Source organism: Podarcis gaigeae (assembly GCF_964106915.1).
Source record: "Podarcis gaigeae genome assembly, chromosome: Z".
NCBI classification, from domain to species: Eukaryota; Metazoa; Chordata; class Lepidosauria; order Squamata; family Lacertidae; genus Podarcis; species Podarcis gaigeae.
This window is the reverse complement of record NC_139691.1, coordinates 31,471,412-31,532,359: the sequence shown is the minus strand read 5'-3', so window position 1 is coordinate 31,532,359 and position 60,948 is coordinate 31,471,412. Positions and strand designations below refer to the sequence as shown.

The 60,948-nt window shown below is 43.9% G+C and overlaps 1 protein-coding gene across 1 annotated transcript; it reads left to right on the top strand.

The window, feature by feature from the left end:
* The first annotated feature begins 14,141 nt into the window (after positions 1 to 14,141).
* Positions 14,142 to 25,426, top strand: SPRY3 (sprouty RTK signaling antagonist 3). The gene is made up of 2 exons (XM_083721083.1): positions 14,142 to 14,259; positions 24,391 to 25,426. The coding sequence occupies exon 2, from the start codon at positions 24,438 to 24,440 to the stop codon at positions 25,329 to 25,331; it is 894 nt and encodes a 297-aa protein (XP_083577209.1). The 5' UTR covers positions 14,142 to 14,259; positions 24,391 to 24,437; the 3' UTR covers positions 25,332 to 25,426.
* Positions 25,427 to 60,948: the final 35,522 nt, after the last annotated feature.

Here is a 60,948-nt window from a genome sequence, read left to right as displayed (position 1 = left end):
GTGATCACTGAGATCGGTTGTCCCAGTGCATTCCCCCCTGTGGAACATGCCCCAGCCATTTTGTGGGCTGGGGCCCACTCCCCGGCAGCCCTGACCCCTCCCCCTAAGAACAAAATAACAACTTATACAAACAAACAAGACCAATAAAACAATACAAACAAAAAAATGTAAAAATTACAAAAACATCAAAATAAAAAAATAATTACCCAAACCCAACCAAACATCCATCCCACCCCCACCCCCCACATACAAAAATCCAAAAGAAATTTTTAAAAAACATTTTAAAAACACTCTGTGCCCCTCCTGCAGTAACACTGTCCTAGTGAGGCCTGTCAGGCCCCGCCCCAGGCCAGATGGTAAGTGGCAGAAAGGAGCAGGGCCCTCAGGCACTCACTCAGGGGAGTCCTCCTGGGCAGCAGGCAGCAAGCACCAAGCAGTCCTTATGAGGCTTCAGGCCCCGCCCCAGGCCAGATGGTAAGTGGCAAGAGCAGGGCCCTCAGGCACTCACTCAGGGAGGTCCTCCTGGATCCGTTTAAGATAGCGAAAGGTACCCGACAGGGGTGCCCTCTGTCCCCGTTACTGTTCATTATGGTGCTAGAGATAATTACAAATAAGATAAGGAAAACTCAAGATATTCGGGGTATAAAAATAGGAGTGAAAGAACACAAATTGAAATCATGATCTTATGTTGTCGCTGGAAGACCCAAAAAAGAGTGTTGGTAAAGTATTGGAACTACTAGAGGAATTTGGAAAACTATCCGGTTTTAAATTTAACAGAGCAAAAACCAAAATAATGACCAAAAATCTGGAAGAAAAGACAAAAAATGATCTCGAAACTCAAACAGGGATTAAAATTGCCAAAAAAGTAAAATATCTCGGAATCTGGTTAACCATGAAGAACATAAATATGATTGAAAATAACTACAAGAACACATGGAAAGAAATAACAAAGGACTTGGATACTTGGAACAGAATACACCTCTCTTGGTTGGGGAGAATGGCTGCGATCAAAATGAATCTATTACCAAAATTACTCTTTTTATTCCAAAATTTACCGATAACTAGGGGAATTTCACTATTTAAAGATTGGCAGAGACTACTTTCTAAATTTATTTGGCAAGGAAAAAGACCAAGGATTAAATTCAAATTGCTCACGGATCAAAAAGACGGGGGGGGATTTGCGGTCCCAAATTTACAGTTATATTATGAAGCAGCATGCCTTTGTTGGGTAAAAGAATGGATTGTCATTAAAAATAAAGATTTGTTAGATCTAGAGGGTTTTAACTTAAGATTTGGATGGCATGCCTATCTGTGGCGGGATAAAGGAAAGAAACATAAAGATTTTTCTAACCATATTATTAGAGGGCCACTGTTAGAAGTGTGGGAAAGGAATAAAAAATTATTGGAACAGGAAAACCCCCTGGTGGTTATCACCAATCAATATACTGACAAAAAAGAAAATAAACACTGAAGGGGAAAGATGGACATATGAAGATCTATTAGTTAGAAATGAATCCGGGTGGAGAATCAGACCATATGAAGAAATAAAAAATAAGTTGACGGGCTGGATTCAATATCACCAAATTAACTCCATGTGGACGGAAGATAAAAAGATTGGGATAAATGAGAAGAAATCTAGATTTCAGATTGAAATAATAGAAGGAAGAACAAAATTACTATCAAAAATGTATAACGAGTTACTTGAGTGGGACACCAAAGATGAGGAAGTGAAGGAGGTGATGGTGAAGTGGGCAGTGGACTTGGGTTATAATATAGAGTTTGACAAATGGAAGGCTTTATGGTGTAAAGGTATGAACTTCACGGCATGTACAACACTCAAGGAGAACATGTATAAGATGATGTACAGATGGTACATGACGCCGGTAAAATTGGATAAAATTTATAAAACAGGTGATAAAATGTGTTGGAAATGCAAGAGTAAGGAGGGCGACTTTATACATATGTGGTGGTCATGTGAGACACTTAAAAATTTTTGGGAATCTATCTATAATGAATTAAAAAAAGTCCTCGAATACACCTTTAGCAAAAAATCTGAAGCTTTCCTCCTGGGGATAATTGGCGAAGAAATCAAAAAGGAAGATAAAACATTTTTCCTATACGCAACAGTGGCTGCCAGAACCCTCATAGCACAGTATTGGAAAACATCTAAAATCCCAACGATAATAGAGTGGCAATCAAAACTATTTGACTATTTAGAACTGCAAAATTGACACAGAAAATAAGAAATCAAAAAAGTACAAAATTTAATAATGAATGGGATAAATTTAAGTTATATATGGAAACAGAAATAAAAGGAAAATAAAAATGTTGATAAAAAACAAATATATATTTGAAAAATTCACAGTAGGTATGAGATAACGCTTACTACGTAAAAATTGCTTGAAAAATGAGACACTGCGGATAAAAAATATGATAACTTTATTCCGAAATCGAGATAAAGGGAAGTCGATGAGTGTTTGTCAATGTAAGTTGAGTTGTCTATGTTTTTATGTATTACATGTTTTGTTTCCCCCCCCTTTTTTCTTGCATGTGTAAGTATGTTTGTGATATGTATGATATGTATGTATGTTAAAAAGCAATAAAAATATTTTTTTAAAAAAAAGATTAAGAAAGTGCGAATTTGGTAGGTTCACTTTTAAATACTGTATAAACTGAATTGAATTTCTGCTCTGTACCCAGTCAGCAATGTCTGGGTTGCTGTATTCTGCATCGGCTGAAGCTTCCAAGTCATCCTCAAAGACACCTGGAACCCACTGCAATCATTGTAACCAGGGAATCCTTAACTCCCAGTTCACACCTTCGCCAATGTCCTCCATTCTTTTAAAGAAGAATAGTGAGCATTTAAAACAAACTGGCCTCTTTTTGTCCAACTCCTGAGATGGGTACAAAGTAAATTGCTTCCACTCTCCACCCCACCCCCCATACCAATTCTAGCACCCTGGTTCTGGGCATTTAACACCCAGAGTAAAATAAGCTAACAAATGCTTGCGTCTTACTCACTCTGCAACATCACTGGGGATTCTTGGCTTTTTCCTCACCACAGCTTCCTCAATTCCCTTTCAGGCAACACTTAGCTCCTCAGCACAATGTAGGTTTGGCAAATCTTTTCACAGCTTACTTGGCCATTGACTGCTGAAAATGCTGAGTCCTCTAGATGTCCACTCTCTGCTTTGTTATCGTTCAACTCATCAACAGCTGCCTGAAACAGTGTGCACATCATTCCATGCTCTCACTGACTGAGGCTGCAATCTCATGCTCACTTACCTTGGAGTAAGCTCCAGTGAACTCAATGGGACTTTCTTCTAAGTCAACTGTAAGCCTCCATTCCATCCACGACAGGTGTAGGGAATGGATCTTTGTGTCTGGATGGATCACGACCTGCCCCCATGGACTACTTTGACAGGTGGGTGACCTCTCTCTTCCCCCATCTAGGCAATGAAGAGGCATTATTGGAATACAAGGACACATTCCAGCCAGGCAAAAACACTTTGGCTGCAAAGCAGAGCCAGTGAGGGGTTTGACTGGGGGGGGGGAGTCCCAAGGGCTGGATAGAGAGGCCTGGAACACAAAATTAGGCCCCCTTGGCCTATGGTTCCTCACCACTGAGTTATATTTCGGGGGCAGGACCTTCTCAGTGTTGACCCTTCATTTGTGTAATTCCTTCCATCCAAGGATATTCAGCTGGCCCTATTAGTTCCATTTCAAGATGCTTTTATTTAATAAGGAGACAAGCAATCTAAGGCTTGCCTACTTAACCTTTTTGTTTTGTTTTGTTTTTTGCTAGTTTAAAATTCTCTACTTAATTGATTTACAAAATGTTTTAACTGATTTTACCAAATGGTTGGCTCGACTTTTGGGATATGTTATTAACGGACAACTTTAAAATGCTGGTGATATTGTGAGGGAGGGTTTCTCAGTCTGTGAAGAGGCTGCAATTATCTAGAAAAATAAAATAAAGTTATCCACTATTGTTGCACTCAGGATTTTTGTAACACCAGGGTTTTCTGCAACAGCTGCCCAAAGCAGCATCCATGGGAATCACTAGGAAGAGAAATGAAAAGGAGTGAATGTGAAAGAGAAGGGAAGGAAATGTGATTGAGAGTAGAGAGGTTTATTAAAGTTTAACAGGCAAGAAGCCCCAAATGACTATATTTAGCCCCAGCTAGGATGTCAGCTGTGAAAATAGTGTGCTGGCAGATGCTGGTGGGGGCCCATCATCCCCCTCCCAGAGGAGCAGGATGCTATCACACACACCCCACCCCAGCCGCTTGCCCGAATTGCCCTCCTCACTTTTCCAGCTGCTCCTAGCCTTGATGTCTGCAGCCATGAAAGCAAATGTGAGGGCAGCTATCAGCACTGAGTGCTTGCCAAATCCCAGGGCCACTATGTGACCAGGACAATCTTATGCCAATACACCACACCAACACAGTGGACTCTCAGTGACATTGAGACACTTGCTATTGGGTGCTGAGGGCAACAGAAATTCATTGGCCTCCTGACTTTAGTTGACGGAGTTCAAAGCTGCTCCAGAAAGCCACGGGCAGCCAGCACAGGTCATAGTTTCGGGGGCTAGGTTGGAACAAGACGACTGTCTCTAGGACCAGGTAAAGTGGTGTCTTGAGCCAAGTGGGTTATCATTCTCAGCAAATGTGCTCAAATCTCATCTCCCTCACTTTTCTTTTCTTTGTAAATGGAATCCAGAGCATTTCAACCCCAGGGATTGACAATTCAAAGCATTGCTTGGGAATGCATTCCCAGTTTGAAAACAAACCAAAGCAACCAGTGGTATCTGGTTTGGGATGTGGTGCTGTTTCCTTATCACTGTGATACAGAAGCCTTTGCTTGTGGGAACACTTTTGCATGAACCCACAGTAGCTTGCTCATGGGTATCAATAGCTTACAGACATGGGTATCAGTGCAGCTGTTCAGTATAATGGCTCTCCAAAACAGTTATACCAGGGAAACCTGGGACACTATTTAATAAGGAGAGTGCAGGAACCATAGCGCGGTGGCAGAGCACAGAAACACCACCCCACCAGCTACCAGGTGGTGAAGGGGAGAGATGGAGGGAGAAAAAGGGGTGTCACAAAGAGACAGAGAGACAAAGAAGAGAGTGGCCCACCCTTATCAGGTGCAGAAAGAAAGCAACCAAAATGATCAGGCAACTAGCGCAACCACCCCATGAGGAACGGTTACAATGTTTGGGAATTTTAGTTTAGAAAGTAGGTAAGTAAGGAGGGAAGCAAATTATAGAGGGGTATAAAATTATGCACGATGTGGAGAAAATGGACAGAAGTTTTGTTTGATATCCAACTTCATATAACTAACATGCTTAACTCTAATTAATGCATGAAGGGGTTAAGACCATAGAAGTAAGCTGTCCTGTCAGACCTAGCTATGTCACTCCCCTTCACCTTGCGAGGAAGGGTTACCAAACTTTGTATTCTCATTTCTTCTTCCACCATGTGAACCTGACCAATTATGAGGTCTGAGCTGGATGCTCCAAGCTTTAGACCATATGGCTTTAGCAAGCCATCTTTGTGTTTCCATACAAATAATAAAGAAGCATTTACCATTTTGGAAATTAATGTTATACTGCCTTGTTTTTTCTTGCTTCTGTATGGAAAAGCAAATGAATCTGATCTCTGAAGAGTTTGTATGTAAACCAATTTTAACCTCCCAAACATGTGGTCTCTTTCTATGCTATGGAAAGTGGGGAACTTTGGAACCAACTTAGAAAGGGATGTTTTAAAGGTTTGTTTTTCCATCCTTTACTTTGCTGCATGTTTTGTAATCTTAATTGTCTTCTGGGGTTCTCTCACCAAAGAGTACTTGCTCCAAATCTGGATCTAGGCATCCAGGGAATTCTACTTTATTTATACCATTTTTATTATTCGTTTACCAAATAAACGAACATCTTTTTCTCTGTCAATCACAATAATACAAGAACCTGGGGTCATCCAATGAAGCTGAATGTTGAAAGTTTCAGGACAGATAAAAGGAAGTACATAGCTGAACTTTGGAATTAGCTACCCCAAGTTGGTCATCACCCTGAATGGCTTTGAAAGGATATTAGACAAAATCACAGAGGACAAGGCTCTCTGTAGCTGCCATTCATGACTGTTGTGTGTTATCTCTAGTATTGGAGATGGTATGACTCTGAATACCAGTTGCTGAGGAGCACAAGTGGGGGGGGCTGCTCTTTTGCTTATTTCCTGCTTGTGGGCTTCGTGTTGGCATCTTGGTTTGCCACTGTGCCAGACAGGATGCTGGACTAGATAGGCCTTTGGTCTGACCCGGCAGGGCTCTTCTTTTGAATACATACAATAAAAAAGGACCATCAGACCTTGGGTCACCTGGTTCTTGCTGAGAACCAGGTGGTTCTCATTGGAAGCTGCAATGTTACTCTCCGGGACCATTTGTAATGGTGGTGTTTTGTGTTGAAACAAAGGTGAACTGGAAACTCTGGAAGCTCTGCAAACGCCATCTTGGTAGTCAAGATAACCCCACAATTAATTGGTAGATGTCGTAAGAATGAGCTGAAATATGTTAATCTTCACTCGCTTTGATATAAGCTAATTGGCTTCCTTTGATGTTGCCCTTATCTGTGGAGTTTGGGGTACTGGAATCTGACCCAGAAAGGAAAACTACCTGTAAGATTTGGGTATGTGCCACCTATAACTTCATCTAGTTAGGTTTAATGATGGGAAGTCTTGGGCAAAGTGATGTATGGTGCTTTGTATTTAAAGAATGTATAAACATTTGCTTGGGTGTGGACAAGCTCTTCCCTCGCTGCAGATATTGTATCTGTAGAGGCTGGAAGACCTGTCATGCTGATTTGTTGTAAGTCTACACCTTTCTTTTAATAAAGCACTTGAAGTGATCACTTTGGCATTTTTGGCATCCTTCTTCGGTACACCTGCACCCAACCACTCCCACAAGCCCTCCTTTGCGCTGGTGGATCAGGACATGCTGAACCGCAGCAAAAGGAGAGAAGACCTGGAGCAGCATCTTCCTCCTTGGGCAAGCTATCACAATGGTTCAGACACCATGGCACCTACATCCTGCTGCCAGGGGCTGCCTCCTCCATTCAAGACCTTTGTGCCTCCCGAAAATGAGCTTTGCAATTAAAATCCCTGCCTAACTGTTTCTAAAGGTAAAAGAAGTGCCTAGCTCCAGGGTAAGGTTCACACCTAGAATGTGTTAGTTAAAGAGGAAAAGGGGAGGATGAGACTATGAAGCTGTTTTGATTTACAGCAGTACAGACCTAGCACAAGCCCTTAAAAAAATAAGTGCAAAGTTCCCCATACCACTCTGTGGCTTGCCTTGCTCAAATATTTGGGGGCACTGGCACTGATAAGCACCGGTAGGCACTGAGTAACATGCCTCTGAAACAAATATGCACAAAAGTGGCACGTGCTAATTTATTAGTACAGACGCCCATGGTTAATTGACATGATGGATGACCATAGGAACGAAGGAAGCTGCCTCTAGCTCAGTATAGTCAGCACTGACTGTCAGTCTCAAGGTCTCAAGGTCCAAGGTCTCAAGGCATGGGAAACTCCCAGTTTTACCTGGAGATGCCAATGACCGAACATGGAACTTTCCATGTTCCAGGGAGATGCTCTGCCACTGAGCTACTCTCTTTCATGAGAGGCTGTCGTTCTTCCTCAAGAGCTGTCTCAGTAGTGCATCCAAGCACCCTAACAGCACAGTAAAACAGATTGTGTTTTTTTCCCCTTTTTCTTTTAAAGAAGGAGCAGGAGATCTGGAGCCTCTTGCAAAAGACCTTGGAATGGTAACAATTCCACTGTCTCTGAGCAAGGCTACCAGGTCAGAAAAGGTGTTAAAAGCCCCATCCACCCCTTTTTTTCCTGCTGTCTATGGTGTGGTGATGGCAGAAGATGAACCCATCCCCAGAGCATTTGAGCTGATTCATGGCAGTTAATTATTGGACTGGAAAGGCAGAACCAGAGTTGGTGAGTCTGGAAGGTAAATGGAGAGGCTGTGGGGCTGTGGGCGAGGGGAAAGAGCAAGCTAATGGATCTCGGAAATAGCTATATGCTCTCCTTTTCCCTTGTTAGTCTGACAAGGAAACTTGGAAGTAGGGAGGACTCTTTGCTCCAAAATTAACTGCATTGTCTTCCCCCACCCCTGCATTCCTCTCCTGAAACAAAATGAAAATAGAGCAAAGGGAATTGTTAACATCGAAATGTCAAAGATCAAGCCAGCCTACCTAATCATGAGATTGGTTTGGGGGAATCGTACAATTTAAATCGTTTCGTTGTTAAAATTGTTATTTAGAATTAACAATAAAAGTATTTTCTTTGGGTCACCTTATTTAAACCAGGGACAGAACGGAACATTTGGTTCTGTTTGCATTTGAAGGCAAATCTATAAGCCTGCACTTCCCAAAACAAAATGCAGTCATCATTTGAAAAAAGGGGGATTTTCATAGATAGCTACTGCCCAGTTTTACTCACTGATTCTCATTTTCTGTAGCTTTTTCAAAAGCTCCTGTTTTAAGAGTCATGGGATTCAATAAAAACGAAGGTGGGCTTCTTTTTACAGCAGGGGAGGGAAATCTGTGGCCCTCCAAATGCTACTGGACTCTCAGCTCCCATCTGCTCCAGCCATCATGGCTAGTGGTCAGTGACAGCAAGTGTTGCAGCCTCACAACATCTGGAGGGCCACAGGTTCCCCATTCCCAATTTACAGGGATGGGGAACCTATGGGACCTCATGTGTTGTTGGGTTACAGTTTCCGTCATCCCTGCATGCCTGGAGTGGATGAAATATTCTCATCCCTGGTTAAAAAGACTGTGGTAAAAATTAGGAAAAGCAAATTGGTCAGCTTCAGTCTGGTTCTCATCCCCCCCCCCATCTTAGGTTCAGTTCTGCACATCTTTACAGCAGTTCACATTTAATTATTTGCTTATATTACAAAAAGCTGCTTGTGAGAATTAATTTAAAAGCAAATTTCTCCTACAGTCCACATTTCGTATGCCATTTTGCCTAATATGTACACTTTGGCAAGCGCTTTTCACTGTTATAATGCATTTTTGTATGGTAGCTGTGTTTTCATGAACATTACACAAATACACATTACATTGCTTAGTAAAATTTATAGAAATTTTATCTCTTCTAGACAATCGTATGGAAGTCTGTTCAAAGTGAAGCCTCGCTTGATTTGTTAGCTCTTTCTCCGAGCTTAAGTATACTTGGGCAGCCAGCAAGTGCATTTGAAAGATTGCATATCACGACCCAAGTCCCATTGAACTCCATGGGGCTTTACTTCTAAGTAAACATTATGTTACAAAAATGAGGACATTACAAACAGACAACCTTTCATCTCTATCCCGTCAGTGGAAATTTGTTTTTTCTCCCTCTGGTCTTCTGTTTTCTCACCTTCATGCACTTAGGCAAAAATATTTACCGGTTTTGTCACTCTGACCCTGTTCCCCCCACGCTTCTTAAACCCATTCACTGGCTTCCTATCCGCTCCTGGCTCCTACACAATATTCCTGTCCTCCTCTCGAAAGCTCTCAATGGCTTTGCCCCTTTTTTATCTCCCTGACCTTATTTCCTGACATGTCCCTTCCTGTGACCTTCCCTCCTCCAGCTCTACTACCCTGAGCCAGCCAAAGGTCTTCTGCTTCCTGAGATGATGCCTCCCATTTTCTGTTGTTGCCATAATTCCTCCAACCACTTCCTGAAATTGCTCTAGGCAACTACCTCCCTTATTTCCTTCGCTAAAGCTTAACTGTTCCAGAAGTCCCGTGGGACACCTCCCTATTCCACCAGCGGGGAACTATTTTTTAACCTGAAGGCCACATTCCCACATGGGATGGAACCAACAACAAAAGGACCAAGGACCAACGACAAAAGTGGTTTGGGCAGTAGATGGGATTCTTACCTTGGGCACAAACACCAGAGGGGTTTACACACACACACCTCTCTTTCCAGGGGTGCAATAGGTGTTATCATTGTTGAGAGTTATATGCCAATCAGGTAAAAGTAGTCAAGGAAGGCAAAGGCAGAACTGGTGAGGAGTGTGGCCCATGGAGAGATGCAAGGGGTGGATAGAGAGACCTCTCCCCACATTTTCCCAATTCCCATTGTAACTAAGACAGGGTATGCATTATGATCTAATCTCATAGGGTTGTATTCAACAGAGTTCTAAGACTATGACTCCATCAGTCATGATATCTGCTTCTTCTTTGATGATCACTCACAGCAGAGTAAGATTTTCTTCCATGAACATGGTCTTAACAGTGAATCCATAAGTGACTGTGGAGGTCAATTCTGGATCCACAAGTCTTTCCAGTGGGGGCTTAGGTTTCTGGGCAGGAGTTTGCGTGTCTTCAAAGTCCATGACACTTTTGGCAAAAGCTGTTCTCCAACTGGAGCACTTGCAGGCCAGTGTTTCCCAATTGTTGGTGTTTATACTACATTTTTTAAAAAAATGTCTTGAGAGAGTCTTTAAACCACTTTTGTTGACCACCAGCATTACACTTTCCATTTTTAAGTTCGGAATAGAGTATTTGCTTCAGAAGACATCAGGCATCCGAACAACATGACCAGTCCAATGAAGTTGATGTTGAAGAATCATTGCTTTGACACGGGTGATCTTTGCTTCTTCCAGTACACTGGCATTAGTTTGCCTGTCTTCCCAAGTGATGTGTAAAATTTTCTGGAGCCACTGTTGATGGAATCTTTCGAGGAGTTGGAGATGGCATTTATAAGTGGTCCACCCTTCACAAGCATACAGTAAGGTTGGTAGAGGTTGGTAGTATAATAGGTTTGTAAACAAGTGCTTTGGTTTCCCTGTGAATATCCCCGTCCTCAAACACCCTGCTCTTCAATCAGGAGAAAGCTGCACTCGCAGAGCTCAGGGGATACTGGATTTCTGCATCAGTGTCGGAATGATAACTGCCCAGGTAGGAGAAGTGATCAACACTTTCCAACATTACACCATTGAGTTGGATTTGTGGCACTACAGAGGGGTTGTTTTGTGCTCGTTGGTGCAGCACTTTGGTTTTTGGGGGTGGTCATAATATAATTATCATAGAATCATTGTATTGTATGGGACCCCAAGGGTCCTAATCATAGAGTCACAGAATTGTAGAGTTGGAAGGGACCACAAGGATAATCTAATCCAACTTCCCGCAGTGAAGGAATATTTTGCCCAAAATGGGGCTTGAACCCAGATTAAAAGTCTCATGTTCTACCGATGGAGCTATCTGGAGAGTGCCTTCTACTCCAACTCTCTGCAGTGCAGGAGTCTCAACTGGAGCATCCATGATGGATGGTCATCCAACCTCTGCTTAGAAACCTCCAATGAAGAAGTCCACAACCTCCCAAGGGAGACCGTTCCACCGCTGAACAGTTCTCATTATCAGAAAGTTCTTCCTGATGTGTAGTCAGAATCTCCTTTCTTGTAACTTGAAGCCATTGGTTCAAGCCCTACCCTCCAGAGCCGGAGAAAACAAGCTTGCTCCATCTTCCATGTGATAGCCCTTTAGATATTTGAAGATGGCTACCATATCTCCTCTCAGCCTCCTCCTTTCCAGGCTAAACATACCCAGCTGCCTCAACCATTCCTCATCAGGCTTGGTTTCCACACCCTTCATCATCTTAGTCACCCTCCTCTGCACACACTCGAGCTTGTCAATATCCTTCTAAAATAGTATTCCAGAATTCTCCTTACAGGACTGAGCATTCTTTCCTTCTCCTCTCCCTGTGTGCCCTCTAATCTGTTTTGTAGGCTCCTCTAGAGGAGATTTGGGGGTGGTAAAGATGCGCATTGGGGGAAGGAGAGGATCAATCTCTATTGCCCTCACAGGAATCCTTACTCTGGCTCCCACTAGCATAATGAGTTTATTCAACAATACGGTCCTTATTCTTGACATGCCTCCATTTCTCTGTGGTTTCCCTGAATATATTGTAGATTGCAAGCCCCTTGGGTCAGAGATCTGTCACACCTGTTCTTTGTAAAGTACTATCTACAGAGATGGCAATATATAGACAATGTTAATACTAATGCTAATAATAACAGAGAGGAGTAGGACTGAACTGTAAAACTGCACATTGACAACATTCCTCTGCACAAGTACCTGAAAGAAAACTCCACTGAATGCAGTAGAGTTGCTTGCTTATGGCTGAGTGTGCCTTTCCCCTCTTCCTCCCCTGTCCCTTTTCCTCTTATGTATCATGTTTCTTAGATTGTCTTGTTTTAATTTATTGTACACAAGCTATTATAAGAGCCTTTTTGGTTGAACAGTGGGTAGTACAAATGCTCTAATTAAATAAATAAAGGAGAGGATGACATTTTGTTGCAGGCTGATTCACACAAAATATAAAGAATGGTGCCTGTGTGAACACATAGCAATGCTACTGTTAAAACATGCACCGTGTAGAATGAACAGTAGGTTTGCCTCCCACAGCACTGTTATTCACAAACATATTGCACAAACAGTGTACTTTAGGCACAAAGTTGTGGAAATGTTTTTTGGGTGCCACATGTGAAAATGTCTTAAGATAAATGTTATATATATATATATATATATATATATATATATATATATATATGCAGGTTTTGGTGTCCTCGGGTGTCTTCCCGTGTAAAAGTTGGGGTGTCTAGGCGACGTTTCGACGAGGTCTCACTCGTCATCTTCAGGCTGGTGCTTTCGGCTTCTTGTTACTGGAACAGAGCGGGATCTCAATGTTTGAGTTCCTATAAATACTGTAGAGGGGGTGTGGAACTCAAACATTGAGATCCCGCTCTGTTCCAGTAACAAGAAGCCGAAAGCACCAGCCTGAAGATGACGAGTGAGACCTCGTCGAAACGTCGCCTAGACACCCCAACTTTTACACGGGAAGACACCCGAGGACACCAAAACCTGCATTCCTGTACCCGTGAAAATCTACGAAAGCAAATATATATATATATATATATATATATTGATGGCCTTCTTGGTTGCAGAGCCAAACCCTGCTGGTTTTCAAAAGATGCTGCCAGAGATAATCTCTCTAGGAAGACAAGTGTCCCAGCTGCATTCCTGATGCCAGCTATCAGGATGTTAGATACCGATATCATCCAGATCCAGCACTGAAATGCTTACAACAGAAATACTGCATCTCTAAGCCTGCCTTGGAAGGTCTTCTGTTCACACATTACAGGTTTATGTGGATAGAGTACACTTTTTGAGTTGGGCAGTTCAACTGCTGTGTGCACAGGTAAACACTCTGCACACTTGTTGAACAACGTATGTGAACACACCTCTGAAACAGATGGAAATTTTTCCTCCAATTTTAATTTTAGGTGTGATTTCTGCATAGACTATGGAACTCTGTTTAAGCTCAGAAGTACTCTCACCTTTTATTTTTACTGTAGGTGAGCCAGACCTGACCTCTGCCATTGAAAGCAGGTTATGGAAGGTGCAACCAGGTACCAGGGTATGAGTGCCTAACTTCCTGGAAAACTGGGATAACTTCTAATAAAATGCCTTTTGAGAACTCAAGTTCTGAGGATAAGCAGAGTGTTGATGGAATTTCTCTTTTCTTAAAAAAAAGACATCCTAGAAGCCTTTTCCTCAACCACTCAGATTAGTTTTAATGACTCGGGAGAGGGACTCTGTACATGCTCAGAGGCAAGCTCGCCTTGAAAAAATCTTGCTATGTTCCAAAATTGAACATTGGATCTTGGAGCTTCTGGATTTCGGGGTTATAGAGAGGTTGGTTTGAGCTCTTGAAGCTGCTTCCTCCACCGCCTCTCTTTCACTCTCTGCTGCAAGGCTGGTTGGAATCAGCGGGCGAGCAGCAGCGAGATCCCTTTAGGGACGTCTAATGGGCCGATTCCATTTCAATTGGATGACGCCACTTGGGTAGCATTAAGAGCTACGGGAAAGGAAGAGCAGGGAAGTGGGGGGTGGGGGTGGAGAGAACAGGGGGAGGAGCTAAAAACCCGCCCCGCCCCCTCCTGCTTCCTCCATTCACAAGCGCGCAGGCTAGAGCGGCTACATTCACAAAAACAGCTCCACGCGCTGTAACCAGAGTCCGCCCCTTCGGAGACTCGCCCCGCCCCGAAGGAGGGGTCTTGCCTTGTTTCATCCGGAACGTCTCCGGTCGCTCTCCCGGCGACTGTACTTAAAACCACGGACGCGGCTTCTCCCCAGGGCGTCCCTTGGATGGAGTCCGCGGGAGCGCATCTGATAACAGCTCTTGCATCCCAGTCGAGGTGAGTGCCCGCGGAAGGGATGGATGGATGGAGCCATCCAACCTTCTTCCGCGTCCTACTCCGAAGGGACCAAGGGAGTGCCGGCGCAACTTGCAATCTCTTTCTTACCCCCAGCACCTGCGCTACGGAGAGGTCCTGTGTTTTTTACACGGGGTGCTGGTGGCGGCGGCGAGGGATGCTCCGCGCTCCTCCAGGTGTCGGGAGGGAGCGTCGCTTTTCCCTTCTTGCCTGACGCGAGAGCTTTCGCGTTCAATAGAGTTCCTCATCAGGAAGGTTGAGCAGCGGTTGTGGGGCGAGCATGGGTCGCGCTGGCTGACAGTCGCGTCCCCTGTTCAGATCCATCAGCTTTGCTGCTGGAGGAGCGGCGGGTGTTCCTCTCTTGTCTCTTCCAGAAACGGCGGCAGCAGCAGCAGCAGCTTCCCGAAGCGAAGAGTTGCTTAAGACAGCAGCGTGGCGCCGGGCTCCTGCCTAGGCGGGACTCGACGGCGCTCTGACCCATAATCGGGCAGCCGCCGGATCGTTTCTTCCTGCCTGGCCTGGGGGATCGCCCTGGGCGCGCTTTGAGGAGAGCCTGGCGGGGATGGAATGGGGCGAGACAGGAGGTACCTAGCCAGTAAAGACATGAGAAGATGTTTCAGTTGTTGGAAGGGGTCTCTTTGTGAATGCGGGGTGGGGGGAAGGCGACCTTGATTTGTGTTGCCTCGTCTCAGGGTAGAGTTTCTTGTATGTATCTCTGGACGATCTGTTCGTTGGCTGGGCGGGGTCGCTCTTTGATGCAGGGGTCGGCGGTAGAGTGCTGTCTCGGAACAGCTTCTTCTTATGTGATGGAACAAACCTGACGTGCCCGCAGAACTGCCACTTTTAGAAAAGCGGCTTCTCTCGACTGGAGGGGCTCGGTTCCCTCCCGGGGTAAAATAATTGATCACGTTAACACGATTAATAATTAGTTAATTAATAATCCATTAACGGGGGGCAGTGGTAGGTAATTTCAGACTCTGGACGCAAGGGCCCTATGCAACCCCCTCTTTAGAGGGTAAATGCGTATTGCTTCACTTAGGTAAGCCAAAAATGTGCTGGTTGGGGGGAACTCCTGCTTGTTCGGCTTAATGGGGCTTCGGAACTGCCTATCCTGTTCATTCCCCCGCCCCTCTCCACCACAGTATATTAAGGTATATTTAGAAAGAGTATGGAGTTGTTGAGACTTCAGGATTGTGGGATCTACTAATGTATTTTTGTTAGACTACTGAGGTCCACCAACCAGAGGTAGCTACAAAATTGTGACAAGGGGGTGTGGGAGCCATACACAAAAAGGTGTGTGGGGAAGCCATTTATCTCCTGCACCCATGATTCACACATCGCAAATCTACATCTGAGTTAACACAGGATCTGCACTAGGATCTGGTTTAATGCTCCTATTTCACAGGTGAGGAACACCGAGGCTAAAAATAAGTGTTTAGCAAAATACTACCCCCCCAAGAGGGTTCACCCCCTCTATTGTTCAGGTTCACTTATTGTTGGATAAATATTAGGAGTTGAAAATCCTTGCAGACCTGCTGAAAATTGTGCAGTCGCTTCCCACCTACCTTCAACCCCAAACTGCTGTATATTGCATAACAAAATGCTTGCTCCCCTAATAATAGTCTTTGCCATGCCTTCATTTCCCCCAGATTAGTTTGGCAGATTCACCTTTGGCCAAAGTGCTCAAAAATAGCCATTTATATATGTGTGTGCATGTGTTAAAGGGTTGGGCAAAGTCATGGGTGATAGAAGTCTCCACGGCTATTCAATGTGGTAGCTAGGTGAAACCTCCAAGTTCAGAAGCAGTATACCTCTGAAAATCAAATGATTGAGGCAAACCACAAATGGAAAGGTCCTTGCCTCTTAGAAGCTTAAAAGCCTTCAAGCTGTGTTGGCTAGCAACTACTAGAAAGGGAATGTTTGAACGAGGGGCTCCTTGGTCTGGTCAGCAATGCTGCCCTTTTAAATTATTTGCAGGAGTGATGGAGGGTTCATATCCAGAAAACATAAACTTGGGGAGGTGTTAGATGTGCCAGAGAAGGGAGAACAGTTTTTTTTTGGGGGGGGGCAGGGGATGACAGGTGTGTGATGTTTATTATGTCCATTGTAGCTAGAGTAGGATTTGAGGGATAATTAGGGTTGGAGATGCATGGTATCAAACAGCATACCTGATTATAGCTGCCAGCTGCAGCAAGTGACATGTGATCTGGTAAAAGGTGTAGATGTGGGGCTTTCCTTGTTCTTCTTTTTTTAAAAGGAGATCATGAACTCATTTAGGGAAAGGGCTGAACTCATTCAATAGCAGAGCACATGTTTTGAATGCAGAATGCCCCATATTCAATCCCCAGCATCTTCAGGCAGTGCTGCTGCTTGCCAGTGTGGACAGTGCAGAGATAGGTGGACCAGTTGTAGAAGGCATCCTCCTGTGTTCCTAACTCCTACAGGCAGCTGGGAAGCAAAACCTGAAAGGGGGCTGATGGACTGGAGGGAGAGATTCAGTACTGGGGCTGGGGGAGGAGGGATTGAACCATCAAGGGTGGTGATGAAAGGATGCAAGAATGCTTGATGAGGCAAAGGGGAACTTGTTAGCAGTAACACACCTGGATAATTTAAATTCCATGGGCAAGGGATGTGTTGGAAAATAATAAAAGAAATTAAGCAAGGAAATTGGCATGCCTCCTTAATTGGGGTGAGAGGGTAGGCAGGCTGGTTATTTCTAGCTAGCCAAAAGGCTTCCAGTTACTGAAAGATCTTTTACTCCTTAACTCCTTTGCCATTACAGCAGCTTGATAGAGTTGCTGCCCATTAATAATGCTTTAACTACCGTACATAGCATTTGCATTGCATATTGCAGGTGCTAAAATTGCTTTGCAGGCACGGCACTGAGAAATCCTTTCAACGCCTTGCAAGGTAGGCAGGTAGCATTACTCCCTATGGCAGGTGGGGGGCTGAGGCTGGGATGTGGTGGGTCCAAGGAACCTTCAGTGCAGGCGAGCCCAGGAGTAAGTTTTCCTATGTTCACTGGGGGCTGCTTTTGGGATAAGATTGCAGCACTTGTGAGTTTGTGATTGAGGCAAGGATTTCACTGAGGACTTTTGAAGCTGCAACTAGCATTCTTTAGCCCTGTGGTACACAGGCATCCACCCCACAGAAGAGAGATCAGTATTGTTTTAAAAATCCAAATTCTTTTTTAATTAGGCCACACCCTCCTGAATGGGACCAGGTTGCTGCTGGAAAAGATGCTCCTGGGATAAAACAGGGCTATCTTGTTGAATAGAGTTGAATAAAGAGAACAATTATATATATGCATGCATGTGGCTTGTGTGCTTGAATGGAAGGAAATGCTTTACGTGCAGGCTCCAACCTGTCTGTATCTGAATATTCACACTCAAATCCATGTCAATCTCCCTGTTTCAGGAAGAAAACAAACAAACTGCTTATCAGTTCTGCCTAAATAGAAGCATTTTGTGTAAATCAAAAGTGTATATCTTCTTCTTGGACCAACTCTTCCACTGGCATAGAAGATTACCTGCTTATTCATTTGTTTCTAATGATAAGGTAACCAGGTAACAGTAGTCTTCATGAAAAATTGGGATGGGATAAATAGTTCCCTGGATGATTTTAGTTTTGGGGTTAACAGTTGAGGAAACGATCACTTTCTCTCCCCTTCCCCTGATCTGTGTAGGAACAATGAATTGCCAGTTTCCAGCTGCCCCATAGATCTGTGGGGACTAACATTAGAGTGAGCAAATCTAACCTAGGGCTAAATTAAAATTGCAGCCCAGCCAACAAATCATCTTTGCTGGACAGTATTTGGGTAGTATATGAAATGGCTGCTCCAATGTCCACACTCATTGCCTCGGTCTGTAAAAATCAAGGCTGCACAAGGATTTACTAAGCCTGCCATGAAACTGCACGCTGTGTGCCCTTCTGTACAATATCTTGTGGGTGTGTTGGGCTGAGCATCACAAGAAATGATGGGGAGTACAGTCAGAAGCACTTTCTTCTTCTTCTTCTTCTTCTTCTTCTTCTTCTTCTTCTTCTTCTTCTTCTTCTTCTTTAAAGTGTCCAGGTGCTCTGTGGGGTGGCAAAGGAGGAAATAGGTCCCCGAGTTGAGTCATGGCTCAAGTGAAGCCTTTTTTTTTTTTTTGTAAATTGGGAGGGCCACACTTAAACTCGCTTTCCACCTTGCTTCATCACTTTGGTGTCGGGGAATCATGATAGCTGGTTGGCAGAGGTGTGTGACTTGCCTTCTGCTGAAGAGTGAAGGGGGTCATTAGCTCCTCTTGTCTGTCAGGCGCTGCTTTGCCATCCTTTTTCAATGGCTTCCTCTGTAGTGAGGCTTCCCCACTCAGCTGCTGCGGCTGCCAACTCCTTTCTATTCACCCTCTCTGCCTCTCTCCCCTTTTCCCTTCACTGCAGTATCTATTTCAGTCCCTCCTGCCGGCTGGATTGGATTCATCGCATCCGGAATGGCAAACAATTTATTGTCATTCAATCCTCTTTTCTCTCTTCTTCATCTTCTCCCTCCCTCCCCTCCCTCCATCAATCCTGTTTGGTGCTGGAGAATCTTGCTGGGTCCTAAAGGTTGTCTGGTCAAAATTTGGGCTCAACTAGGTTAGCATGTGAATAATAGCTTTTACAGAAAGGTTGTGCTTCTGGAAATTTAAGATGTTGTCTTATACGGAGCCAGACCATTGATCCATCTAGTTCAGTATCATCTTCACTGGTGGGCAGTGGCTTTGAGGACCTTCCCCTTCCCTATCTGGAGATGCTGGGGGTGGAATCAGGTACCTACTGTGTGAAAAGCATGGTCTCCACCACTCAGCTGGGCCATCTGCACATTGGTGGCTGAAATTCTATACTGAGAAAAGCTGGCATTGTGCATTCAAACCTCCCTTGGTGGTCTTAAGGACTAGAAGCACTGTGTGTTTCATTGCTTAACAAAAAATAAAGATTCTCAGGCTACCCAGTCTGATGAGTCCTGTCTGTGCATCCTGTTCAAAGTTTCAAATTGGGCAGTGTAAATTTGCAGGACTACAGAATGGTGCTTATTGGTTCAAAGTTGTGGCATTGAACCCATGAACAAACTCAACCTGGTACCCTTGAACAAACAGCTTTTCAGCTAAAAAATAAAATAAAAAATCATCCTTGCAATTGCCTTGTGAGGTAGGCTACTTGGAGAGTTAGCAATATGTTTGACCAACCCAGATGAATGGGAGATTTTACTTGCATCTATATAGAAAGACAGCTTTTTTTGGGGGGGGGGGATCCTGGTTGATAAGATTGGTTGTCAACCAGATCAAGCATTGCACTTCTGGCCCAGAATCGGGGCTGTGAGGTTCCAAGTCAGGCAAGCCTGCCCTTGCTGGCTGTATTGCTCTGAGCTCATTTCACTGTGATGATTGTGGTTGTGGTTGTTACATTTATATCCCACCTTTCCTCTAAGGTGTTCAAGGCAGCATACATAGTTCTCCCTCCTTCCCATGTTATCTCCACAACAGCCCTGTGAGGTAGGCTGAGAGAACAGTGACCAACCGTCACCCAGTGGACTTCATGACTCAACGAGGATTTGAACTCGGGTCTCTCAGGTCCTATACTAAAACTCTAACCACTGCACCAACTCACTCTCTGAAGACCTGATCCGAAGTTCATACTTGTGCCAGAGGCAGAGCTTAGTTTAGCTACCCATTTAGCTTAGCTTCCTCTTCACTGTGCCTTTCTGCTGGATTGCATCTCATGCTAACAATACACTCCTATACATGCCTTCTCTGAAGTACCATAGGGGGCACTGACTCCCAGGTAAGAGGGTATTGGATTTGCAGTCTTCACACAAGAGTTTACATGTGCCTCTTTTTCCCCTCTCTGCCAGCTAGCAGTACTTAATGCAGCTTGTCAACATGAGGCAGAATACAGAAAAGAAATAGTATGCACTCTGTAGTAGTCAATGTAGATTTTTAATCTTGCATGGGAGGCTGATTTAAGAAAAGGTCCATGTCAGCATTGTGACAGCGGGGCAAATCCTCCATTGGAGGAATAGGTAAAAACATGCTGGGTTTTGCAAGCAGGAACAAAGCCATGCAAATTCCCCAATATGCATATGGAGAGAGATAACCCTTTTCCTTTGCACAAGCAGGACCTTGCCCTTTGTGCAATGCCTGTCTTAGCTTCTATGCATTAGCAAAACTTTCCTGAACCTGGATGCCTTCCAAATATTGTTGGACTACATCCCTCATTGGCCAGAGCCAGCCTGATCAATGGTTAAGGACAATGGGAGTGGTAATCCAAAACATCTGGAGGGTATCAGGTTGAGGAGGGCTGCTCTGGCACTGAGATGCTTCCACCACCATCCAGAATGGGGGTGTACTTCAGCAGAGCCCTGCAGGTAACTATGGCTCTCTCCTTGTCTGTTCATAGTCCAACAGATAAACTCTACATACCGAATGCTTGCAGCTCTTTCCTGAACAATCATGAGAAGAGTGATGTATAATGGGTATGGGGAACGAGACAATGTTGCTGTATCCAGTGGTAGAAAATTTCCCAGTGCACTGTTTTTCCATAGAAAAATTTCCATTTCACATGTTCATAAGCAACAATTAATGGGTGCCAATTGCAAAAGCAATATTAGGCAAGCTTGGCAACTTCAGGGCTTTAAACTCTGGTTTCCTAAATACAAGTAAAATAAAAGCATGCTAAATTAGATCACACTCCAGGCCAGCAGAATTCACACACACACACACACACACACACACACACTCCGAAGCAAAATGCCTCAATTTGCATAGGAAATATTTACAACTCAACGTCTTCCAGGAAACTCACATCATGGCATCTCCTCCTCCCTGGACTTAGAGGTGCATGATGGAGCTGGTATTGCTTTTCTCAGCCTCTTGCAGCCAGCCAGCCAGCCAGCCAGCCAGCCAGCCATGCTGCATCACCCAGCTGCATCCAGGAGCTTTACTGCCATGAATTTCTTGAAGAGTGAAAGCCTTGTGCTCTTTGCCTGCCAAACTTGGTGAGCATGAGAAGGGGGGGGGGGTGTTGCGTGTGTGTGAAAGGAACGGAAATGGAGAAGAAGAAGAAAAAGAAGAAAAGGGGAGGGGAGAAATGAGGGTATAGAAAGATTGAATGTAGGGAAAGAAATGATGCTGTTAAAGAAAATGGTCCTTTGCCGTGGGTTCCCCCTCTCTGACTTCACACCTCACCATAGACGCTATTATCCACTTGTTGCCACTCTCTGTGGTCAGCGATTGTACCATTTTCCAGCAGGAGTGGACCAAGGTATGTGCTCTTTACTCTTCCCACTGCTTGCTTGTTTGGCGAAAGGGAGTGAACAGGCAGAAACCACAAGGAGCAGTAGCCAGGAGGCCCTGGGAATTGTGTGAGTGGGTTTTGATGGATACCCAATAATGCTGACCCCTGATGTTGGCTTCCTAATGTAGAATGTGTTGCAAAGAAAATGCTGAGCTGAAAACATAAAGCACATGTTGTTGGTGAGGTAGCACCCTTCACTTAGTAGGCAATGAGCCTCCTGGGTGATTTTGAGTTGTGTACTCTGGCTTCCAAACTTTTGGGGCATGGTTACATGCACACCATACATTTAGAGCACATGTGAAGTACCTGGCATCCCCAAAGAATATTGGAAGCTGTAGTTCGCCCCTCACAGAGTTATAATTCCCAGCACCCTTAACAAACTACAGTCCCCAGGATTATTCAGGGGAAGCCATGTGCTTTAAATGTATGGTAAATCTGGCAGTCATTACAATTCCCTCTCCTGTATTTAAGGTTCCTGTGTATTTAAAGTTCCTCTGTTTGGTAAAAAAAAAAGGAAGCCTTCTGCACATGCTCAGTTGTTGAAGACACGTGGGCCTGATTCAAAGAAAGCTCTGGTCCCTCTTCTCTTCGCACCTGCCACCCTCCACTCCCCCAGCCTAATCCTACAACTCTTTCCAAGCTCATCTTGCCTTGCCTGGAAGCTCAGCTTTGCTTTAAATGAATCTGGGCTAGCTGTTTTTTTCCCCTTTGGCAGGAGGAACACCCAAAGTAGTGCTGGCTTTTAGCAATCAAAGGAAGATGGCTCTTGATCTTCACTCTTCTTCAAGGTCGACCTGGCTAACAAAAATCAATCTTCCCACTGCTCTTTTCCTCGTTTCATCCTGCTCAGGCAGCATTTGTTACCAGCTTCTCTGGCTTCATTGACTCACTTGCCTATATAGAGACTAGTTTGCTGACCTTAAAAATGGGGGGGGGGGAGACCCAGTCCCCTCCTCTAAGGAGGGAGAGACTCCTAAAATTGTAGGGAAGAATAGCCAGTGTGGAACTTTTTGGCTTAAACCATAAATAGCCCCTTACAGTGATTTTGTCTTGGTTCCTGAGAGCCATGGGTAGGGATGGATGACTCTTTTCATTTCTCATTTTCCCAGTCATAAGTTCAGTTCTCCAAATTTCTGCATGAACCTGTGACATGCTTTTTAAAAGTCCTGAAAATTCACCCACGTGTTCTCTCTCTCTCTCTCTCTCTCTCTCTCTCTCTCTCTCTGAATATAACACTTTTATACGTAATTTTGCCAGCTGTACACATTTTTGCAAGCCATTTATCCTAATGTTGTGTTGTTGTATTATATTGTTACCAGTTCTTGCATTATTATGCACACTGTCCCTTAATGTGTGTATTTTGGTCTGAGAACTGCAGTGCAAAATTCAGAGAAGTGTTAATTTTGAAGGATGGCTGCATTTCAGTTCCAGTATAACTTCAGAAAGTGTGGCTTTTAGATGGGCTTGCATTAAAAATTAACCAAACTGATATTTTTCTTCTTCTACTAGCCTTGGTGTTCTGGACCCTAGTTTGAGTAGCCATCTATTGCCCCATACTGAATAACTTTTTCCTCAATCTCCCTCCCCCTCCCTGTCTTCTGGGGATTCTAGGGCACTTCTAGCATGGGCTTGGTTTGCAGATGGGTTGTTGAGTTATTGCAGATGGGGCTGTGGGCAACTTCCTCCCACCCGCCAACCTTGCCAGATTTTCTCTGGAAAGGATCAATCTGAATTAAATAGTGGTAGGGATATTGCCTGGGTCTCCTACACTGTGAGAAGGTTGGCATTGCTCTGTGGCTGGAATGAGAAGCCTCCAGATGCTATTGGACTGCAACTCTCATCATCCTTGATCAATGGCCATGCTGACTGTGGCTGTTAGGAGTTGCAGTTCAGCAGCATCTGGAGGGCCCAAAGTTCCCCATACCTGCTGTATGGGCATGTAAAGGAAAGAGTACCCAGTCCCACTGTGCACAAAGTAGCAGATGAATCAGGCGATCATGTTGTTTTTCAGATCAGATGCCTTGTACAAGCCAGGTGCCACCTTGCCTGAAAGGAGGGTTGCAATTTTAAGCCACAAGATTTCCAGAGGCTCCCAATATTAGGTGATAGCAATGCTTAAAAAACGAATTGCCTGATGTGTGTTAATTGGCACAATATTTCTTCATGAGTACCAGCTGTGCCTTGCTGTTTTTTAATTGGTAGTTCCAGCCCACTGCAAGAGATGCATGTCCCACCCCTCCCTCCATAAAAGTTCCTGATCCAAGACTATCAGTCAGACACAGCGTTTCTCAACATTGGGCTGCCCAATGTGGCTGGACTATGACTCTTACCATACCTAGCTAGCTGGACCAGGGATGAATCATAGAATTGCAGAGTCAGAAGGGCCCCCAAGCACCATCTAGTCCAATCTCCTGCAATGTAGGAATCTCAGCTAAAGCATCCCTGACAGATGAACATCCAACTTCTGCTTTAAAACCTTCAATGTAGGAAAGTCTACAACCTCCATTCAAACAGCTCTTCCTGTCAGAAAGTTCTCCCTGATGTTTAGTCAGAATCTCTTGTAACTTGAATTCATTGGTTCAGGTTCTATCTTCAGAGCAGGAGAAATCAAGCTTGCTCCATCTTCCATGTGACAGTCTAACAACATTTGGGGACCAAAAGATGAGAAAGGCTGCTAGAGCATAGATGCCTCAATTTCTCCTCTGCCCCAACAAAATGTCTTGATTGGTCTTTTACTGTTGTGATTTAACAGTGGGGTGGACTTTTTCCCCCTTTTGCTTTTTGTTTCTTCTCCTGCAGGACCTTCTGATGTTCCCTGCTGACTGGAGCCTTCATCCTTCCCCAGAATGCCCTTTCCGGCCAGCACCACTGAGCGCAGCTCTGAAGACACCATGGCTTCAGCACCTGAGGATATCCAGCAAGTCCTTTCCATCGACCAGATTTGTGCCATCCGTGCCACCAATGACTACGTGGAGAGACCTGCCTCATCCAAGCAAGCTCCCTCCACTCCATCCCAGTCGCAAGCAGCCCACAAGCAGGAGGTGGCTCAGGAACGCCTGGTGCCCACCACCATCCAGGACCTTCAGCCTGGCCAGCCACCCCTCCAGCAGCCTCTGAGCCATTCCAGCACTGCCAGCTCCATCTCCCACAGCACCACAGCCTCAGAGCAGAGGCTCATCACACCATCGCACTCTAGGCACTCGCTTGTCCGGAATCAGCCCCAAGCAGGCGACCCAAAGCCTGAGGAGCTGCGGAAGGAGACATCTGAGAAGCCTCGTGTCGCCCATGCTGGCCATCTCTTCATTTGCGAGGAATGCGGCCGCTGCAAGTGTGCCCGCTGCATGGCGACACGCAGCTTGCCCTCTTGCTGGCTTTGCAACAAGCGCTGCTTCTGCTCACCAGAGAACCTCATTGACTATGGGACTTGCCTCTGCTGTGTCAAGGGCATTTTCTACCACTGCTCCTCAGATGATGAGGACACCTGTGCCGATGACCCCTGCTCTTGTGGCCCGGGATCCTGCTGTGCCCGCTGGGCTGCCATGAGTTTCCTCTCTTTGTTCATGCCCTGCCTGTGCTGTTACTTTCCCACCTTGGGGTGCCTCAAACTTTGCCAGTGGGGCTACGATGCCTTTAAGCGGCCTGGTTGTCGCTGCCAGAACCACACCAATACTGTCTGCAGGAAGATCTCCACCACAACCAGTGGAGCCACTCTCCCTAAGACTTTGGACAAGCCAGTATAACTTCCCACAGGAAGTGGGCAGGGGGGGGAGGGGGGAAACACCCGGCTGTTCTTCATCATTGTGTTGTTCCTTCAGGTTCCCCTGCTGGAATCTTACAGCTTGGGAACAAAGCAATGATGGAATAGCCAGCCAGCTATGCAAGCTCCCTTTGGAGCTTGTTCCGTGATAGATATAAATTGTCCCTGTGAGCAAGATTAGGCTCTAGGGCTTTTAATGTGTCCTCAACATTGGACAAGTAGAGTGGGAAGCTGAGGCATGCACTAAATCAGCATGGTTGGTGGGGGGGGGGAGGGTGTAGTTTTGTTATAGGATGGCTCAGGATTCTGACCTCCAGAATGCCTTATGAGTTGGTCTCCTGTGGTGGGTTTTAAAAACAAAACAAAACCAGAAAGGAAAAGGGTATTTCACCCAAGCACTATGATAGCCTGAGAAACAGTCTATTGTAAAAACGAAACAAAAAACAAATCCCATTATTTTTTCACTTCTGGTACCCATCCTTAACGGCTTGTATTCTGCTCCTTCTGCCATGCACAATTTGCAGATGGGGGAAAGGCTAGCAAAACTGTAGCAAATGCAAGGTAGCTGGGCCAAGTGTGGGATGGGCACCTTTGGTAGTTCCTGGCTAGGGAGATGCGAAACTGTTGAGGGTCAGTAGCCTCCCTAAAAGGAGGAGAAAGCCCAAAAGCTTATGTGTCCTTTTTAAAAGGAAGGAAGGAAGGAAGGAAGGAAGGAAGGAAGGAAGGAAGGAAGGAAGGAAGGAAGGAAGGAAGGGTTGGCTCACCAATTTAGGGTAAAACCTCTTTACTTTTTGTAGGGGTGGCAAAAGTTGGAATCATCATTCACTGTAGCAACAACGAGGTAGTTTAAAGAGTCTTGCTAGCCTAAAACAAAGCAAGCCCTCAATCTCCATTTCCTCCTAAGCTTATCTGGTACCAGATACCATGGACAGTCACTGTGAGTCTAAAGCCAGAAGTGACTCCTTTGGCTGTTCTTAAACTGCAAGGCATTTCTGGTGTCTCGCAGGCAAAAGTCACTTCTATGGTTGATGTATCCTTTCTCCCATCTCTTCAAGAGCAGAGGCCTTCTCAACCCAGTCAGATGGCCGGAGTACAAGAAGTATATTATTATTATTATTATTATCATTATTTTAAAATTTAGCACCCACGACACAGTTTCTCTTTGAAACAGTGAGTGGTTTTTGTTTTGTTTTTTTAAAAAAAAGCTCAAGGGAAAAGAGTTATGGTTTCCTTTGCCTGAAAACCTTAGCTTTCAGTTAGGTATATCCTGCAATTTGAGTAGAGGGCGGGACATATGCAGTGCAATGGGTTATGTTTGTCATTGACTCCTCCCTGCCTAACCCAAAGCACTTTGGTTCCACTTGAGTACAGAAGGATGATGTAGGTATGGCTCAGAAAGTTTTATGCTATGACTTTTAGGAGAGACTGACCCAGGAGCTAAGGAGCAGACATTGTGTGCAGGAGTTTCCATACTTGGCACCTCCAGGAAGGGCTTGGGAAGGCTCCTGTGTGAAACTTGGAAGATGTGCTGCCTGTCAATGCAGATAGCACTTTGCTGGCTGGATCGCTGATCTGATGAGGTATGAAGAAGGTGTGATAGCTCAAAGCATTATATATACCTTTTCAGGTAGCAGGCAAACCTGTGGATTATATCCAAGACTAGTCCTACGTAGAGAATAGGACTGTTGACATAGAGCAAGCTGTTGCCATTAATGGACATGACTACCTTGGGTTCATTACTTTTAATGGGTCTACTCTGAGTAAAACTTGGTAAGGTACAACCCCATGTCTCCTGTGGTCAAAGGAGCAGTCCCTCTGATCCCCTGCAACTCTCTAGATATTGACTTAAACCATCTGTCATCCTTGACCACAGTCTGTGCTGGTGGGGGTTAATGGGACTTGGAATCCAACAACATATGGAGGGCAGCAGGTTCCCCACCCTGGCCTTATAAAAAAATGGGTGGGGAGAGGTGGTGGTGACAAAATGTGTGTTACTCAGACCCTTTGGTTCACATTCTTGTTCCTAAATTTGCATGTTGCTTCTGCTTATTTTCATATTAGTTTTGTAAATGTTTAACTAAGGCGGGGATGAGAAACCTTTTTCAGCAAGAAGGCTGCATTCCCATGTTGGACAACCTTTCAGGGGGCCACATACCAGTGGTGGTGGGTTCAGCTGCAAAAGTGGGTGGAGCATGTGGATGTGGCTGATCTGTGTAGATTCCAAGTCTGCAAAAGCTACATACGACATCTCACCATCCTTGATCTAGGCAAGCAAATGACATTAATTATAGCTCAAGGACACATTCAGCCTAGCGAAATCATTCAAGGGGCGTGTAGTCCCAAGGGCCATATACAGAGGTGTGGAGGGCTACATTTAATCCTTAGGCTTCAGGTTACCAGACCTGGACCTAGGGAGTGAAAAGGAGATGAAAACGGCCCACACACATTGCCATCCTGGATGAATGCTTGATAGGTAGATGCCAAAGCTAGGCCTGCTCAGCATGTTCTCTGCTGCTCAGATTGCAAACCTGTGGCCTGTTAGTCAGGGTTCTGCAATCCAGCAAAGGCAGAATGGTGACTGAGCCACTGTTAGGTTAAGTTGTCCTTCTTTGATCCCATGTCGTCCAGGCATGCCTTAGACCCACCAAAGGGAATGGTTTTAGAGTTGGGTGTGGTGCTGCTTTCTTTTGAGGGCACTGCAAGTTGGGTGCCCAAGCATGCAGACCACAGAAAACACCCCGCCAATTTCTTCTCATTGTTTTAGAAGTTGCTTTGATTATATTTTTGAGTGTGCAATTGTTAGTGACATACATTTATGATGGCTTGTGATAACCTGCTATGAATGGTGCCATAGACAAGATCTGGCTTCTTGGTACATTTCTGCTAATGCCAAAGGACTCTCTTAAGCTGTGTGCATTATGCCAGTTTTGAGCTGCTTTGTTTATTGGAGTACTTTAGAGGCTTCTTTCCAGGGGTTTCTTGCACTGTGTTAAGTGGAATGTGGAAAGTGCCAGAGGCTGTTTTTCATCCATATCTTGGTTGCCACTTCTGATCATAGTGGCCTCCTTTTTGTGGACTTGGAAGCATTAATGCCTCGTATTTTTTCCCTTCTAAAACTTTTTCCCTACCCCCCCCCCAAAGAACCCTGGTAAAAGGGTGGCTTCTTTTTCAAAAGTGGGTGAGAACAGGGCATGGTTTTTTGCAAAGGTCAGAACAACATACCCTCCAACATTTCTCTGATGAAAATAGGGACGTCCCATTCCATAATGATAATTTTACTATTTATACCCCACACACCTTAATGGGTTGCACCCAGCCACTCTGGGCAGCTTCCAACATATATAAAAACATAATAAAACATTAAAAAAACTTCTCTATACAGGATTGCTGTCAGGTGGCTTGGGGGGGTCGGATAACTCCATGCCCTCCTACATTTTCCGACGAAAATAGCGACATCCCAAGGGAAAGTGGGACATTCCGGGATCAAATCAGAAACTGGGATGGCTTCTCTAAATCAGGGACGTCCCTAGAAAATAGGGACACTTGGAGGGTCTGCAGAACAACGGAGATGATTCTTGTCTGACCCAGTCAAGTGAAAATAATCACTCATGTGTAGCAGTAGAGTCCTTCTCAAAGACCCATGGACTCTCTTGCTGCCTAGGCATGGTCATTAGGGGTGTAAGGGGGCTCCGTTTTCCATTCCTCCCTGTGTTCATTGTATGAAGCACTGTTTCCACTGCACTGCAGTTCCTCTTCTACCAAAACCTGTGTTAATCGTCTTGCTGTCCACTGTGGTGAAATTAAGTAACTTATGTAAATCACATTGTCATTAGTTATTCCACGCCATCCATTTCAATACAAAGCAAATGTAATGCATATATGGGAGGTGGTGATGGGGGGACGCAAACAGTTAGGTATGGCTAGTAAACTGAAAGCAAAGACAGTGAATACTGATTGTAGTTGTTAAAAGGGTTTCTGTTCCGGATATGGGATTAATAAGTGAACACCAGCAATTTCTGCTCCCGTTTCTGTTGCAAGGGTGAAACAGCATTGTATTTGGTCCCATTAGTTTGCATAGCCGCCAAAAAAAGAATATTTTGGGTCTCTGGGCCCATGCAACTCCCTGAAGTAATGTTGCCCTGCTTTCTCCCTTGACCCCTTGTTACAACAAGGCTATATCCTCTGTTTGAAAGCACCTGCCCTTTGTCAGGATGCTTTGAGTAGGTTTATTTCCTCCTCCAGAAGGCACCTTGCATTTGAGATCCAAAAGGACCACAATACTATGGGATTCAAGACACTCTCACCCTCTGTTGGGTTTTAAAAAAAAAGGCATTTTGTATAGTGTGTCCTCTAAAATTGTGTCCTCCCCCTCACCTCATACAAAGCATAATACCTGCTCATAATCTACCATCTCATTGTGTATAGATATATTTTTACCACACTTTTACCATTAAAAAAAAATATTTATTTGAAATGTTTATTTTAAAGTTATTAAAAATTGCATCTTAATGTATTTATTATAACGCTCTTAGTTGTGTGCCTCTTTTCCTCTCTTTCTCTCGCAAATCTAATTAAGCTGTTGCTGAAACAATGCTGAAATTTGAAAAAAAATTAATTCTATGGGTGGTGTTTGCAACCACTTCAATGCAGCTATTCAATAAAATATATATTAATTTTGAATCCGTTTCTTGTTCTGGTCTTTGTGGAAGGTGTAGTGCAACTACTGAAAAGGCCCTGTTACAAGTCTTTGTGGGAGGTGTAATGCCACTACTGAAAAGACCCTGTCAGACCTCAGATAGTGGCAGGAAGCCCTGGGGCAAGCTTATGAGAGGGCAGGGGGAGCCTGTAACTGCCCAGATATTGTTGGTCTCTGATTCCTGTTCATACAGAGCCAATGGTCAGGATGATGGGAATTGTAGTCCAACAACACCTGGAGGGCACAGGTTCCCTATCCCTGCTGGAGAACAATACTGAGTTAGATGTAACCACTTTGCATATAGCCATTTTAGAAATGCTGAGTTCCTTGACACAGATCTAGCTCAGTAACTTGGGATGTGGGCACTTGTGGGTACAACCCCTGTAAAGCCCCCACCACTCTATTTTTTTGGGGGGGGGGGTAAGAATGAAGTTACCTTTAATACAAAGAGAAAAGTTCCTACTACTTTAGGTACACTGGACTAGGTATTCCTGATACCCATGGGGGAATTTATAATGCTTCTTTACAACAATAATATACCATTTTTATAAGGCAGCTTCTTGTACCCAGGGCTACAGAATTCAAACCTCTCAGGACCTGGGAAGACAGAGAGACAAACACCCCTGTCTCTTTCAGGCAACCTGTTTATCGTTCATTTGTCCTGATTTGTTTGGCAGAAGTTATTTGATACCAGCTCTTCATCCAGTCTGATACATTTGTGGGAAGGTTAGGTGACATTTCCCACTATCCTGTGCATTTTCCACACAAAAAGGCCAATTTCATAGGAGGCTGGAAGAAGCTTTGTTGTGCAAGAGTGTGGACTCGAACTTGTAAGGATGCAGCCTGAAATTTTCCAGGATGTGCTTGAGTCCAACCCAGAAATAGCAGCAGTCCACTTTGGTGTTTGGAGAGGGGTCACAGCTTAGTGGTGGAGCACAATACCATGTACTCAGAAGGTTCCATTCCTAGCATCTTCATTTAAAGGGACCAGGCTGGAGGTGATGGGAAATACTTTTTGCTTGACTGTTACTTTGACACTTAATATTGGGCTAGCTAAGTAGCCTGAATTGATATTAGGTAGCTTCCTGTGTTGCATCCCTGCTAGAGTAGTTTACCTAAAGCCCTGAAGATCTCGCTGAACTACAACTCCTGTCATTCCTGGTCATTAGCCCTGCTTGCTGGGGGAGTTGTAGTTTCCTAAATAATAATAATAATAAAAAAATCAGAGGGGAACCACAGGAAGCGATTACAATAAAACCAATCACCAGAGCACAATAATAAAAATTTTGACAACCATTCACATTACTTAATATAATCAAATTCATATTTTTAATATATTTTAAAGCATATCTTCCCACAGTTCTCTATGATTTTGGTGGTCTCCCCCCTCCTGTTTATTGAGAAAACCAATAAAATCAGATCAAGTTTCATAAAATGAATCTATTCCCTTTTGCTCTCTTTATGCCAGGACTTGAGCAGCTAGTATTGCTGCAAATATAATTGTTCATATTTTATTATACCATGCTTCTAGATCTTTAGAGTTCTTTTTTTTAAAAAACAACAACAATCTTATATGGGATTTTTGTCATTTTGGCCACTGAATAATAGCAATGCTAATTTGTATCCTTCTATATTTGCTTCTTTAATATAATACCACATTTTTCAAAGATATCGTTCTAAAATCCGTTCATATGTCCATACATGCTTCCTACATTGTATTTCTGCCAGGGTAGTTTACCTAAAGCAGGTGTGAGGACCTTTGATGCTCCAGACATTGCCAAATTACAATTCCCATCATCCCTGGGTACTGGGCATTCTTCCTGGGACTGATGGGAATTGCAGTTCAGCAACAGTTGGAGGGCCAAAGTTTCCCCCCCTCCTGGCCTAAAAGCAGCAGGTGGCACAGGCTGCTGATGTTTATGTTATAGTGTATGGGGAAAATTGGTCTACCGATTGCTGCCCACTCCCTCTTTTGCAATCAGGCATCGTGAGCACTTTAGCTCAGAAGCGGACAATCTTGGAGTGCAGGAGCTCATTGTCATAGCTCCCCTCGCTCCCCTGTCCCCACTCCAAAGGAGAGCTGAGCTGTCCTGATCCGCTGTTATTTTTAACTGATAGCTGGGTGAAATGAGCTGCCCTTTTCCAGGACAAATAATCTCTATGAGGCGAGGGTGGAAGCTTATAAGATTGTCCAAAAAGTGGGGGGGGGGGTAGCAGGGCAGAACCAGGAGCCTACAACAGCCTTTCAGAGAGGCCAAAGTGCCAGTGGGTAATGGCCCCTAGAGACATCATTTTTATTGGGCATTATTCATGATTTGAGCTCTACACGATTCACTAACAATACGGTTGGTGCCTGCAAATGTTTGGGAGTGTTCATACCTCCTCATTTCCCTCATATTGCCCTGCTGAAATCCTGTCCAGTATGGGGTATTTTTGTCCAATAGAGCGAGAGTGCCCCTCTTGATATCAATAAAGCAGTAAAATAGCATAACAACCAGTGCTGCATTATCCAGTAGGCAGAGTCAAGCACCAGCCAAGCAGAGGAACAAATTGCAGAAGAATTTTTGAGAAAGAATCTGACATTCTATATTAAAATAAATAAATAAATGAAACAAACAAACCAAAACCCTTCAAAGCATCAAAGCAGTCACCATGGGGAAAAACAAAACTTTGCTAGACTTCCGTACTCGCCACCAAACTCTTCCCCCATTTCTCTGTTCTCTTTTTATTACTTATCCCCACCTAAACCACAGGGCGCCCTACTGAGGTTGACAGAAGTAATGCAAGGATAGCATACCTTGCCTTGTGCTGCATGCGACATACTTGCATGTACATTTCAGCAAGTGTCATTTCAAAAAGTTTCATTTTACAGTTTAGTATTTTTTACTTTTATTTTGAATTACATATGGGTAGCACTGCAGTCTCAAAGCATCTAAACGTCTTAATCCTGCCCTGGAAACAATTAATAAAGCAGAATGATGTGCAGATGCTTCAGTATCAAGTGCCAGTGATATGTTGCAGAATGCACCTGCAGCCCCCTCACCCTATTGGGGGCGAGAAATAGAATCATAGAATTCCGGAGTTGGAAGGGGCCACGAAGGTCACCTGGCCCAAACCCCTGCAATGCAGGAATCTTTTTCCCCAATGCAGGGCTTGAAGCATATATACATGCTTATATAGGTGAGCTAGAGCTGGAAGGGCAACATAGAGTAGGCATTTCAAAATACTAGTGGAATGGAGAAAACCAATGGGACACACTTATTACTGGATACAAGCGCAGGGAAGGGCTCACTGGAGGTAGTGTCACTCTGTATGTCAAGAAAGGCATTGAGCTCATCAAGCTTGCAGTCTGAAAAAGGGGCAGACTCTTTCACAGAACTGCTGTAGGTGATGATACCAGGTCCCAAGAGCAATTGAGTACTGGGGATCAACTATTGCCCCCCCCCCCGGCACCCTGACCAAAATGTCCAGGATTATATTGAGCTGGAGAATGAAATCAAGGGGCATCCAAAGTAGGAACTGCTGTAGTAATGGGTGACTTCAATTACCCTCAAGTGGGTACATGTGTGCTCTGGTTAATACAAAGATGTAAAATTTCTTCATATCTAAGTAGACTGTGACCTGGTCATTGAACCAACCAGAAGGGTGATGACCCCGGACTTTATTTCGAGTGGTGCCCAGGACTTGGTATGAGATTTATTTATTATTAATTAAATTTCTATACCGCCCTTCTGTTTGCAATATAAAAAGACAAACATGCATACCATAATAACAAATGAAAACAATAACCCACCCACTTGCAGTTTAAAAGCTCACAGACTGTTTTATTAGCCAAAGGCTAATGTGTTGAAAACAGTGACTACAGTTCTTTCAAATGCAATATATAGGTAAGTGGGCAAGGGCCAAGGACGTCCAGCACAGTCACATTTAACTTCAAACGAAGAAACTTTTTTTCTAAAAAATAAATCAGGAGATGAGTAAAAAGGAGGCTGTCAGGGAAAGTGAAGAGGGTCAAATATGTTTGCCGGCGGGGGGGTGGGGGAGTGGTCATCATGCTCACAAGAAGAGAAGCTCAGTTTGCAGATCGGGAAAGGTGGCATCAGAATCAGCAGGATGCCTGTGTGGTTAATGAGAAGAGTCAAGGAAGCCATTAGAGGGAAGAAGACTTCCTTTAGAAAGTGGAATTAGGAGAATAAAAAAGAACGCAAACTCTGGCAAAAGTAACACAAGCAGAAAGCAACACATGCAAAAAGAGAAGAAAAAGAAAGAATTTGAGGAGCACACTGCTAAAAACAAAGACCAAAATAAATAAATAAAATTTAACATATATCAGAAGCAGGAAACATAAATCAGAAGTAGGAAGTGGTTGGACCTTTGGACAACAAAGGAGTCGAAGGTGTGCTAAAGGAAGGAAAGGAGATTACAGAGAAGCTGAATGAATTGGTCAGTCCACCAGGTGCTGTTGGATGTTGGATTCTACAACATCTGGAGGCCAAAAGTTCCCCATTCCTATGTAAATAATAAATTACACATGGCAGCCTTGGATGCAAACCTTATTTCACATTATTGCCTTGGATGGATTTCCAGGATCTACAATTCCTAAATTATGCATGTGTTTTTTAAGGAAGGCCCCAGGAAAGTCCACAGCATTTTTGTGCAAATCTTAATATGTACATGTTTGCATGCAATGTTGCCTAACATACATATTTTTGCAAAGCAGTTTTCCTTAATATAATGCCGTTTTGAATGTTATTTTCACCACTATATGCATTCTCATGCACACTTCACCTCAGGTGGTGCATTATTATTTTTTTGCACACACTATGTAGCTGGAGAATGACATTGGAAAATGTGATTTTTAAAAAGTGGCCTTGTTTTCTGCTCATGCATTGTTTTGGAAAGTGTGGATTACATAGACTAGCCTTTAAATGTGAACTGAATCATGTTTCTTTCCTTTCCCTGATTTGACAAGTGTAGGTCCAATATTTTTTAGTATTCAGCATACAAATCCAGACACCATCTCCTACTGCTCCTCTTTTCTTTCCAGCACCGCAAAGCCAAATTTCTGCATTTGACATTCATCACAATGAAAAAGTGAAGACTTTTCATAGGCTATACCACTGCAGTCTGTGGTAGTGGAGGAAAGCATTTTTAAAAAAGCTCCCCCTCTTCAAATATCTGAACATAGAGAACTAGCAAGGAGATAGATTAAGCCTAGCTTGACATGCTGTTTTTCTGTCTGTAGGTATGAGTGTGTTTTTGTGTGAAGTGAAAGACAGAGCCTTTTTCTCTGTTAAGTAGTACAGATACACACATGCACATACACACACCACTAGGGATGGATGAGTCTGTCAGTTTTGGTTTCTCTCACTTTCCCACTCTAAAGTTCAGTTCCCCATACTTACACATCACTTTGCTTATTTTTTAAGGCCTCCTTAAAATTCATTAACATTTTAATGTGCCTTTCTCCTAATATACACATGTTTGTTTACCATTTTACCTAATATGCAGTTTTTGCAAAACTATGTTCTCCAACATAATGCATTTTGTATATTATTTTCAACAGTAGATGCATTTTCACTGTGCTCTGGTATATGTATTTTCACACACATTACTTGGTTGGAGAACTCCATTGCAAAATTCAGAGAAATGCAAATTTCAAAGGACTGCTGTGTGTAAATGTGAACTGAAACCATATTTCCCCTCCATGCTTACCCCCCACCCCAGTTCCCACACTCCACCTGGCTTCACGAGCATTTTTACCTGTTGATTTCGCTTAGGAACAAAGTTGTGATCAAGCTAGAAGGAAGCAGTGCTGTGAACCAGAAAGGGAATTGTTTTGTAACCATTTTGGCCAGGGAGCTGATAATGCTTTGCTCTTTCTCTCTGTGCAGATACCATCCTGTGTCAGGCTCAGGATGGGGGTGAATGAAGAAGCTGGCAGGAGGGAATTCTCACTGCAGTTAACGCTACAAGCTAATTGAAAGAAAATGACACCTTGCTTGCAGTTTAGTTATCTATAGCACACCTTGCCTGAAATAACTGTCTGCTGCACATCATATGCCAAGGTGATGCTGCTGATTCATAGTGAAATAAAATAAAATAGGCCACTTCAACAGGGACCTAAAAACCCTTTATTTTTAAATCAGGGCTTCAGAAGGGTTAATTAGCAAGAGGTCCTGCTACCTTCAAGATCAGTTCATGCATTCTTAATTTGGCACCAAGGCATATTTGTTCACTCTATGTTTCATTTGCCTTGTGTCCTTGGGTGTATGTTCAAGACTTGGTGCCTCTCTCACCCCTTCAAGCAAGATCCCATTTCTGTTCCTACAAGCTGCAATGAAAATAGGAGCCTGCCTTGCAGTGAGCATGACTATTGATCCACCTAGCTTAGCATTGTCCATACTGATCAGCTGTGCCTCCCCAGAATTTCAGAGGGGTTCTCTCCCAGCCCGACCTGAAGATTGATCTTAGCACCTTCTCCATGTAAGCACTGAGCCATAGCACTTCCCCTGTGTGTGGGGAGCAGAGCTGGATTGCTTCTTTCTTTATCCAAACTGGACAAGATGCCCAATTGTAGTTTTTAACTCAGCAACCCTCTAAGCCAGAAAATCCCTGTTTTTGTATGGTAGTCTGACCTGTTACTTTTTGCCATAGGAGTCAACTCCTAGGGGGGGGCTTTGGTCCCCTACAATAAAATACTTGCGGGGGCTGGACCCCCACAAAGTTGATGGGTATTGCCATTCAAATGGTGTGTGTGCCCTGCGTCATGTGATCGATTATGTGGGATGGGGTTTACCTGGGCCACCACAATATTTTATTTAACTTGATACCCCTGCTTTAAATATCTTTAGCAAACCAAAGATGTTGTGTTCCATTCCTTATATTTTCATTTGGTTCCACTGATATAGGTAAAGGTAAAGGGACCCCTGACCGTTAAGTCCAGTCGTGGACGAATCTGGGGTTGCAGTGCTCATCTTGCTCTATAGGCCGAGGGAGCTGGCGTACAGCTTCCGGGTCATGTGGCCAGCATGACTAAGCTGCTTCTGGTGAACCAGAGCAGCGAATGGAAATGCCGTTTACCTTTCCACCAGAGTGGTACCTATTTATCTACTTGCACTTGGACGTGTTTTCAAACTGCTAGGTTGGCAGGAGCAGGGACCAAGCAATGGGAGCTCACCCTGTTGCAGGGATTCGAACCGCCAACCTTCTGATTGGCAAGCCCTAGGCTCTGTGGTTTAGACCACAGCGCCACCCGCGTCTGATATAAATAGGTATAGTTATCTAAAGATGCTTTCACCTGTTCCATCTCCATGCTGGTGTTGGCTGGTGGCCAATGTATTGTAGAGAGAACGCAGAGGGACATAGCTCTGGCATTTTCTTTTTAGAACAGGGCTGATGGTGTCATTTGCCTGGGTGCCAGTCTAATTGATGGGACCCCTTTGCTCTGGCAAGTGAATGAGGAGATAATGAGGCTTTCAAATTTTTATGTTGCCTGTGACAAATTAGTATAGAGAAAATCTGATAAAGTGGAAAACATTCAAGCAGAAGCTGGATACTTTCCCCCACTTTTTTGATGGGGTTCCTATTTCATTTTAACACTCAAATTTTGCTTTGTAAGATTGCATGTCTAATTAAAGGTTGCACTTGCCTGAATTTGGCAATGTTGTTCTCCAGCCAAGTAGTATGTAAAAAGAAAATGCACACACCAGGGTAAAGTGTGCATAAAATGCACATATGATTGAAAAAAATATACAAAAATACTTCTCATTAATGGGAAAGTGCTTTACATAAATGTGTATATTGGGATAAATTAGCACTAAAATGCTTATGAATTTTCATGCATAAAATAGCAAAGTGATGTGGAAATGTGGAGAGGTGAATTTTACAGTGGAAACTATGAGAAAAACCAGAATTGACAGATACACTGTTTACAAGTTACACCTATGCAATTAGAAGTATGCACTACTGAGTTCAATGGAGCTGGCTCTGAGGACACTGTGCATAAGATTGCAGTCATGCTAATCCTTATAAATTGAGTATTAAGCTGTGTATGTGTGTGCCTGTGCTCTTTATGGAGTGATATATAATAATGGATCAACACAGCTGTTATTCTGTGACTCTCCTTGATAGAGGGGCTAGGAGGGTTGCCACAATGAGCTCCAGCTCTTCAAAATCTACCACTAACAGATTGGTGGCTCTTAGAACAAAGCATTGGAGTATGGCCATGGCTGGAATGAGAGCACCCATAGCAATGCTATCAACAGGGTGCGTGAACACCCCCCCCCCCAAAAAAAAATTGCCCTGAAAATAGGAGAATCAATATTGAGGGCACCTCCAGCCTGCCAGTATTCTGTGAAGGATTCAAAAGCTTACTGGAAAGTTTGTGCAATCAAAATAGATTATTGCCCTAGAGCAAGAATGGAGAACCTGTTACTGGACAACGAGTCCCATCATCCATGATCACTGGCCATGTTGCTTGTGGCTGATGAAAGTCTGCAGACCCCCATGCTCCCAGCCCTGACCTAGCACCAAAAAACAACTATTTTACAGTCAATAATGTGATGGGGAAATTAATTGAAAAGTGCAGAATGAATGAATGATTAACCGGAAAGTGCATTATCACCCCACAGACAATGAGGAAGAATTCAGGATGAATGCTCATTGTTGTATACTCTCCCTGCAAACAAATCAGAATGAATGTTCAATAAAGACTGGATATAATCTAACCTCCATGTAAGCTTTGTGCAAACAAATCAGGATGAATGTTCAATAGCTGAGTTCTCTGGCGGAGCCCTGGTTTTTCAGACATTCTCTTGACCAGTCAACAGATTGCCCATCATCCTCTATTAGACTGATTCCATTTACATCCTTCTGCTTCCACCCACAAGAGACAATTAGCACCAAGCCTGGCACTAGCACAAGCACATGACACCCTTGGGTGGCAGGATCCACTGCTGTGTGGGCAGGAAGGGTGAAAGTTCAGCAATAGAAGAGGGAAATTTGGCAGCTGCAGCTTATTAAGCAGATGTGAGATAGTGTGAAAACCTAAACCTATCAATACTCCCTTTCTATGCAACTGTTGAAAACAGTCAATATTCAGCCCTCCAGATAGAATCATAAATTTGGAAGCGACCTCAAGAGTCACCTAGTTCAACCCCTGCAATGCAGGAATCACAGCTAAGGAATGTCTGGCACATGGCCAACCAACCTCTGTTTAAAAACGTCCAATAAAGGAGAGCCCACCACCTTTCGAGGCAGCCCATTTCACTGTTGAACAGTTCTTACCATCAGAAAGTTATTCCTAATGTTTATTTGGAAACTCCTTTCTTGTAATATGAATCTATTGATTGGGGCCCTACCCTTTGGAGTAGCAGAAAATAAGCTTGCTCCTATATCTTCCGTGTGGCAGCCCTTGGAAATGGCTGTGATATCACTTCTCAGTCTTCTCTTCTCCAGGCAAAACATACCCAACCCTCTTAATAGCTCCACAAAGGTATTGGTTTCCAGAACCTTTATTGTGTTGGTTCCCTCTTCTGAAAATGTACCTGCTTGGCGAAAAGGTTTTTTTAAGACTTTATTTTTCAGTTTCTGAAAATTCTCGTAGCAAACATTCCTCGCATGCCACTTCCAAAGAAACATTCCATGGATATACAATGTAAATGATACAGTCAAATTTAAATGATGCAGTCAAGCAGGGTTGCATAGTAGTTTAAAGTTGATTGTATCAGTTAAGTGTTGTCTACTGTCTGTCTTAACAGATTGCCAATGGCCCTTCAGATGTTATAGTACATTGTTGTATTGACCAAAGGCAATGCTGACTGGGGCTGATGGGAGCTGGAGGGTCATAAGTTCTGTATCTCTGCTATAACAGTAACCATATCATGAAGCAGCTTCCTTCACTTTTTATAAATGGGAATTGCCCTTCAGATGTTGCTGGACTCTAAGCTACATTTGGCTCCAGCAAGCATTGCCAGGAAAAAAATGGGAGTTGTGTGACAACATCTGGAGGGCAGCCACAGGTTCTCCATTCCTGACTCCACATGTTGCTCTGATCAGTGATAATAATAGGCAAAGCGGAAGCACTTTCCTACAGAAGCACTTCCTGTTGTGGGGATTCAGAGCAACCATCACTGTTCTGTTGTCATAGAGACCATCTCCCAGAATGATTCCACTACCCACCTATCTAGGCTAGCCTCACTGACAGGAATTGTGCTTTCCTCTTGAAACAGCTGGACCTGTCTCAGACAGAGCACCAATTGCCCTCAAATCTGTACCAGCCTTCCCTAGTTCAATTTGTTTGGTTGAGGGGGTTTTTTTGGGGGGGGGGAGGGGGCAGTCAAGAATGTGAGGGGCAAAGCTGAAAGAAACTCACACTGGAAAACTTAGCAATTAAAAACATGGCCTAGCATTCCGCTCTGCCCTTTGACCTTCTGAAGGCAGGTTGCAAGGTCACAAGGCTTGGTTGCACTGTATTGATTAGGCCTCTTTCTACCTAGTGGCCAGCACTGAGGGCTGAAAGAAAGAGAAGCCAAAAAGGAAGAATTAACAGAGGAGGGGGAGAAAGTGGAACGTATCAGTTGATCTCTTGGCCTCCTGAGGGTCAAAGATCATCACACATAAGCCTGGGTAAGCAATTGTCTGTGTGATATCTCAAAATAAATAAATCAATACATTGAGTTCAGTGGAAAAAAGAAACCACTTTGCTGATTCTGAGGAATAAAGCTCTGAAAAGTCCATCTTGGCCAAATTCAGGAAGCTGTGTAGGTTTGGGGTCACTGAAATAGCAGCATCTTCGGTGGCAACCTGGAGCATGACCTTTACAATCAAGAGCATTTCCAAAGACACAAAAAGCTACCTAGGCTTTCCTTATAGTACATCCCCCACAATGGCCTGTTGATGTTTGTTTTTAAATTCTTCTTGCTATTAACTAGTTTTTAACTTTCTAGAACTGTATTGTCTGATTTTATGTTATAAACTGCTGGGGTTTTTTAATATAGCAGTATATAAATATTTTTATCAATCATTCAATCAACCAACCAACCAACCAACCAACCAATCAATTGGTCAATCAATATAACCTGTTCCTCTCTCACACACAAAAAGCTATGTACGTGTGTGTTGCAAGCTACCCAGGTAGTAATATGCTGAGATATGGATGGTGCACATGCCCATTGCTATTTAATGTTTATATAATTTAAATGTGTAATTTCACAACCATACTGCTTAAAAATCTAATATAGTTCTCTAACTGGGCAAAAACCCTAATTTCCCCAAAACAACAAAGGCAAAATCTTTACAGAATTCTTTTAAGATTTCAAAGTGAATCCTCACATTGTGGAAGAACAATAATTTTCAGTGTCATATAGTAACCACCTTTGTTTGCAAACCCACCAACAACAACAACCCCCCCAACCCCCCCCCCCACATTTCCTACATCTTGATGACTGAAAGTGCCATATGACTCACTTGATACAACACCAGTGCACACACTGAGGTGCTGCCTCTGGCAACCCCACTTTAAATACCTGAGGGAAGCGGAGAAGTTGTTGGGCATCTGCTAGGTAGGAGGAGAGGACAAATATAAAAGGTCTCTAGCAATTCCACCTAGTTCACTCCCTGGAATATAGTTTATGCAAGTGTCACTGCTCAATGGACAGTGCTCAGTGAAGAGGCAATTTAACTCTGCCAAAGCAGCAAAAGTTTAGCTCTGCAAGCTTTGGGAGTGAGACTAGCAGGAAACATGGTGCAGTGGGAAGTTGTGTTGCTGACTACCAAGAGACATTATAGGTGCAAACTGATGCTTTCAGAACTGCAACTTCCTATGCGGCAAACTAATCACAATAAAAATGGTTGCTCCCTTGGAAAGTCTCCATTCACCAGCATTGAATTTCATCACCCATCTTGCAGCTTGCTTTGATGAGTTATTGCCAGAGAATGAGAGATGGACAGAGGTAAGATGATGCTGGAGTTGGGGCAATAAAAAGTATCGCCTTCCCTCATCTGTGTCTTGTTCTCTGCAACATTGCATTTAAATACTCTAGATGGAAAAGGATATCATAAAGGAACACAGAATGTGCTCTCAATATGTTGCATTTGGGAGAGTGTTCCAAAATGTATTCATGCAAATTGACCCCTGAATGCAGATATCTTAGTTGGGTTAACAACTATCTGAGTAAAAGAATCTTTTGCATGATTATTCAGAAATAATCCCCAATAAGCTCAGCGAGACAGTCAAGGACAGAGTTGCTAATGTGGGCTCTCCAGATGTTATTGGGCTACAATTCCCATCGTCCCCAACCATTGGCCATGCTGGCAATGATTGATGGAGTTGTACTCCAACAGTATCAGAAAGGCACCATTTTGGCTAGCCCTGGTACAGCAGCAGCATATCCCACTTTGCTGCTTGAAGTGAAACAGGAAGTCCCACCCCACCTGCTGCCACCACTTGGTAGCAGTATCCCTTACCTAGGTTGTGTAGTGGCAGCACAAAACAGGCATTTTATTTAGAGTCACCTGGTCAATTTTATTGTATATAGCCAAAGGCCTTTACAATGGACGACAGAGAATAAAAGGAAAACTTTCCTCTAAGATCCTACAATGTAGTATGTAGCAGTTTACAACATAAAAATAAATTTATAACATTATATTTTAAAATTGGAGTGCGTTCATATAGCTGGAATGGAGCTTCTTGGCTGCCGGCGCAAATTTGGCTACCTGGTGTATAATATATAGACGTTTATCTGCTAGGAGTTTAACTGTCACTTCCTGTGTGGATCAACCTGGAAGCCAATTGAGAACTGGCGATATAAATCTTCCTCTGGGCATTGTATACAGGGGGCAAATCAGTAGATACGGTGTGATGTCCTCTACCTGATTCCATCCATCCATTTGTGATCCATATGGGGAATATCTCCCCTCTAAATATGCTGAGGGCTTCTGTTGGAATCTTAGTTCTACAAAGGCCCTGCGTAGTTATGGGAAGGTCTCAAGTAATGGGGCCTTGAGTGATTGGTCTTAATTTGGTGGTACCAAGTAGGTCATCTGGGCTAAGGGCTAAGTAGTTCTCCATGCGAATATTATAAACCCTAAGCTTATCTTGGCACTTTTGGCGGCACAAAGCAGTGCTGATGGTAGCAGTTTCCAGCTAAATCTCACAAGGCTTTAGTGAGAACTTGCTGTTGCCATTGCCTCTTCTCCATAGGTGCTGGTGGGGCAAGTGGGGCACCCGCAGAGGCAGCTGCTTTACCCCGACCTCGTGGGTGGACTGTATCATAGCAGTGTAAAAGAATGCAGAAGTCAGTCAATGAGCTTAACTCCCAGAAAGAGTGTGCAGGGTTTCAGTCTAAGCTTCCCTTGTCCTCTTTTAAACTTCTCTAATTTTTATGATGTCATTACTACGGGTGATGTGAAATCTCTCACATTTCTAAATCCCTTGTTGAATTCATTTGAAGATGTGAAACAGAACTTGTGTGTGTCTGTGTGACTCTTATTCTGAGACTGCCTAGCTCCTGGGGGGGGGGGGAGTATCTGGAAATAGAGTATGGATTCCCTGCTTCACTTCCTGGCGATTTGATATGGACTTCAGAAAGAGAGAATTCTAGGTGACTGAACAGTCTTATCCAGTTTCCTGCTGGGTTCATGGTGGAGGAGCAATGTGAGGACAGAGTGGTATTCTTCCACTTTCCCCATCCTTTTCTGTTTCCTTCTTCTTGAGCAATTTCCCTCCCATTGGAAGCAATGGGAAGAAATAAAAATCTACTATACCAGATTCAGAAATGGAACGGGTTTCCACCACCAAAGCTCTGACACCAGTGAGGAACTGGTTGTAGACCTTTCCATAGCCAGCCAGAGGAGGCTTTTGATGTTGAATTTGCCTCTCCATGAGTGGACTTCTCTCTCTGCCCTTGGCCCACATGCCTTGACCCACTTTAAAAAAAACCAACCAAAAGCAACATTTGTTCAAACTTGTCCCAATAGGCATTTTTGTATGAGATTCTGCCTGTTATATACATTTTTTAAACTGTTATTTCCTAATGCACACTTTACCCCAGTATATGCATTTTTGTTCACATTACTTGGCTGGAGAACTGCATCACAAGATTCAGAGATGTTGAAATTTGAAGGATGCCTATGCTTCAGTTCATATCTTGTTTTGGAATGGTGAATTAGATCATCTCGCCTTTAAAGGCAAACTGAACTTAATTTCTCATCCATGCCTAGATTCCACTAGATTCCAACCGGGCAAACTATGTGCGAACAGAACATTCTACCCTTCTGCTGCATCCTTTTTGCCCGAACTCATGGGGAGCATCATTGTTTTTAAAAAATGCAGAGGTGACTGAGTCACACAAATCATGTTTCTTAGAAAAGGGATGATGAAATTTTGTTGGCTCAGGGGCCATATTCCTTATTGGCCAACCCTCTAGAGGCTTAATTACAGTTGGTGGGGCAGGGTGAGGAAGAGACACAGTGGATCAGATGGTGCACCCCCCCCCCCCGCAGGAGTCTCATCCAGCCCATGGGCTGGCAGTTTCTATCCCATCCCTGTCCTAAAAGTTTCCAAACTTTATTTTCCTTTATGTTAATTATAAGCAGTTCTTTTAAGGATACTGATGAATGAGGAGAGAGAAAGGAAGAAGGGTTGGATTGGACCACCTTTTGGGTTTGTTTGTTTTTTGAAGGGGCAGTAAATCCTTGATCCATAAAACCACAAAGGTGTTTGCTATTCTATATTTCATTTATTAAATTTACTGTTCTTTATTGCATATTTTGTTTGCAATAATAATAATAATAATAATAATAATAATAATAATAATAATAGAAATAGAAATAATAGTAGTAATAGTAATAATAATAGTAATTTTTAATTATTTATACCCCACCCATCTAGCTGGGTTTCCCCAGCCCCTCTGCATGGCTTACTGCACATATAAAAACATAGTAAAACCTCAAACATTAAAAACATCAAGAAGCACTTTTATTTGTTAATGTATTGTTATTATTGTGAGTTGCTTTCAGCTCAGTGTGGTTGTTGGAAAAGCAGAATTCAAGTACAAAATAGGCTTTTCCTGTTGTTGTGCTTTGAAGTGTTGGCTTGAAGTTCAGCAGTAAAAAGTTTTGTAGTTCTACTCATTTTCAATTAAAAGTGCATACAACACACCAAAACAAAAAACAAAAAATCCCAGCAACCCCAGTACATTTCTCCCCAGTGTGATGTCTCTTGTATTTCTTTCACATTCAGAATGTAAAATGGTAGACACACTTATCAGAAAATTTGGTTTCCTTGCTTCTCTCTACCCTTCAATTCTTTTCACTGAAGTGGTCAGCCATTTTTAAATTTTGTTTCATAAGGACATAAGAATAGCCCGCTGGCTCAAGCCAGTGTTCCATCTGGTACATTTAATAAATGTACATTATTTATTTAAATATAGAGATCACATCTGACATCCTTGGGTGCTGCAAGAAAGCTCATCTCTGAAGCCCCAAGAAAGCTCATCTCTGAAGCTTGTTTTGGAACATTCATTCTTTTCTTCTTGGTTGCCTGACAATCTCAGCTGGGTCACAATGCCCTATTAATTTCCCGCAATACCCCTGAAATGAGTCATTCCGAAGGATTGTGGGAAATTAAAATGTGGATAGACTCAGCTAGCCATTGTTGCTTGAAGTGCTCTTAGCACTTGTGCCACCTGCTCCAACCAAGGATGCCCCAAAACAGAAGAGGAGGCCCCTCAAACCAGGGATGAAAAACATTCATTTAAACTCATGCACGCACAAACCTTTTTAAAAACTTGGCAAAAGTTCTGGGGAGGGGGAGATGGCTTCGCAATGTCTCCAGTTTACAGCTAACCAATCTGTGCACAACAGGCTTCTGCTTTAAACCACTTTTACCCAAACTTGATCAAGAAAGGGGCAAACCTTTCTAAGTCCACTTGCAAAACACAGTCTGTTCACAAATCAAACTATGGATCTCTGTAAACCCTCATGGTAGATGGCCAAGCTCATATTTACAAATTGTGTGGACATTTTTATGGCACAAAGCCATACTACACCTTGAAGAGAAGACCAATAAATAATAAATCGACCTATCTCCCCCTAAATAGGTTCATCATGCCTTCTGTTTCTAAGGTTCAGGAGTGGGTGTCTATTTTTATGTTGGCACCACCCAAAGGAATGTAGGAAGCTGCCTTATGCTGAAGCAGACCATTGGTCCATCTAGCTCAGGGTTGTGTATACTGACTAGGTGTAGCTCTCCAAGGTTTTAGAGAGGTAGTCTCTCCCAGCTCTACTTGGAGAAACTGGGGATTGAACCCAAGCCTTTCTTTTCTTTCTTTCTTTCTTTTCTATAAATTTTTATTGATTTTAACACACAAATTATAAAACATACCACACAATTTATCACTTATACAATCTTATTGGACTTCCATCAGCACCTCTGATGATCCTCCATCTTAACCACTTCTTATGCATTTCTTAACTTTACATCTCTTAACTTATCATCCCCCCTTCTCCATTTTTGCAATACTTCCAATAATACTTCTCACAAAACTTCTTACAAACCTACAAACATCGTCTGGTCTTCACACATACTTTTCAGATAGTCCGTAAATTTACTCTAGTCTTCGGTAAACTTCTGGTCCCGCCAGTTTCAAATCGTTGCTGTTAGTTTATCTAGTTCTGCACAGTCCATTAACTTCATCCTCCATTCTTCAATCGTCAGCAATTCTTCTTGCTTCCATTTCTGAGCCAATAATATTCTTGCTGCTGTTATCACATATAAAAAAAGCTTACATTTCTTTCGATTTATATCACTTCCAACAATGCCCAATAGAAATGCTTCTGGTTTCTTTATAAATGTATATTTCAACATCTTTTTCAACTCATTATAAATCATCTCCCAGAAGCATTTCACCTTTTTACATTCCCACCACATGTGATAAAATGTTCCTTCTTTTTCTTTACATTTCCAACATTTATTACTAACTTTTTACATTTTCACTAACATAACTGGTGTAATATACCATCTATACATCATTTTCATCACATTTTCTTTTAGAGCATTGCATGCAGTAAATTTTAAGCCTTCTTTCCATAGTTTTACCCATTCACTCAACTGTATATTATACCCAAAGTCTTTGGCCCAGTGAATCATAACTGACTTAACCTCCTCATGAACCCGAGCCTTTCTGCATGGAAATTAGATGCTGTACCACTGAGCTACAGCTCTTACTTGTATACATAGACTGCTGAGAGTCCTATGTTTTTCAAAAGTGCATTTTTGGGGGGTTAAAATTCCAAAGCAGGACACGCCCCACCTCCATACAGCTCAGTGAAGACTGAGCATGCTCTGTGAGCCAAGGAAGCTGACTACAGTGATACCTCGGGTTAAGAACTTAATTCATTCTGGAGGTCTGTTTTTAACCTGAAACTGTTCTTAACCTGAGATACCACTTTAGCAGAAATGACTGTAAGCTGTTTTTATATGCAATGAAGGCAGCAAGAATATTATTGGCACAAAAATGGAAGCAAGAAGAATTACCGACGAAAGAAGACTGGAGGATGAAATTGATGGACTATGCAGAATTAGACAAACTAACAGGAAGAATTCGAAACCGGTGGGACCAGAGATTCACAGAAGATTGGTGTAAATTTACAGACTATTTGAAAAGTAGTTGTGATGACCAGATTACATTCGTAGGTTTGCAAGAAGTTTTGTGAGGTTAATAATTTGAATTATTGCATAATTGGATAAAAAGGGAGACATTAGTTAAGATAATTAAAGGCAATATGAATTTAAGAAATGCAGAAGAAATGATAAAAATGGGGGGTCATCAGAGCTGTTGATGGAAGTCCAAAAAGATTGTATAAGATGTGAAATTTTGTGGTATGTATGGCAATTAATATATATATATATATATATATGAGAGATACCACTTTAGCTAATGGGGCCCCCTGCTGCTGCCGTGCCACCGCCGTGTGATTTCTGTTGCTGATCCTGAAGCAAAGTTCTTAACCCGAGGTACTATTTCTGGGTTAGTGGAGTCTGTAACCTGAAGCGTCTGTAACCTGAAGTGTCTGTAACCCGAGGTACCACTGTATTTGACAGGATGGTGTGGAGGCAAGAGACACATAGAAAAAGAAACAGAAAAATAGGTGGCTGCGGAATGGAGTCTCTTGGAAGAGCGCATAGCTGACTGGCTGGAACCAAGAAGGAGCATCCAACGTTGTAACAGTTTGTTGCAGTTCCCCTTCATTGACAGAGAATTCCCAAGCACTGAAAAAGGCCCACAGTGTGTCATACACCTTCCTCCTTGCTTCCTCGGTTCTCCTTGGGTTGTCCTGGAAACAGAGGCCGTGACACCTTGGCCAGAGTGACAGGGCCATGACAAAGCCTTCTGTCATGGTACCAATTGGATTGAAATGTCCTGCCTTCCCCTCCCCCTCCTTTCCATGGACACAATGTGAGGGGCGAGAGTGCTGGGGGTGGCCCAGCATAGCAGGGGGACTCCAAACACTGTCCAACTGTGGAGAGTCCTGACTTTCTTCCCCCCATAGCTGCCTTGTTCCTTTGGCTTTCTCTGGGTCAGGAGGACAAGGTTCACTGACTCCTCTTAGTTGCAAAGCGAAGGTGGATTAAAGAGAGGGCAATGGCCTTTTCTTGTTACTATTGGCAGGCGGAGGCTGGGTCAGCCATCCTCAAAACCCCTCGCACACTCTGTTGGGTCCGCAAGTGTCATTCAGCATGAAGGTAGCTGTCCATCAAGCCCCAGGGCCTTGTGGGAGCATGTACGGTACAGCAATAGCAAGTGGACAGATCAGGAGGCAAAAGTGTTTTTAAAAACCTTGCATTCCCTCCACCCACCCTGTCCTGTGGATAGATGGATAATAAAAACATTTTAAAAGGGCTCAAATTGTCAACTGCGTAGAGCTAAAAGCATGTCATTTGTCAACAGTGATGACATGGCTACTAACCAATTGGCTCACAACAGTGAATCAGACACACTCCAAATGGTAAGAGGCATGCTAATTTGGAGGCAGGGGGTAGTTGGGGGAAGATATTTACATCTCTTGCAACAATGGACTGCATATTTATTCAGCAATAAGGCCTCCATCTACACTCAGAACGAGAGGACAACCCAGGAGTCAGGTGCAAGGAGCATAGCTCAGTGATACATCCATCTGCTTTGCTTGCAGAAGGGTGCAGGTTCAATCCATGACATGTCCAGCTTGGCTTGGGAGAGACTCCTGCCTGAAACTCTGGAGAGTTACTGCCTGACAGTGTAGACAATACTGAGCTGGCCGGGACCAATGGTCTGACTCATTATAAGGCAGCTTCCCGAGTCCATCTCCTCACTTCCACAGTCCCAGGGAAAGTGGCAGCTCCTTCTGGCAGGGACAGGGTGGGAAGGAAGCTCCCTGCTGTCTTATACTGAGTCAGAGCAATAGTCAGTCTAACTCAACATTGTCTATACAGGCTCTCTAATAATTTGGACAAGGCTATCTCCCAGTGTGACCGGGAGCTGCCAAGGATTGAACCTGGGTCCTTCTGCATGCAAAACTGATGCCCTACCACTGAGCTACAGCCCTTCTTCTAAAGGGAAAGGGTATTTTCTCCACCAAAATCCTCTGGCCCATGAATGAGTCCATGCATCTCCTAGATCTAGATTTCTTCTTCTAGCTGCTGCCTGGAAAGCATTTTTTTTTTAAATAAAAAAAAGACTTTTTGTAGAAAGTGATGAATCAATGCAAGTAACACCGCAGCAGCAGCAGCAGCAACAACAACAACAACAACAACCTGCCTGACCAGCAGGTCTTCCCTCTCTTTCTCTCTGGGGCGGCTGTTTATAGGCACTTTGCTGCATGAGCGACAGAGGAAGGAGCCACGGTGGCTGGAGTCTGAGAGGTCCTTTGTTTCCACATTTCAGCTCCTTCCGATGGTGCTAAACTCTGCTCTCTGGCGCATAAATCTACTCTCCAACACATTTCTCTCTCCTGCCCTCTGACACCCATAGTTCCCTCCTCTCGCATCTCTAACTTGCAGGCCTAATAATAACTTGTCAGTCCGTGGGCTCTTCCGGCTTTAAGTTCTGCCACTGAGCCAGAGGTGAGATAACTGACACATGGACCTGCTTCCTTTGCAAGCAGTCACACGCAGCTACGGCATTGTGGGAGACCAGTTGGGCCCCGCTAGATTGCATTTGACCACTAGAGATGCTCAAGGAAGAGGCTTGGACAACTTCTGCATGTAGCCAAGGCACAGAAAGGGCCAATGCGTCTATTCTAGTTCTCTCAGTTTCTCATTTCCCCCATCATGTGTTCTCCACATTTCCACATCAGTTTGTGATTTTTTTAAAGTCCTCATGAAAATTCATCAGCACCTTAGTGTGAATTTCTACTAATACTTTTGTATGCAATTTTGTCTCATATACACATTTTTGCAAATTGATTTTACTAATAAAATGATTTTGGGAGGAGGGGTATGCTCTTTTCACCAGTAGATGCATTTTAATGTAAACTTTACCCCAGTACATACAATTTTGTACATACCAGTTGGCTGGAGAACTGCACTGTAAAATTCAGAGAAAAGGCATTTTTGAATGATGGCTGTGTTTTGGTTCACATTTTGTTTTGGTAAGTGCACATTAGGAAAGTTCACATTTATATGCTAATTGAATCTTGAATCAAAATTCTCCATCCTCCCTAAGCCAGACTGGTGGTGTCTATGGACAACTGAGAGATAGGGCTGCCACCTTTGTTCTGGCAAAATACAGAGCAGGACGGGATTGGGGCGATTTTTTTTTCAACCCGGTGCTGAAATAACTTCAAAGCAGTCCATTACAGGCTAACAGGATGGTCTCTCTCAAATTTGACACACACACACACACACACACACACACACACAATTTGCAAATCTGTCTGTGCTTTGCTACTCCCTTCCAGTCGGGATTCAGGCCTCATCATGGGACTGAAACAGCCTTGGTCGCACTGGTTGATGATCTCCGGCGGGCTAGGGACAAAGGTGAGAGCTGTTTCCTACTGCTGGATCTCTCAGCGGCGTTTGATACCATCGACCATAACCTCCTTCTAGACCATCTTGAGGGGCTGGGAGCTGGGGGCACTGTCATACAGTGGTTCCGCTCCTTCCTCCTGGGCCGTGTTCAGAAAGTGGTGGTGGGGGATGAGTGTTCAGACCCATGGGCTCTCACTTGTGGGGTGCCTCAGGATTCTGTCCTCTCCCCCATGCTTTTCAACATCTACATGAAGCCTCTGGGAAAGATCATGAGGGGATTTGGGCTGGGTGTTCATCAGTATGCGGATGATACCGAGCTCTACCTCTCTTTCAAATCAGAACCAGTGAGGGCAGTGAAGCTCCTGTGTGAGTGTCTGGAGGTGGTTGGAGGTTGGATGGTGACTAACAGATTGAGGTTGAATCCTGACAAGACAGAAGTACTGTTTTTGGGGGACAGGAGGCGGGCAGGTGTGGAGGATTCCCTGGTCCTAAATGGGGTAACTGTGCCCCTGAAGGACCAGGTGCGCAGCCTGGGAGTCATTTTGGACTCACAGCTGTCCATGGAGGCACAGGTCAAATCTGTGTCCAGGGCAGCTGTTTACCAGCTCCATCTGGTACGCAGGCTGAGACCCTATCTGCCTGCTGACTGCCTCGCCAGAGTGGTGCATGCTCTGGTTATCTCCCGCTTGGATTACTGCAATGCGCTCAACGTGGGGCTACCTTTGAAGGTGACCCGGAAACTACAACTAATCCAGAACACGGCGGCTAGACTGGTGACTGGGAGTGGCCACCGGGACCACATAATACCGGTCTTGAAAGACCTACATTGGCTCCCAGTACGTTTCTGAGCACAATTCAAAGTGTTGGTGCTGACCTTTAAAGCCCTAAACGGCCTTGGTCCAGTATATCTGAAGGAGCATCTCCACCCCCATTGTTCTACCCGGACACTGAGGTCCAGCGCCGAGGGCCTTCTGGCGGTTCCCTCACTGCGAGAAGCCATGTTACAGGGAACCAGGCAGAGGGCCTTCTCGGTAGTGGTGCCTTCCCTGTGGAACGCCCTCCCACCAGGTGTCAAAGAGAGGAACAACTACCAGACTTTTAGAAGACATCTGAAGGCAGCCCTGTTTAGGGAAGCTTTTAATGTTTGATGTATTATAGTATTTTAATATTTTTTTGGAAGCCGCCCAGAGTGGCTGGGGAAGCTCAGCCAGATGGGTGGGGTATAAATAATAAATTATTATTATTATTACTCAGAGTTTTAAATACATGGGGAGGGCAAGCCTTGTGGGGATTCTCCCCCACTCTCATCTCTCAAATATCATGCAGATAACTATGTTCAGAACTGGGGCTTCTGCATTACAATGACACAGAAACGCTTGTTTCTAGAGCCCCAGAACCTGGTGCTCTCTGAGGGACGAGGCCTGGCACTACCCAGGCTGCAGTTCTGCGATGGGAACTAGAAGCGACAACATGAAAGCCTTGCCCTGGTTTGCTCCTCCTTGGGGGTGGGATGAAGAGATCGAGCAAGGAGAAAAATGGAAAGCAAAGAAGCAAGAGGCAGTTTCTCCAGCCAAGCCAGCAATGCCTTCCCTGTAGGAGTGAGGACGGGCATTTGGAGAGGATAGTGTCCTGCACTGAAGCATTTTACAGTGAAATATGGGGCGATTCCTTATTATATGGGACAGGTGGCTGCCTCTCCTGCCTTCCAGCAAGATCAGCACAGCGGGGAGGGGGAAGGGGAGAAAGACTAACCTAGCTCCATCCATCAGTCATTGAAGGGGGAGCTGTGAGCTTGTGCTGCCCCTTCACGCCAGAAAAAATCCCCACTTTGCTTCATGTTATGGTTCCCCTGGGACTGCAGAGCTGAAGGAGAATACACTCTGGCATCTGGCGTTGTCAATGGACCCAGTGCCCATCACTACTGTGATGGACAAACCATTCAGCCACCATCTTAGAGACCATTAGGCAGTCATGGCAAGGAGGAGAAACAGCTAATCAAAAGAGAGAGAGAGTATGGTAAAGAGAGAATCTGACAGATAGGACCTGGCTACAGAAGTAGTTGTGGGACGCGAGTGGCGCTGTGGTCTAAACCACAGAGCCTAGGACTTGTTGATCAGAAGGTTGGTGGTTCGAATCCCCGTGATGGGGTGAGCTCCCATTGCTCGGTCCCTACTCCTGCCAACCTAGCAGTTCGAAAGCACGTCAAAGTGCAAGTAGATAAATAGGTACCACTCTGGCAGGAAGGTAAACAGCGTTTCTGTGCACTGCTCTGGTTCGCCAGAAGCGGCTTAGTCATGCTGGCCACAGGACCCGGAAGCTGTATGCCGGCTCCCTCGGCCAATAAAGCGAGATGAGTGCCACCCCAGAGTCAGCCACAACTGGACCTAATGGTCAGGGGTCCCTTTACCTTTACCTTACAGAAGTAGTTAGGTGTGCTTAAGCCTTTGTCAGGCAGAACAAACCTGTTTAATTTCCTCAGGTGGAGGAAAAAGCCCTAGAAAGGGGCTAAAGCTGCTTTTACAGGAGGAGAAAAATCAAACAGCCATTCTAGGAGGAGATAGCTTTAACAGAAAAAGTTTGCTATGGAGAATTGCAAGTAAAGTTTGTGTTTAAACCTGAAGCAATCTTTCTGACAGAAAACAAGTGCTGTGCCTTTAATAGTGGAGGGCTTCAAGCTTTATTTTTCTTTGAATGTTTGCTAATAAAAATAGAATCTTCAATTCCGTTGTGTATCATCTTTAATTTAATTCAATTCATATCAACTTAAGGAAATAAGTTATTGCAGGAATCCCAGATGTCAAGTGCCCTTGCTGTGGGTTTCTATTACGCACCACCCGCATATAGAAAGTCCATTAATTCTTGGTATCTATAGATAGGGAGTGACCAAGGTTATACCATCCCACACTCGGTCACGGTGCCCTGTTCCCATCTTCACTGAGGGAGTATGTAGCAGCTGCTTCCCTTGACGTCCATGGAGGGAACAAAAGCTCTGCAGAGGAAAGACTGTATGTCCCCCTCCATTGGACAGAGAAGGAGCAGCCTCTTTTAGCCCAAGGACATAGCTCAGTGGTAAACAAATTGTTTTGCACTGAAGGTTCATCCCGCAGCATCTCTAGGTAGGCTTAGAATCTTGCCTGCCTCAGCCCCTGGTGAGTCACTGCCAGTCCATGTTCTATTATGCACTGAGCAATGGTTATGGAAAAGCCATAGCTCAGTGGGACAGCATTTGGTTTGCATGCAGAGATCCCAGGTTCAATCTCTGGCATTTTTGGGTGTAGGGATCTCAATTTCCCTTGCCTGAAACTCTGGAGACCTGCTGCTAGTAGACAATACAAAGCCAGACATCCTGATTCAAGATAAGACAACTTCCTATGCTCCTACTAGAGAGATTGTTTATCCCTTCCCCACCAGAAAGATGACAGGGGACCAATGGACAGTTGCCCTGGGACTACAGAGCTGAAAGGTAGAATGCTCTAGGCCAGGGGAGCAAGGTCCTCCAGGAGGCTACTGTCCCCTGCTTCCTAGGAAGAATATCAAGGCAAGGAGGAGACACATAAATCAGCCAAAGAAGGAGCACCTGCAGGAAGCTCCCCCCCCCCAAATAATGCTTATAATAACTTTATAAGTTGGAACTGGGGAGCACTTTATTGTGGACTCAGCATCAAAGATTAAGCTGTGCATGTCTAAGTACATATCCTCAGTCTCAACCCCAATAATAATCATCAGCCTAAGTACTCAGAGTGTGTTGCAGATGTTATAGCAGTATAGTGGTACCTCAGGTTAAGTACTTAATTCGTTCTGGAGGTCCGTTCTTAACCTGAAACTGTTCTTAACCTGAAGCACCACTTTAGCTAGTGGGGCCTCCCGCTGCTGCCGCACCGCTGGATCATGATTTCTGTTCTCATCCTGAAGCAAAGTTCTTAACCCAAGGTACTATTTCTGGGTTAGTGGAGTCTGTAACCTGAAGCGTATGTAACCTGAAGCGTATGTAACCCGAGGTACCACTGTAATCCTTATAATAGTCTTGTAAGGTAGACTAATATCACCACCTCCATACTACAGGTGGGGGCCCAGGCTCCAAGAAATAATATTTAAACACACATTTCATATGGATTCTGTTTTTTTAAACAAAATGTTGAAACAGGACAGGATGCATATCAATCCCTGTTGTCTTCAGGTAGAGCTAAGAAAGACCCCTGCCTCAATCCCCAGAGAGGCACTGATAGGCTGGATCTAGACACATCAAAAAAGTGCTTCAGGAAAACGCATTGCAAACTTCATAATGGGAAATCACATTGACAAAAGACAGGACTCTACAGCGCCATCTAGTGTCTCAGTGTTACAACACATATAAAATGCTTTTTCTTTACTAATGTAGCTGAGTCCATAGTCAGTGTCAACAACATTGAGGTAGACGGACCAATGGTGTGCCTTGGGGGCAAGCAGCTTCTTGTGTTCCTGTCGAATAATGAATGAACACATACACAGTTGACATGGACCTGGGGGAAAGTGGGGTGCTGCAGGGTTCTATCCTTGGCCTGTTGTTATTATGAGATCTTGTCAGAAGCTCTGGGGGTGGGGCAGAACCTTCCCATTGTGCCTCAGGCAGCAAAAAAGGAGGGGCCACCCCTGTACCTAGTCACTGTTAAGGAGCATTTGTGCTTCTGGAAGTTCATGGAACTCTGAACCTTTTAATTGGAAATAAGGCTAATCAAACCAGGGAACTTTCACATGCAAAATTGGTATTCTGCCCCACAGCTACAGCTCCTCTCTGCCATTCCTTACAGCACAATCCTTGGTATTAAGAAGTAACAGTTGTTCAGAAGAGGAAATTTCAGTCATTGCAACCAGTTGTTGTGCAGGGCTAAGAGAAACTGCACTTCCCAAAATTATATTTTCTTTCATAACACACACTGGAAAGAGGTGCTTGATCAAAAAGGGTACTTGATCAGAAGTTCCGCACCCTTCCCTGAGCTCCTGACAGGGATGTCTTGCTGCTCTGCAGGCCTAGGTCCAGACTAGCAGCCAGGAGACTGTAATCATCTGGCCGCTGCTGCAGCTCCCCTGCAGCTATTTTCTTGCCTTATTAGACAGGGATTGTCTACCTTCCAGAAACAGCGGGGTTGTTAATGGGTTTATCAGGCGGAGGTTAGACTAAGCAAATTACCCTTCTATCCCTGAGCCAGCTTGAGTGCAATGGATTGCCATTGTGGATGGCAGGGTAGGGGAGAGAGAGAAGAGGGAGGGAGAAGAGGGTGAGACTGCTTTTGTGGCCAGCCAGAGAGAGCTGTGCCTAAAGGGAGTCTGCTTCCACTGTGTATCGACCAGCTGTCAGTCCTTTAAGAACCACACTCCTTCCAGAGTTGGGATTCAAGGAGCCTGCATCAACCCAGGCTACTGACTACATTTAAACACAGGGTGTTTAATCTCTTCTTCCAAATATGATGTCCCTCAGATCCCAGAATTTGGTGGGGAGACTCTTCTTCTGTAATATTCCCAATGCTTTGTCTCAGTCTTGAGTGTATCATAGCTGAAGCTTTAAATCATTGCAACGATAGCTCTTTTAAATTATGTAAAGTGATTTCAAGGAGTGCTCGTGTTAACAACAACAGCAACCCTCCCACCACATTCACAAAGAGCTGCACATGCCATGTGCTTATGTGTGAATTCCCCTATTGACTTGGAACTACAGCTGTGCACAAATGGCTTCTCAAAATACTCTGTCTCATTTATGAGCAGAGAGGAGGAGGACACAATTTCACTGATTATTATTTTTTTTCTGGCCTATGGGCAGGGATGGAGACTGAGTATTTCATAGTTTCTTGAGATTGAGGTTCTCCAATGTCAGCAGCACAGATTCTCTGTGCTAGTAGCCTCCACCAATTTGCATCCTCCACAAAAGAAAGGTAATTTCCCAGTGGTGGAGCATCTGCTTTGCATGCAGAAGGTCCCAGGTTCAATCCCCAGCATTTCCAGGTAGGGTTTGGAGAAAGCCCCACTGTTAACCCTAAAGAGTTGCTGCTAGTCAATGTGAGATGAGCTCTCCTTGGTCTTCAATGGTGGGTCATGTGGACTCCTTTCAGGGTCACAGCCTGATCTAGGATGTGTCACAACAACAGTGTCACCATCATATAAACACATTGCATACCAGCACATAACTCTGGTGCACAATAGCTTGCACAAGCTGCCTATACCGTACTAGACCAGCTCCAAACTTCTTGCATTAGTCTACAAGGCCCTTACTAACTTGAGTCCAGGATATGTCAAGGATCACCTAATCCTTTGTATCCCTACCTGATCACCAAGGTCTTGCAGTGGGACGTCCACTGTTGGTGGTCCCACATGGCTTGGATCCTGTTTTATGGGACTCCTTCCTGTTGAGATCAGTCAGCTCCCCTCCCTGTTGAACTCCCAATGCCTACTTAATACTTAAAAAAAAATACAATCCAGCAGGAGTTTTAATTGAAGTCTGATTTTGTAGTTGTAACCAATTTTCACTTTTTTCTATATTGTATTTCTTGTACACCACCTAGAGATGATTCTAGTTGAGTGGTATATTGTTCAAATGAATGAATAAATATTGTTCAAATGAATGAATAAATAAAACGGTAAAAATAAATGGTTCCTCACATTCATGAGTGGGTTCTGGGTCTGAAAAGGTCAGTGAGCTAGATGGACCATTGGCCTGACTCAGTTTAAGGCAGCATCCTGGCATTATTCCAAGTTCATGTGATTGGCATCTGTGAAAAATAGGTGGTGGAGTGATCAGTGAGAATTCTGCAAAGCAGCATTATTTTCCCCCAGCATTGTTTTGATCAGAAAAAAAAATGCCTTATGAGAAACTTCAGTTCATCTTTAGTTAGGATCTTCTTTGCCTAGCCTCCAAAATACTATCCTTTACAGCTTCAGAAATGTGCCTTCTTTGCTAGGTTAGACTGGCCACCACATCTCCAAGTGGGGATTGCAAGAAATGAATAGAGAAAGTGGTGACTTTCTCACAGTCAACAAAAAAAACTATTATCTTTTCACAAATCCGATGGTTGTATGTCTGTTTTATTGTCTATGATGAATAGTGTCTGTCATGGCAATGAAATCCTCAACATGTATGTAATGAAGCTCTGCCCCATGGGGATTGAACGCCATGGGACTTTCTTCCCAGTAAACTTCTGTAAGATTTCTCTGGAAGCCAAATTACTTGTGTATTCAACAGCAGCAACAAACTTTTTTTAAAAAATAATAATGAGCCACTTCCTTAAATCAGCAACAGCACATTAAGTTACATAACAGCAAAGAAAACTGCCTTACCCTGAGGTCCCACCTTTCCTATACATTTGAAGCAGTTTCATACCACTGCTTCCCTCAAATAATCCTTGGGACTATTATAGTTTATTAAGGGTGCTAAGAGCTATTAGGAGACACACCCACCCACCCCAATTCCCTCCACAGAGCAACAATATCTAGATTTCATTAGGAAGAGAGATTAGCCGTTAAACCACAGGACTCACATGAGGAATGCAAGGTGTTTCTGGCTGAGTATACATACTCAGAGGCACTACTGCCACCTCTTCATTACTTTACACATTACTGGGCAGGACCCTAGCACTGGGTACCAGCCCCCTTTCCCATTCCCACGCACCCTCTGCACTATTTTACTAGCTGCTCAAGACTCACCCAGCACGGCTGCTGACTCCAACCTGCACCTTGGCCCTTTAATGCCCATGGTCATGCTCCTTCTGTCTCTCTGCGTCCAGCACCCAGTGGTGCCTTTGCAAAAGACATCACCATACCACTGAGCTCAGAGGCAGCCGTGTGGGGCAGAGAGGCAGGATCCGTGAGGACCAGATCCAAAGCAGCTACCTCAAAGAGTTCAGCCTATCACAGGGATGGCAAGTGAGCCTCAGGCGCCATGTGACATTCATGATCTACTGTTGCTCTCTCACTCACTCGCTGCCAGAGTGGTGCTGTGTGCGGGGAGAACAAAGCCTTTAAATTGGGATTCCCCAATTTCAAGTCAGAAGCTGTAATGCCTTTACCGATTCTGGGGCAGGGAGAGACACTGGAGGGGTATGAAACTGCTGTGAGAATTGTAGCTATGTGAGGGGAATAGATGTCTCCTCACAACTTCCAGCCATCTTAACAAACTACAGTTCCCAGGATTCTTCAGGGGGAACTATTACTGTTTGGAGCAATATGATATTGCTTTAAAAATGTATTGTGCACATAGGGCTTGAGTCTTCCTAGTTCAATATTGTTTACACTGACAAGCAGCAGCTCTCCAGGGTTTTGGACAGGCTCACCCAGCCTTATTTGGAGATGCTGGGAGTTGAATCTGCACACAAAACAGAAGCTCTGTCATGGAGCAGTGGCCCTTCCCCAGTGCTGCACCTTACTCCTTTTTAAGCAACCATCATGCATAATATGCATAGTAGCTAAAACAAGAATTTGTGCAGGACCTTGGTAGGTGATAGCATTTTTCAGTTAAATAAGGCGACACAAGGAAAACAGCTTTATTACAATTCCTAATAATAATAACAATAATATTTAGATTGTGTAGTTCCCCCAACAATCTCCCAGTTAGGTGGACTGGATTTTTGACCTCTCCCTTTGCTCTATTTTCATTTTGTTTTTGGGGAGGAATGCAGGAAAAAAGACAAAGAAGTAATTTTGGAGCCAGGAATCCTCCTTAGTTCCAAGTTCATTGTCAAACTAACAAGGGAAAAGGGGAGCCTAGAGCCATTTCCGAGATCCATTAGCCCTTTCAGATTGCAATCTTTTTTTAATTGTTATTTTAAAAAGCTCTTCATGAGAATTTGTCAGTATGTTAGTATACATTTTTGCTAATATGCTATTTTCTTCTGAGATTTTGCCTAACACGCACAGCATTTGTGAAGCATTTCCCCCTGATATAATGCATTTTGGATGGCTTTTTAACTACCATATACATTTAGATGCATGCTTTACTCTAGTACAGTATTTGCATTTCTGTACACATTATTTTGCTGGAGAACCAGATTACAAAATTCAGAGAAGTTCACCTGTGAATTGAAATTTTCAATTCAGAGAAAGAATGTTAGCCCTTTCAAAGCTCGCATCTTACTACCCTGAAGTCATTAGATGAAGAGAGGAACACTACCTTCTCCCTCCCTCTCTCTTAAAATTTGTTTCAGCAACTCCTATATGATTTAAGGGACAAGGTAAAACTGCCCTCACTTTAAAGAATGCTTTAAGTAGTGAGGTCCCAGGAAGTACAGAGAATCACTGAGGTTAGGTGCTGGGACATAGCATCGTAAAAGCTGCAAGGGCCTTGGGCTGATCTGACCTTATCAACAGTGGAAGCAAACAGGAAGCCCCAATGCATTCCTGGCATATTCTTGCGCAGCACTAAGTGAAAAAGCAAAGCTTGAACAACAGGGGAATGCATTGTGCTTCTCTGCACTTAACCCTCCTCTGGTCTGTGTGCAATATGCTGCATCAGGAACGAAATGTAGCCCGGCCAGTGCTATAAAGGGAAGAATTTGATGGGCTGGCAATGGCTGGTATAGACAGACAAACTCTTTTTACATACTCTCATACACATATCCTGGGCTGTAGCCCAGTGGTGATAGTCACCTTTCCCAGCATGTACTGTTGCATTGCCAGATGCTGCTGGTACCTTTAAGACATCCATTCACTTGTTTTGTTATTTCATAATGCTTTCATTTTCATTCACTTATCATGTGCGTGTGAAAAAAGGCCATTCATGAAGATGTTCTGGTAAGCCATAGGGGGATGGGAATAGTTCATCTTGCAGCAATGAAATCATGGTCAGCACCAGCAGTTGAATTTCTTGGGCACCTATTGATGCCCATGTCCTAATAGAGGGGGCCCACAAATAATCCTTTGGAACTCCTTAGC

Bases quoted from the DNA above. Each gene is read 5' to 3' on its own strand.
- SPRY3 (XM_083721083.1), top strand. From the start codon at position 24,438: ATGCCCTTTCCGGCCAGCACCACTGAGCGCAGCTCTGAAGACACCATG.